This window comes from Oratosquilla oratoria, chromosome 24, assembly GCF_046742065.1.
Source record: "Oratosquilla oratoria isolate Oo_2021 chromosome 24, ASM4674206v1, whole genome shotgun sequence".
Classification (NCBI taxonomy): Eukaryota; Metazoa; Arthropoda; class Malacostraca; order Stomatopoda; family Squillidae; genus Oratosquilla; species Oratosquilla oratoria.
This window is the reverse complement of record NC_134800.1, coordinates 10596007-10668095: the sequence shown is the minus strand read 5'-3', so window position 1 is coordinate 10668095 and position 72089 is coordinate 10596007. Positions and strand designations below refer to the sequence as shown.

The 72089-nt window shown below is 39.3% G+C and overlaps 4 protein-coding genes across 4 annotated transcripts in view; 2 read left to right on the top strand and 2 right to left on the bottom strand.

The window, feature by feature from the left end:
- Positions 1–7351: 7351 nt before the first annotated feature.
- Positions 7352–8056, bottom strand: LOC143038269 (uncharacterized). Its single transcript, XM_076207288.1, has 2 exons — positions 7821–8056; positions 7352–7631 (listed from the first exon to the last, which is right to left on the bottom strand). The coding sequence occupies exons 1-2, from the start codon at positions 8054–8056 to the stop codon at positions 7352–7354; spliced, it is 516 nt and encodes a 171-aa protein (XP_076063403.1).
- Positions 8057–13942: 5886 nt separating this feature from the next.
- Positions 13943–48837, top strand: Hip14 (palmitoyltransferase Hip14). Its single transcript, XM_076207639.1, has 14 exons — positions 13943–14065; positions 17778–17921; positions 19773–19894; positions 20418–20495; positions 21471–21680; positions 27697–27859; positions 29597–29722; positions 31563–31763; positions 33169–33330; positions 40151–40307; positions 40438–40572; positions 42122–42228; positions 45582–45644; positions 46742–48837. Exons 1-14 carry the CDS (start codon positions 14000–14002, stop codon positions 46940–46942), a joined length of 1935 nt encoding a protein of 644 aa, XP_076063754.1. The 5' UTR covers positions 13943–13999; the 3' UTR covers positions 46943–48837.
- Positions 48838–63608: 14771 nt separating this feature from the next.
- Positions 63609–64259, bottom strand: LOC143038268 (uncharacterized). Its single transcript, XM_076207287.1, has one exon. It carries the CDS (start codon positions 64257–64259, stop codon positions 63609–63611), a length of 651 nt encoding a protein of 216 aa, XP_076063402.1.
- Positions 64260–67242: 2983 nt separating this feature from the next.
- Positions 67243–72089, top strand: part of LOC143038201 (putative peptidyl-tRNA hydrolase 2) — a 9274-nt gene continuing 4427 nt past the window's right edge. Inside the window, exons 1-2 of the mRNA XM_076207203.1 lie at positions 67243–67560; positions 70005–70107. Coding sequence (XP_076063318.1) covers positions 67345–67560; positions 70005–70107 — 319 coding nt within the window. The 5' untranslated portion in view covers positions 67243–67344. The remainder of the gene's footprint in view (positions 67561–70004; positions 70108–72089) is intronic.

Here is a 72089-nt window from a genome sequence, read left to right as displayed (position 1 = left end):
AGTACCCGTTGGCGGATCGTACAGATCGACATTGCTTATACCGCCGTCTTCTTTGGAACCGACCAGAGGTGCAGTGATCTCTGCAAGTGGTCTGAAAAAAAAATCCCTTGCATTTATGGCTTAATACTGCTCCGACACTTTTTAAATTGGCACTACACCCCTGCTTGGATCCAAGGACATTTTAAGAATCACGTGTTCAGAATTCACCCTATAAACATACATAATTCTGTGGAGAACTTCCTCAACACTGAGTTCAGAGGACAACATTACAATGAACCACGTGTTTTAGAATAAATATCCAGAACTTGCTTGAGCCTACAGTGACAAAGCTAAGGCATGATATATATATATATCATAAGTGATTCTGAGTTCTGTATTACAGATTTTCTTCAGAAATTTTTCTTTTCGTCTTAGATGCGCTTTTGTTTCTTCTGACAGGTTGTGGAGAAGGTTTCCGCACTTCTAAGACGAAAAGAAAATGTTCTGAAGAAAATCTGTAATACAGAACTCGGAATCACTTTTAATGAAGTATGCATCAGAGAAAATCTCCTGCCCACATATACCCACATATATCACTCATTAACAAGCTATATAAATCGTTAGCTCGTCCACATTTGGAATATGCTGTTTCCGTATGGTCACCGAATCTCATTAAAGACATTGACAGACTGGAAAAAGTACAACGGCGAGCCACAAAACTGATTCCAAATATCAGAAATAAATCATACGAAAATCGACTTAAGCACATTAATCCGTTTTCCCTAAAAAAAGCGTAGACTCAGAGGTGACTTGATACAGGTCTTTAAGATTTTAAAGGGAATTGACAACATCAAAAGTGACCAAATTTTCACATTGAATGAGAATCAGACAAGAAACAATGGTCTCAAACTGTTCGGAAATAGATTCAATTTGGAAGTAGGTAGAAACAACTTTGCCAACCGTGTAGTTAATGAATGGAATAAACTTCCTGCACAGGTAGTGCAATGTAGTTCAGTTCGAAGCTTTAAGAATCATTTAGATAAATACCTAAGTAAGATGCTGTAATGATTATAATTTATGTTATATTATTTGTTTTTGTTTTGTTATAATTTGTCTGTCTGATTTTCATTTATTATTAGTTATATGTCAATTTATAATCATTTACTATTTACCTGTTTGTTTGTTATTCAACTATACCTATGCATTTATTTATGTATTTTATTTATAATTTTTACATCATTATAGTTTTAATTTATCATTAATATGATTTTTTTTTTTTTTTTTTTTTTTTTTTTTGCATCCGACCTAGATATGGATCAAAAGGTCTCCTGTCGGCATGCTCCGCCTTTGTAATACCTTTGTAATATATATATATATATATATATATATATATTATATAAAGGAAGGAAGCATGTTTTCTTTGATGTATGTTGAATACGACAGCATTCTGACAACTGTTCAACGTCTTGATGTTTTTTATTTTTCTTATCAGGATTTTTCCTGCTGGGGGGAGGGGTAAGCTAATACAAGATCTCCATAGTTCCCCCATTTAATATTTCGAGTTTTTGTCTTCAAAGAGACATCATCAGGATTGACAAAAATTTTACTTTTCCCATAGACAAATTTTGTCAGTCCTAATGATATCTCTTTGAAGACGAAAACTAGAAATATTAAATGAAGATCTTGTATTAGCTCACACTCCAGCAGATAAAATACTGATAAGAAAAATAGAAAATATCAAGAAGTTGAACAATTATCAGAATGCTGTCGTATTCAAATATACATATACATATATATATATATATATATATATATATATATATATATATATATATATATATATATATAATCATATAGTGTGGTGTGAAGACAGAATGAGTGGTAGGGTGGTGAGTTGAAGCGCCAAGAACCCGTTGAAGTTTTATTTCTAACAAAACTTCAACGGATTCTTGGCGTTTAAACTCACCACCCTACCACTCATATATATATATATATATATATATATATATATATATTTATATATATTTTAATACATATATTTATATATATACATATATATATATATATATATATTTATATATATTTATGTATATATATATATGTATATATATATATATATATATATATATATATATATATAAATATATACATATATATATATATATTGACACCTTGACGTGGTGGATAGGTTTGAGAATCTTGATGATTGCAAAAGCTATGTCGATAGAGAGAAATCTCTGCAGGGTCACCCATATCGAACAGGTTTTGTAAGAAAGATCAGACAAAGAGTAACTCGCATACACAGTCGCAGGACCCACTGCTAACTGGCACGTCCCTGATGGCAAACAGGGAAATTCCCCATAGATATATGGGGTACCATCATAATGACGGCGTGGACCATTGGGCACTCTATAGATATATAGGGCTTCACCGAATATAATGAATAAGGTGACACCAGCGAAATATCTCACCAGAGACTAGTTGGCAGAGAGGTGAGATCTCTGCCAAAAAGACCTTCATTGCAATCACATATATATATATATATATATATATGTGTGTGTGTGTGTGTGTGTGTATGTGTGTGTGTGTGTGTGTGTGTGTGTGTGTGTGTGTGTGTGTGTGTGTACATATTGTAATCACTATAAAGTCGTAGGTACACTATAAAGTCGTAGGTACATGATTTCTAATCATGTGTAGCCATAATGGCTCACTTGACATGAATTAAACTTTGTCCCATCAACTCTGGAAAACATCGTCAGTAGTTTGTGGTGGGGACTTTCATGACCTCGGGAGTGGCACATTTATCATTAGCTAATATAATCTAATCAAACAGTATTCTCAGAAATGACCAGCCTTTTTTTATATCTGTTAATACTAATTTCATTGCAGGGATTTTGTTGTTGTTGTTAGCGAGGTGCGTTTGACTGTCAAACTAGTCTATCTTTTGAGTTAATCTTGGAATGGTGATTTTTTTTAACAAACACCATGTAAGTATATTATATAGAGTACGTTATCAGTGAATCTTATTGTAGAAGTTATTATATTGTTTCAATTTAACATTTACCACCTCAGCAAACTGATCTACCATCTCAGTACCTTCAGAGGTAGGTCAACATAGTCGAATTTGGGGAAGGGGAAGTCTTTCTATACATACATCAAAGGCTTTCCCCCCTGGCAAATAAATAAATAAATAAATGAATAAATAAATAAACACATACTTCTCTCCCACTCACCCCCTCCCTCCCTCTTATCTTGGCTCCTCCTGAATGACGGGCTGTCTTTCAGTCTCGCCCACTACCCTGCGTCAGAAGCAATGTAACAAGACACAGCTTCATTTAATCGGCGACCTCCCATCTTCGTCCCCTCATGCAGAAAAAGAGAAGAGGGAGAGAAATCCATTCGGGCTTTTACCCACATTTATCTTCAAATTCCTTCTTTCGCACACCTTCCCAAACTCTGTCACTAACTTCCTTAATCCCTCATCTGATCCTGCTACAAACGCAGTGTCGTCAGTTAACAACAACGGGCGTATCTCCCACTTTTTTCCATTTTCTTTGTCCATCTTCAATCCCCGGCCTATTATCCTTGTGTTAACCTCTCGCACCACTCCATCCATGTATAAATTGAACAGCAAAGGCGACATAACGAATCTCTGGCGAAGTCCCATCTTTACCTCAAACCACTCAATCCCTCCATTTCTATTTCTATCACAGGCTCTACTACTCTCGTAAAATCTCATGACTGCTCTTAACAGCTTTCCACTGATCCTATATATCTGCAATACCTCCCACAGTGCCTTCCTGTCTACCCTGTTACAAGCCTTTTCCAAATCCATGAAGACCCAAAGAAACATCCTTACCTTTTCCTAAAGCTTTCTCACATGTTTGCCCTTCCACAAAAACGTGATCCACGCGACCCCTACCTTTCCTAAACCCACACTGTTCCTCACCAATTACTCTCTCTGTTCCTCTCCTAATCCTCTCAATCCAAACCCTCCCATAAGCCTTCCCAACTACACTCAACAAATTTATCCCTCTGTAACTACTACACTCACACTTGTCCCCTCTTCCTTTGTAAAGTGAAATTATACAGGCACTCCTCCAGTCCTCCGACACTCTACCCCTTTTAGACAAACAGTACACAGCCTCACCAGCCATTCCACCATCACTGTACCTCCCTTTTTTAGACACTCCGCATGACACCCACCTAACCCAAGTGCCTTACCTGCTCTCATCGTTTTAATAATGGCTTTCACCTCATCTTTCATTATTTCTCCTCCAGTTTCCTCACCAATGTAATTTTCTTAGCGCTTCCCACAGCATCTACCTTTCCCTCCCTATCCTCCTTCACATTTAGCAACTCCCTAAAATACTCTGCCCATCTTCCTCTTACTGCCGTCTCTTCCATTAGCATCTCTCCATCTGCACCTTATACCTTTTCTTTACTTGAAAAGCCTTTTCTTCCTCTCTTGATATATTCCAAAACATATTTTTATTACTTTCATAATTTTCTGTCACACTCTTACCCCCCTTTCACACCTCTATCGTAATTGTCATATATACAATGTTTAGAAAAGACAAATATTTTAATTTACGGAGTCGGAGACAAACTCATTTCGTAAATTTCTAACCAACTTGAATTTTAAACAATCGCTCACATTTGGTGTCTTGGTGTAGTGTAGCTTGACAACCCTCAGTACCATATCTTCTTACTTTTTTCTAATTAGCGATGGTGTAACATTGCACTGAATGCTTTACTTATATCAGAGTATATCTACCTCCTTATCTTCGTTACATAACACTAGTAAAAAGGTAATTATTTTCCATCAGACAATTTTTTCTATGAAATCCTGCTAACTGGTGGTGCAGATATATCAAACTGATGTAACATAGACATGAACGCAATGTTTCTTGCCAGAAGAGGGACCAGCCAGTGAAACTCAACGGAACAGTTGAGCAATAGGGTGATTCGAATTATTATTCCTGAATCGACGTGCACTACGTTTTACCAGGTAGCCTCAGTTCCTGGAAACGGCAATCATTTATCGTTGTATCAGATTGTTTTCAGATAGAAAGCTTATCAAGTCGCTCGTTGAACTTCTCAACCCAAAACAACGGCTTGCAATTCTCGCAAAACCGTTTCATAAATAAGTTAACTGTCCACGGTTGAAGGACTTGGGAATATGAGTTATTCAGAACTGTAGGAAAATAAAACCAAAACCCATATATAAGATTCGACGACAGGAACAGAAATAAAGTAGGATATATATATATATATATATATATATATATATATATATATATATATATATATATATATATATCTAAATATGACGTAAGCGGAGTAGGAAACACAGGAGTCTTAGTCTTGAGTTTATTCCTGACTAGTTTCGCAGGTATACTTAAAAAAAAACATACCTGCGAAACTAGTCAGGAATAAACTCAAGACTAAGACTCCTGTGTTTCCTATTCCGCTTACATCAACCTGTCAGAATGTCTCAACAAATATATATATATATATATATATATATGTATATATATATGTATATATATATACATATATACATACATATGTATATATATATATATATATATATATACATATATATATATATATATGTTCTCACCTTTCTCATCATACACCAGGTAGGGTTACCCCTGTCAGTCATGATGCCTCGTGAATGCTCTCCACTCTCCTCTGTCTGCAAACAACTCCTTCTCCTTAACGTGGTCTAGCGTCTCCCCTCGTGCAGCCACTACTTCACGTATCCCATCTTTCCATCGCTTCCTTGGCCTTCCGACGGGTCTCTTACCAGCTGGATTCCATTTGTAGTATTTCAACGGTCCTCTATTTTCCTCCATTCGCATGACATGCCCATACCATCTTAACTGAGCTCTTTCGATAAAATGTAGTATCGGTTCCACGTCCAACTCTTCCCATATGTCATCATTCCTTAGCCTGTCTCTACGTGTCACTCCCTTGATAAGCCTTAGTACTCTCATCTCAGCTGCCTGTACTTTACTTTTTAATTTTGTTGTCAGCACCCAGCACTCAACCATATACTAGTACTGGTCTCATTATACTCTTATGTATAAGTATTTTAACTCTGGTAGATATGTGTTTTTCTTTGAATAGAGGGTACATTAGCCCAACATTTTGTGAAAACTTGGCTATTCGATTGTTTATTTCAAATTCCATACTGCATTTTTCATTTATCATCACTCCCAAGTATTTGAAGTTGTCTACCAGCTCCAGTACAGCATCTCCCAATCTCACCTCTATTTCGTCTCTTTGCCTGCTCACCATCATTACTTCAGTCTTTCTCTTGTTAATCTTCATGCCGGCATCTTCTAGTTCAGAATTCCATTTGTTAAGCACTTCTTGTAGTTCCGTGACAGTTCTTGTGACCAATGCCACATCATCAGCATATGCCAAGGTCAGTGCTTCGTCCTCCCCTACGTTTATTCTTTTTACAATTCTGTCCATGTATATAATGAACAGGATAGGGGATAGCACCCCACCTTGCCTCACACCTGAATCCACACTAAACCATTTCTCGGATCCCTGAGACCTAACCTCACTTGAACAATTTTGGTACATACTTATTATAGCTCTTATCAATGGTGGTGGTACTCTATAAACTGGATCTCTCAGAGCTTCCCAGAGTTTAACTCTTGGGACAGTATCAAAGGCTTTCTCTAGATCAATAAAAATATGTACAAGTCCTTTGCCCATTCCCAACTCTTGTCCATTATCATTTTTATTGTGAAAATTAGATCTATCACGCCTCTGTTTGATCTGAAGCCCCACTGCCACTCTTCCAATACATCCTCAATTGAGTTTCTTAGTCTCCTTTCCAATATCCTCTCATATACTTTTCCAGTGTGAGAGAGCAAGGAGATTCCGCGATAGTTCTTGCATTCTTTTCTGTCATTCTCTTTATATTTGGGACAGATTATTGCCTTCCCCCATTCCTCAGGGACTTTCCCTTCCTTCCAGACTTGAGAGAATAGTCTGTGAATCCAGTCAGTCATATCATCACCTGCAGATAGCAGCTCTGCTGGTAATTCGTCGACGCCTGTTTTTTTTCTTTTCTTTTTTTCATCTCTTTCAGGGCCAGTTTTATTTCTTGACGGATAATACTACTTTCATTTATACCTTCTTCAGTTGTTATCCCTTCTTCTTCCCCGAATTCCTGAATTTGCGGTTCCTTAGTTGTCCCTAGCAGTTCAGAGAAGTATTCTCGCCATCTTTCGTCTATTTCTTCCTGTTCGGTGAATAGAACACCTTCTTTGTCTTTTATGGTTCTTGCTGTAGGTTTCTTTCTTTTCCTATAGTTTCTAGCAATGCTGTATATTAGTTTCCTAGCGCCTTATATGTCTCGTTCCAGTTCATCACCTAGCTTCTCCCATGGCTGCTTCTTTGCTTCCCTTTTTATGCGCTCTGCTTCATTTCTTGCTTCAACATATGCTGTTCTAGTATTCATGTTTCTTCTTTGCATCCATTTCCTGAACGATGTGTTCTTTCTTTTGATAGCTTCCTTTACATCCTCTGTCCACCATATTGTTTTTTTTCCTCCAATTTTCTTTGTATGTATTACTTGTTTGGCTCCCTCGATTCCCTTGCTCTTCAAGTTTTCCCATTCTATTTCTCTGTCATCGACAATGTCATTACCATCAGGCTTAAGATTCCTTATTTTCTATTGGAATTCCTCTGCTACCTTCCTGTCTTTTAGCCTTTCCAAACAAAATCTCTCCCTCAGCACCTTCCGTTGCCTTTTGGGGGTTTTTATTGTCAGCTTAGTAAGGACAAGCCTGTGGTCAGAGTCAAGGGATACTGACAGTAAGCTCTTAACATCTCTAAACAGTTTTTTATCAGTTACGAAGAAGTCTATCATGGACTTTTCTGTGTAATTACCAACTTCACTATTCCATCTGTACCAACTCCATTTGTGGCTTTCCTGATGTTCATAGTACGTGTTCATGATGGACATTTGATTTCTTAGACAAAAGTCAGTTAAGAACACACCGTCCGCATTTCTGTCACCAATTCCGAATGCTCCCATTACACCTTGCATTCCGGTTCTGTCTGTTCCTACATGGGCGTTTAAATCTCCCGTTATTACTACGTCTCTTCCTACTCCGTTGTTGTCGTCGATTGTTTCTTGCAGTGCTTGATAGAAGTCTTCCTTCTCCTCTTGCGATTTTCCCTAATGTGGCGAGTATACTACAATTAAAGTTATCTTTCTGGTGAATAATTTGATGGTTATTGTGATTATTCTATCGCTGATGAATCTTGTTTTTTTTCAATTCTGTCTGCCATTTCTTGGGTCATTATAAATGCAACTCCATATTTCCTTTCTTGTTCTCTCCCTTTGTATATCAATTGATAATTATCATGGATAAGTTTGGATCCAGAACCCGTCATTCTTGTTTCGCACACTCCCAGCAAATCCAGTCTCCTCTCCTTCATCATCATAACCACCTCTTCTTCCTTTCCAATCAGAGTAGCAGCATTAATCGTTCCCATTCGGATTTCCTTCGCCTGTCCGTTTCCGGTCCGTAGTCGTCGCCGTAAGGTCAGTCCATTCCGAGGCACAATAGTAGTGTTTCTTGAGCAATGGGGAGGGGGACGTTACTGGCTTGCTAGGCCTGTTGTAGTGCCTTTGCCGCTGCCGTTAGCATTACCCAGGGGGCACCACAGGGTATATAAATATATATATAGACTGTATATATATATATATATGTATATATATATATATATATATATATATATATATATATATATATATGTGTGTGTATATATATATATATATATATATATATATATATATATATATATATATATATATATATATATATATATATATATATATTCCCACCTTTCTCACAATACATCAGGTAGGGCTTATCGCTCTGTCATTGGTGATGTCTCACGAAGTTTTTCCACAAAGTCCTATCAGCATGCTGCTCTCTCTCCACTTCCTGCGTTGTTCTTCCTATTGACTCTATGGCTTGTCTGGCAGTCTCTCCGTCTCTTCCTATTGGTCGCTTTCCTTGTGGCTGCCATTGATAGAATTTAACTGGATACTGTTGCTCATTCATCCTCATGACGTGGCCAAACCAATTGGCTTCTTTCTAAGTATTCCAATATAGACTCTATTTCCAGGTTTCCTCCAATTTCTTCATTTCTTATTTTGTCACATCTTGTTAGACCTTTTATTATCCGCAGTACTTTCATCTCTGCTGCTTGTATCTTGCTTCTCAGCCTTTCTGTCAATGTCCATGTTTCTGGCCCATATGTAAGAACTGGTCTTAAAATTGTTTTGTAGATTGTATAACTTCTTATTTATCTTTATTTATGACCATTTTAGAAGTGCACACCTACGCGATATATCAATAAAAAATTAAATATTAATTTTGTAAATTATAATACATCAACGTAATGTACGGTTTTCGAGGAGGAAATCAATAATATAAAAAGTCACTTAGAGCGATATACAAACAAACATAGCCACTTCGACTGCTTGAGACACCATCTACCTACTCAACCTGCATTTGATAATGTGGTACCTGTAATTTTAGAGGTCATCAGGGTCGTTGTCGTCTTCGACCTCCGACTATCAACGGTTTATGTTGTTGACTTCCGCCAATATTTCATATTACATTGATATATTATAATTTACAAAATCAAAATTAAAATTTCTAATGTAGGTGTGCTCCACTGAAAAGTATCTTATTTATCTGTTTACATATTAATTCATTTGTTTTGTTTACAAACCTGAAATAAAATTAATGTTTGTAACCAATCCAATCCCATATTTGGCATTATGACATACGCAGATGTATGACATTAACTCTGTGAGCACAACAGATTTGTACAAGGTCCCACTAGGAAGTTTAAGCCGACGGGTTCGAATCCTGGTCATAGAGCAGAGGTTAGTGAGAATATTCCTTCTTGATTAAGCCCCTAAACGTCAATTCAAGGCGTAAAACCGAGTCAGTGCAGTATTTACTCACAAGAAAAAAAAAAAAAAAAAAACCGCTACAGTTAATCCACTACGATTTTTTTTGTACATAATATATTTTTCTATGCGATAGTCATTTTACAGTTAGGTAATTTTCTCGAATAGATAAAAGGAATTGTATAATGAAATACTCCAGTTGGGTCAAAACTTTATATATATATATATGTATATATATATATATATATATATATATATATATATATATATATATATTTATTTATTTATATATATATATATATATATATGTATATATATACATATACAGTATATAACTAAAGTTACTTCAATAGATGTGAAAGAAAATACAGGAAGACTCGGAAACATCGTGAAATGGATGGAAGATTTCCTGAAAGTAGGCACATGAGAAGTTGAGAACGTTAGTGATGAATGGCATGTATTAAAGAAAAGTGACTTGTGGCATCTCACAGATTTTAGTACCCGGTACTTGTATTGTTCGCATACCAATGACGTGATGCATTGCTTATCTGCCCTCAACTGTTCGCTGATAACGCGGAGATCGAGGTGAGTGTAAAATGCTGATGATTCTGCTGATGAATTTGCTGATCTCAAACACTATTTTCATTCTTTTCTCATTTCTTTATTTTTCAGTATTTTAAAATGAAATTTTAGTATATTGTTCTTTGAAACCTTACCTTTCCAATGATATCAAATGTTTTGAAAAAGTCCCATGTTGAGGTGGGTGTTTTTTATGAAATATTCGAAGCCGTTTTTGCGCATTTTAAACGGCCATTTTGGATTTTGCTGATCTTTTTTCCTAAAGTATTTTTAATATCATTTGATCCCAATGAGTTGTACTTACCAAAAGAAACACCACCAACCTTTGATCTCCCATGAGTTGTATTCACACAAAAATAAACACAACCAACCTTTGATCTCAATAAGTTGTCTTCAAATACTTGCATAATTTTTTTTTTTTCAAAAATTCTTTAGTTATTTTTAATGATGTTTTTCTACAGGAATATAATGCTTAAGTTTCATTCTAAAATACTGAAAAATAAAGAAATGAGAAAAGAATGAAAATAGTGTTTGAGATCAGCAAATTCATCAGCAGAATCATTAGCATTTTACACCCACCCCGGGAAATCGTGAAGAGTGTAAATAGAAAAAAATCAAAATAAAATGTGTATATGAATTTAAACAGGAAGAATTAAACAATATCGATTAATGGAACTAGGGTTGGGAAAATAATATCTAATGAAAAAATAGAGAAAAATGTAATAGATAAAAATAGGAAGAAACCATTATTGGGGCGATACTATAATTTTCAACGATTACAATGTGAGTTCCGATACTGCTGTAGTCTTTCGATTCCGATGGATGATTAATAAACGTATTTTGTTCATAAATTATTTCATTTCCTAAGCCAACTGCAGGGTCTAACCATGAGTTATAATCATTGCAGGTATTAGAATCGAAAGTTTAGAGAAGTATCGGGACTCGTATCGGAATCGTTAAAATTGTTAGTATCGTTCCATCACTAATACACACACACGCGCGCGCACATACACACAATATGTATATATATATATATATATATATATATATATATATATATATATATATATATATATATATATATATATATATATATATATATATATATATATATATACATAAACTACCTTGTAAAGATTGTAATGAGGTTTACTGGGGTGAAACTGGTAGGGACCTCAAAAACAGAGTAAAAGAGCACAAAAACTCTGTTAGGTATGCACAAAACAACTCCGCGGTCTTCCTCCATACATCAACAAAGGATCACCGCATAGATTGGAACAAACCAGAAATAATTTATAAATCCAATTGTAGCTTTAGGAGAAAGATAGTCGAATCTTTCCTCATCAAACACTTGTCAAATTTCAACACATCAAAAGGGCAATGGTCACCTGATTGTATAACAACTTATGCTGTGAATAAATTGTTACCATTCCCGAGTCCGCCCCACCTCGGACATGTGACTTAAGCCACCTCCCCTTGTTCCCACTTTGTACCTCTCTCACTATATATATATATTCTTGTACATCTTACCTTGTACCTATCTGCTGAAGAGGACCACAGAAGTGGTCTAAATATACAGTTCGTCTGTTCCTTTTTCTTTTGCTTTGTTTCTCCGACAGTGGGTTATTTAATATATATATATATATATATATATATATATATATATGTGTGTGTGTGTGTGTGTATGTATATATGTATGTGTGTGTGTGTTTACGTAATTGTAGTATACAGGAAAGGACCAACGCTCGTTGAGTCCTGTCTTCTATTCTCTAATTTTCTAACATACCTAGACTCAAATTCATGTACGGTTCCAACTTAATCCATATAATTTATTTCCAATTATCCTACTTAGATTTAAACTCATGTATTGTTTGAGTGTGTGTATGTACATATATACCTAAGGCTTTCCCCCCCCACACTTTCACCTGTCACCTATTCCTGTCTTTTGCCCACTGTCCAGGTCAGAAGCAATGCAGGAAGACACAGCACATCCACAGTAGGGCAGCTTCGTGTGCATGGCGATACTCCTCCCCCCCCCCTTTCGTGCGAAAATAGAGAAGACGAGGAGAAATCTCTCTGAGTTGCGTCAATATCATCCATTCACAACCATTATCCACTCACACGTATCTCTTACCTTCTCCCTTTCCTACTCAACAGACATTCCCCTCTTATTCTCGGTCTTCCCTCCAAGTTCTCTCCATCCACCTTTGCATTCCATACAATTTGGTGCTACTTTTTCCTTATTCATACTTTCCATGTGCCCAAACAATCCCAATAATATTTCATCAACCCTATCTGCATTCTCCCTTTCCATCCCCATTCTCCTCTTCTCAACTTCACCTCATTTCTCACCATATTCGACCTCGGAACCCCCACCATTCTCAGACACTTCACCCCAAATAGATTTAAAATTTCCCTTCCTGTCTTCCGTCGATTCCAAGTCTACTCCCTATACAGTGAATTGAATTTTATTCGGATACAATCATACATACAATAAGTACAATACATATAAGACTCAATATTATACACAGTACATATAATTGTACATCCGAGGATGGCACAGAAAGTCAAGAGACACAATCACCCCTTCATATATTTTCTTTGCATCCATTCCCAAATACCTATTTCTCATAACCCTTTTTATTCACCCAAAGCATTTACTTGCATCATTCACTCCATAGTTAACCTCCACCCCGTTTCTCCATTCCCTGCTACATGTGACTCCAAAACTATCAATTTCCTCTAACCTCCATTAAAACTTACCTCTGATTTACTCCACCTTCACCACTTGTACACCGCATAATCTTGCTTTTATCCATATTTACCTTCCCAAAACTCCGTCACTAAAGGCTTTAGAACTTCCTCTGACCCAGCCACAAGCACAGTGGACGGTCTAAGACTCTAAAGCAATTAGAATCCGTCATGGAATTTTAAGATGGGAAACGAAACAAATTAAGAAAGGGATGTGAGAACTTGATTATGGATAATTTTTTAATCGAAAACACATAAAACTGCACTTTACTATATGGACGAGTATATCACAAACAAACAAGTTAAAGTGTCATTAGCGCAATCTTGGAATGCACAGTAATGTTGTGTTCACACAATAACGCAGACGTAAATGAATAGATAAATACCCATTACTATATAGTTTTCCATTACGTCACTAATTTGTTTGCTTTCCCTCTGAAGAGATATTTCGCGTCTGCCTACAATGATCGTGCATGGTTCCTGAAAAAAGAGTGGAATCTCGAGGATTTTGACTTTAAATTTAGATTTCCCGGTCAAACAGCGTCCACAATCAACCGCTGTAACATAAATATACCTTTTAAGTTTGAACACAGTGATTTGCCCATACTTATAAAATTACAAAATTAAATTAATCTACATACAGTAATCGTATGAAAAGAAATAATAACTTTTTAGGAGTAATGGACTAGACATACGAAGCAGACGACGCGCCCAGCTGGGGTCGTAATGACAACAAACATGGCTGGCGAAGTGGATCCAAGCTGTAATCCCGTTGATCTCATGGCTCAGGGGGTAGGGAGTTTCCGTTTTTGGCATAATACATTCATATAACTTTATGTCTATATTGCTGAAATTTAATTTGCATACACTTAAATGCAGGAATACTTTGTGTGTTTAAAGAAATGGTGTAGGCTAAGTGATGCGATTTTGGCGAAAAGTCTATTACTGTGACGAAATAAAAGATATTATGGTATGCATGGTAGACTGTCATTGTTTATAGGTATCAGTTATGAAGTAAATAAGGTACAATCCGACTGTAGTTCTTCGTAATGTCAGTGCACTGGTGTTTGTGATAAAATAGTTTAGTTTTGATATTGTATGTTGGTACGTTGGTTGTGTACATCATTTAGATTGCAGTGGTGTATTTGTTTTGGGGAATTTTCAACAGGAACTATAAACAACTATAACACTTATTTTGTTTACATCTTCATTGGTAGGATTAATATGAATTCAGAATTAAATATATATGATTGCACTTGAAGGAAGGGCCATGGGAAGTAATATGACAGAATAATAAAATTTTGTAATGTTATCTTACTCCTCCATTGCTTTTTGCTCACAAGCTCCGCAGTTGGAATTTCATCAGTACCATTTATGTTGATGTATAGTGATGAATATTATTGTCCCCATAGTTCCATTGTTTTGAAGTTGAGACATTAATGAGCAAGTGCTCTTGGTCCTGGAGTCTCACACTGCAGTGCATAGGAAGTTTCTTTATGAGTGTGTAGACTGGTATAAATCATTGTTCATAATGAAAAAATACTCATATACTAGTTTATTAGTTAATATGGGGTTCATAGAGACTTTTACAATATTGAAATACTAAACACATTAATGGGACCCATAGATGATGGTAGGAAACTGAACATAGTTGTTCATCAAGATTGATTTAGCCATAGATGCTATCACCCCACAAGCCATTGAATACCTCATGTTACAGTGTCCTATGCTAGGTAGATATCAACATGACATCTCTTCTATGAGTTACTTGTGAGCCAATCCAGTAGCTGTTTCCAGTAATTTGGGAACTGTGAGTCCTCTGCAAGAGAAACTGGGGGCAACAGATTGATTGAAAGATTGAAATTAGAAAGAATTATCATGTCACAGAGCCCATCAACAAACTCATCTATTTTGCTCTAAATAGAAAGTAACAGAAAAATTTAACCCAAGGAGAATATGAACTTGTATGCAAGTTAAAAGTGAAAACAAAGAACATGTTAATAATAAAAAACAAGTAGTGCAAATGAGAAAACCTTATATAATAAGAAATCTATAAAGAGGTAAAGACTTCAGTTGAAAGTGAGTTTTAAGGACAAAGATAAGTTACTAAATGGTGAAATAATGAGAGTGAAAATTAAAAGTGGAATGAAAGTTCTAGAAAAAAATAATGCTAAAATTGTGAGGATGATAGAATTACAAATTACCCTCCTGATGAAGAAAAGATTAACAAAGTTAATTAATATAAGATAATTTCAAACTTGTGCATTAAGTCCCAAAATGATGGGGAAAGACATTGCATTGTATAATGCACTCCCATCATTAGAAAATCAGTCTATTAGGGTAAACATTTTATACCATATATGAAAGCTAGTTTAAGACTGCTATGTCTTTCACCATTTCAAGTGTTAGGGTTTTGGGTATAGAGTGAAAACCAAAGGTCCAATGTATTGTCATAGTAATAAATTTTCTGAAAATGCAACAAATGAAGAAAAATATATAAACTGCACAGTTAACAATATAGGTAAATGTAGCAGATATCAGTTCACTATGTACAGTTAACGTAACAATGATAAGGAAGAAAGTAGAAAATGGCTTCTAAATGAAATATAAGTTGTGGTTATTTAGTAATTTGGAAACAGAATTATTGAAATCAGGATATTAATCATAGATAACAATATAGTTATTGGGTTATTAACTGAAACTTGATTTCAAGATAACAAGTCAGGTTTGGTTTCTAAAGTTTTCTAGGCTGGTGCCCCCTTAGGTCCTAAATAAATTCTTAATGTCTCCCTCCCACCCACACATCTCTTTCTATTTCCTAGATTAAAATTACTTTAGTAAACCAATTGATTTAGCAGGTTTAGTTGTCTTGGCAATATATAAGAGTCATTCAACGTGTTTGTGACAGGTTTTGTAATTCATCAGTGGTGAAAAAAGGTTTAGATTACTCCTATTGCCACCCTGCCCATCCTCCCTTCTGCTCCTTTCACCTCACCATTCCACTCAGAAGTTTCCAACACAATGGTGATGGTACTACCCACTTTGAGAACCACTGAGATGTAAGTGATGCATCAGAAATAAATGAGATGACACCAGATACACAGGTCTTTTATCATATTCCATGACAAGGAAAGGGTGGCATAGGTATATTGTTAACCAGAACATTCACAAGAATATGTAGGGAAATCACTTTGAACAATGAAACATGTGAACATTTAGAGCTGAAAATAATATACACTTATCAAAGGATTGGAATAAGTGTTCTTTCTAGACCACAGAATACCACCCAAAGAAATTTTGATAGTGAAACTAATAATCTTTTGAGTACAAGAGATAACATAAACTAAGGATATATACTGTGTTTTGATATGTGGCTTGATGAAATTATTTGTCAGTGAATTTGAGCATCTCATTCAAATACATGATCTAGTAAATGGCAAATTAAAACCATCATTGAGATCTGAATATATTGGACTTCATACTATAAAAAAAAGTATGGTAATATGTATGGATATTAAATATGACTGTGTGATCATATTTTCACAGTATTTAGATGTGGAAAATAGATAGACCCATGTGAAAGTACTGAACAAAGTATAATACAGTAAAATCACAAATATTCAGATTGTAGCTATCCAGAATGCTTGTGTATCAGGAGCAATCAGATTTTGGTCGGAGGTGAGGATCCATGGAAAAAAAAAGGCAGACACAATTTCAACTGTCGACAACTAAATACCTGTACTGTATCATTGATTACAGTATAGTTGCATTGTAACTGGTTGGCAATTTGTAGTGTAACCATTGCATGGATTCCTAGCACATAAGGTGGTTTTATATTCTCATAGTATACACGAGAATGAAGTTAACTTTTTTCTCCACTTCCTTTGATCTCATCAAGATTAGGATGCACTGAAGTGCTGCTCCACTTAACAGTGGTATTATTGGAATAAATTGGATGAGGAAACAGTGAGTACAAGGACTATACAAGAATTTAAGAACAAACTTGATGCTGAAAGATACAAAGACGGGTCACTATGAGCATAGCTCTCTTCCCGTAAGATACAACTAGGTAAATACTTGGCTTTAGAAGTGAAAGGGTTTGTTCTACCTCCTAAGCTGTCAGAAACATTCCTAGACCTGGTTCTGGAGAGTCAGTGCGGATGCTCTGAGTAGTGGTGACACAGTGGGCGTTCCAGGCTAAGATGGGTGGGACAACAAATGTGTTTTGGTTGTGTGTAGGATGGGATATGCTTTAACTCAGCCACCCCCTTTATAGGGGGAGAAAGATCCTCATGGTTTATGTATGTGCCAACAGTCAGTGAATTTTGGCTATCTGCTAGTGTTCAAATGGTGTCTATCATATTTGGGTTGTTAGAATGATATTTGCACACTTTACTTAATGGTGTCTCTCTATACTAAATTAAAATATCCATATCATTACCTATAAAGTTTGTTTTTACTTATGATTTTCTTCACTTGTTAAACTATGCTCTGTTGTTTTCAGGAGGCATGCAACCCTGGCACTATATATGGAGTTGAACAAGAGCTGGACTTGGACACAGCAGAGACTTTACAAAGTTCTGAGGCCACGATTCAACACCCAAATGAATCTGACTTCTCCACCTTTGATATTGTCAAAGCTACTCAGGTATGTTAGTATGAAATATAAATTTTGTGATCTATGCAGCATAGTTTTTATTTAATAAATTTACAGGTATCTAGGTGATGAATGCAAAGAAGAGATTATATGAAAGGATGATTACCTGTGACACTGCATGGGGTAGAGAGTTTGAATTTAAGGAAGGCAAGAAGGAGAAATTTAGATGTGTGTGAGGTGAAATGTTTGAGAAGTATGGTGGGTGTTGCAAGGATTGATAGAGGAAGAGACGAGGAGGCGAGAAGGAGAGCAAGGTTGGAAAGAGATCTGGTACATAGAGCTGATGAAAGAACACGGAGATGGTTTGGACACATGGTAAGAATGAGTGAGAAAAGACTAGAGATAAAAGTGTGGAAGGCAGGAATGGATGGAGTGAACTTGGGGGAATACTGAGAATGAGATGGATGGCTGTGGTGAAGGGAGCCTTGAGTAAAAGAGGAATAGCTGTTGAACAGGGAAGGGAGAAGGCAAGAAATAGGTGTGAGTGGGGAATGGTTGTGAATGGATGATAAAGTGACACAACCCAAAGGGTTTTCTCCTCATCTTCTTTATTTTCACATGTGGAGATGAGGAAGGAGGGTCAGTATGTAAATGAAATTGTTGGACCCTGCTGTGGGTGTGCTGTGTCTTGCTGCATTGCTTATGACTTAGATTGTAGGTAGGGAGACTGGGACGGAGCTGCCTAGTGTAGGCCTTATGGTCTTTTGCAGTCTCCTTTATTTCTTATGTTCTTATGTTCTTATAACTTAATCCATGAGGGGCTAGGAGACCTTTAGTAGATAGATAGATAGAGGATGAATACAAACAAAGGGGTTATTGTGCACATGACACTTTACGGAACAGAGACTTGAAAGTTAAGAGACAGAATAGAGGAGACTAAATGTGTTTGATATGAAATGTTTAAAAAGTATAGTGGTGGTTACAAGGATGGATAGTGAAAAAGGAGGTGTGATTGAAGAGTAGAAGCAGAAAGAGAACCAGGAGATAGGATTAAATCAAGAATACTGGGATGGTTTGGGTATATAGAAAAAATAAAATAAAGAAGAAAGGGTATCATCAAGAGAGCGGAAACCAAAAGTTGATGGAGTGAAGTTGAGAGGAAGACCAAGAATTGAATGGATAGGGGAGAGGGGAATGTCTGTCTAGCAGGGAAGGGAGAGGGAAAGAGATAAGTGTGAGTGGATTTAAGTGTGAGGCAGGAGTGTCATTGTGTTATGAAGTACAGTGAGACTTCTCATTAACGGACGTTAATTAGCTGTGTTTGTGGTGTTTTTGCTGTGTTTTCGGTGTTTTGGAGTGGTTTTTGGGCGGCATAGGGAGGGTGGAGGGGTGTGGAGTGTATTCAGTGATGGAACGGGTGAGAATGATTTTATGCCTTTTCCTTTTTGGCTACCTCCCTTGTAAGGGGGAAAAAGCCTTGGTATATGTATGTATGATAGTGATTGCACAACACTAAACAACAGCACCAAAAACACCGCAAAAACAGATAATAAACATCTGTTAATGAGAGGTCTCACTGTAGTGTGAATTATCCAGCTTTGGCTGTCTGGACTTGTTATGGAGGTGCTCTGTCGTTGTGTATTGTTTCTGACCCAAATAATAGCAAAGAGCAGGGATAAACCTTCATCCATAATGAACCAAGGTAAATGGGACAATAAGTGGGGATTGGATGGGTGAAGGATGGGTGTATACCTTGCCGGGGCCATCCCTTTTTTAAGGGGGAAATGGCCTTTTGATATATGTATGTATGTATTTTTCAGTAGGATACCTTAGAACATTTCAAGGAGTAGCTGGATAGTGGATGATTTCTTACTTTATGATAAAATCCTTTTCATTTTACAGTATGGGGCCTTGGAGCGCTGCAAAGAATTGATTGACAGTGGATATGATGTCAACAAGAGAGACAGCGAAAATGTCACTCTCCTTCATTGGGCCTCCATCAACAACAGAAGAGACATTGTCAGGTGTTGTTTTTATCTAATGTTGACAGTTATTATTTTCTTCCCCTTGTTTTTGTTGCTTTCCTTTATAACAAAAGAATAATTCAACAGATAGAACTACATATGCTAGGCCAAAAGTCAAATGTTAGAATAAACTGACGATAAAAAGCATATAGCAAGGCCACTAAAGATATCCTTTAGTATATATGTATTATATAGTTCATATGGATGGGAATGTGGGCAGTAGGAACTGTAAAGGACACAAAGCTGCAATGGCGATAAAGTCCAAACTTCCACTGATATAAACCCATACATATGTAGCATTCTCGCCTACTGTTTACGTTGTATCAGCTGTTGGGAGCAGTGTATCTACCTTAGTTTAGTTGTTAATGTCGGTTGTTTTCACTATTATGCCATCATCTCTGTTGAATATGTTTACCAAACACAAGTTTTAGTGGGATCTATAAGTTGGAGCCCACTGGAGTTTAATCAAGAACTTGTGGATTTCATGACTAATTTTCTTCATTTTCTTTTGTCTCTTTTGTAGGTATTACATCAACAAGGGGGCTGTTGTTGATGCCATTGGAGGCGAGCTCATGTCTACACCCTTGCACTGGGCTACAAGGTCAGTCTATCTTGGATGAAAGAGAAAAAGACAAAGGTAGAGAAAAGGAGGGGGGATGGGAATGGAAAAGATAAGGTGAGAAGTAAGGAGAGAAAGAAATAATATTAAAGTTATATTTCATACCAAAGTAGTATTGGGCTAGAGTTGGGTTTATTATAGTAATTTGTATTAGAACAAATATCTTTATACAGCTGTACTGAAACTTTTTTTTTTTTTTTTTTTTTTTTCTTGTCGAACAGAATACTCTTCTTTCAAGGTGCTGAGGTGGGAGGAGTATTAAACGGGTTTTATTTTGTATGAAGTGTGCTTTCACTCGGCCAACCCCTTATAAAAGTGTTATCGCATTGTGCTATTTTTCCTCCAACTCCAATTGATCGATGGTGCTCTCCACCTCCAGAACATTTTCCACCATAAAATCACAATGACAAATTATTTTGTTTTCTCAAAAATTTACATAAATGTCATTTGATATGCTGAAATAATTTCAGTATCGTGGGCAAAGAGCTGGGGCTGGGTTTGTGTGTAAGGTCACTTCGTTACCCTTAAATTGGGTATATATGAGCTCTGAGTGCTCATCTGGGAGGGTATTAACTGTCAGTCATGAGTCCAACATATGATCCAAGACCATGGTACTTGAGGCACAGTAGAAGCTAGGTTCAATTGGAATAGGAAAAGTGAAAACATGGATTATCTTTTCTAAAAAAGTTGATATTTAACTCCGAACATAGATGACATTTATCTCTGTTCCATAGGAATGACTGTGTAGCCCCTAAAGTATCTTCTTTGTATATAGATATGCAATCAGTACCCCAGTACAATAATGTTAATATAATCACGTATTTATGATTTAGTCAGGTGAACCCAATCTCCCTAGTTGTCACTGACAAACCCAATTCGTACAGTATTTCTAAATTTATTCTTAGTGCGTCCACTAATCTTGCACAAAAAGCTAACTATGCTTCTTTCTTTCCGCAGACAAGGCCACCTGGGCATGGTTGTACTCCTCATGCGGTATGGGGGTGATCCATCCTTACGTGACGGTGAAGGCTGCTCATGCATTCACTTGGCTGCACAGTTTGGGCATACGGCTATTGTGGCGTACCTTATAGCCCGGGGTTCCAACGTGAACCTCATGGATAAAAATGGAATGACACCTTTAATGTGGAGTGCATATCGGGTTACTAGGTAAGTTGTTGTTGTTGTAGTTCCCTAGACTGTCTGTCCGAGCAGTCCTGTCTCCCCAAGGAATGCCACGGCTGAAACGAGGTTTTCCCACAAATCCTTTATGGAGTGTATGTTGTGTTGTTTGTTTGCTTGATTGTGTATGATGCAGTCCTCCATGGCATGTTGAATAGTATGTGGTGAAGTGTTACATCCTGGGCATTTGTCCACAATGCATCCAGTCTCTTCTGGTAGCTTAGCAGGGCTGGGTGGTGGCTGCATTGCAGTCTGGCCAGGTGGATTCAGTCCTTTCGTGTGTGAGAGGATTCAGAGGGATGGATATCGGGGGTCTGGCATGCAGCAATATGTTGTCTAAGGCAGTGGTTCTCAACCTTTTATTTGGCCATGACCCACTTAATCACCTTTAAAATCCTAATGTCCCTCATGTGTTGATATACAATTCTTATCATTTGAAAAATAAACTCCTATTCAGCTGGAAAGGCATAAAACCTGGGTTTAAAACTACTTCAAAAGAACAAGACATCAATGATAAAAAAAAAAAAAAAAAATTGAATAAAATAAAAATAAAAGAATTGACCCAGACTTCATCAGTTGCCCTCAATTGCCTCCCCCCCCCCTTAAAAATCATATTGCCCACCTGAAAAACTAAATTGCCCACCTGTGGGGCATACGCCTCATGTTGAGAAGCACTGGTTTAAGGAGATAATGGATCTAGATTCCTTCACAAGGAAGACATGTAATACCACTATTAGGAGTCTTGAGAATATGTAACAGATATATAGAAAACAAGGAAAAATCTACTGAAGGCATTCAGATGCTTTTATATGTGTTTTGCATGTGTGAAGGTAGGGAGTTAATCCATTGTCATGGGTCTCACTTACAGGAAACTCACAGTTCTCAAGTATCAGGCAGTGGCCACCAGATTGGTCCACAAGTCATTCAAGGAAGAGGTGTTGGGGTAAGGCTAGAGTAGGGTAGTGAAGGATGAGGGGAGGGAATGTAAAATGAATAGTTTGAGGTGAGTATGTGGTTACATCAGCATTGTGTAATGTCACCATGGTTGTTGTTGTTGTTGTTGTTGCCGTTCCCTAGACTGTCTGTCCGAGCAGTCCCGTCTCCCATCACCATGGTTGTTCAGTGTGTATATGGATGGGGCAGTAAGGGAAGTTACATATACCAGAAGGCCCTTTCCTCCTTATAAGGGGTTAACCTGGCCAAGGTATAAAGATATATACCCACCCTTCACTCATTCCACACCCAATTGTAGGCCCCTTTTATCCCAGCCCTTTTTAGATGAAGGTTCACTCTAGTCACCTGCTCACTGCCTAGGTCAGGAACAATGCAGTAAGACAACATCCACAGCAGCACTTGAGACAGCTGAAGCTGGTTTATCCCCACTGCTTCATTACATGGTGACCCCCACTCTTTCATCCACTTGAGAAATTACATACATGCATACATACATATACCAAAGTCTTTTTCCCCCTTACACGGGGGATAGCCAAAAAGAAAAAGGCATAGAAACCACTCCCACCCATTCCATTTCCTATATATTTCACTCCCCTCCACCCTCCCTCTTATCTTGGCACCTCCTGGATGGCTGGTCATCCCTGCATCCTGTCCACTGCCCTGGGTCAGAGGCAGTGTCGCAAAACACAGCACATCCACAGCTAGGCTGCTTTTACCCCCTTACAAGGGAGGTAGCCTGAGAAATTACAGAGGAGACAAATAGAAATTCCTTCATGCCACATCAGTTTCTCATTCGTTCACAGTTACTCTCCAGTCAGACACTCTTGCTCTCTTCCTTCCTTTCTTGAGAAACATCATTCCCCCTGTACCCAAGGCTCCCCCCTCACCCCATCCATCCATCCCATTCTTGGATGTATACAGATGTATGGGGAAAAAACGGAGAAAGTACGATGTTAAAAGTTTTCGGAGAAATAACATACATAGAACGGAAAGGCTGGAGGAAGGGGTAGGTTATGGAGGGAGGGAGAGAAAGTTGGATGTACCCTGAGTGTGATATTGGTACATACATACGTATACCAAGGCTATTTCCCCCTTTCAAGAGAGGTAGCCAAAAAGAAAAAGGCATAAAATCATTCCCACCCATTCCATCCCTAAATACACTCCACTCTCCTCCACCCTCCCTCTTATCTTAGCACCTCCTGGATGACGGGTCATCCCTGCACCTTGTCCACTGCCCTGGGTCAGAGGCAGTGTGGCAAGAAGGGGTGAAAGGAGTGCATAAAGCAATTGTTTTCCTACTTGTAATGTATGGGAATGAGACATGGGTGATAAGTGCAAGAAAGAAAAGCCATGTGGAAGTGGTGGAAATGAGGTCCTTGAGGGCTACGAGGAGTAACAAGATATGACAAAGTAAGGAACGAATGGGGGAAGAGCATGACAGAAAATTTTTAAAGTAATTAAATGTTTTGGAAGGAATTGAAGAGAAGAAGGAGAGGTGAGTCAAGTAGAGAAGAAAAGATAAAAGGTGCAGATGGACAGATGTTAACAGAAGAGGCAGTAAGGGGAAGATAGGCAGAATATTTTAGAGAGCTGTTGAATGTGGAGGAGGATAGGGAGGGATTGGTGGTAGCAGTGGAAGGCACTAAGAAAATGACGGTGATGGGAGAGGAAAATGGAGGAGAAATAAGAAAAGATGAGGTGCAAGTAGTTTTGAAAATGATGATAACTCGTAAGGCACCTGGGTTAGATGGATGCCATGCATTGTCTGAAGAAGGGAGGTACAGTAATAGTGGACTGGCTAGTAAGGTTGTTTAATGTGTGTCTAAGGAGGATAGAGTGTCAGAGGACTGGAGGAGTGCCTGTATAATTCTGCTTAACAAGGGAAAAGGAGACAAATGTGAGTGTAGTAGTTTTGGAGGGATCAGATTGTTGAATGTAGATAGGGAGGCATATGGGAGGGTTTTAATTGAGAGAATTAGGAGAGGAATAGAGGAAGTAATTGGTGAGGAACAGTGTGGGTTTAGGAAAGGTAGGGGTTGCATGGATCAGATTTTTGTGGTAAGGGACATATATGAGAATGTCTTAGCAAAAGGTAAGGATGTTTTTTGGGCCTTCATGGATTTGGAAAAGGTTTATGACAGGATAGACAGAAAGGCACTGTGGGAGGTATTGCAGATACATGGGAGTGAGGGAAAGCTGTTAAAAGGAATCAGAATTTTTACTAGAGTAGTAGAACCTGTGTTAGAATTGGAAATGGAGAGAATAAGTGGTTTGAGATAAAGGAGGGACTGTGTCAGGTGTGTCATACTGCCATGGCTGCTGAATGTGTACATGGATGGGGTGGTGAGGGAGGTAAAGGCAAGGGTAATGGGCATGGGACTAGAGATGGTTAAAGAAAATGGAGAAGAGTGGGAGGTGAGCCAGTTGTTGTTTGCTGACAACAGTGTGCTTTGGGCAGGGTCAGAGGAGGGATTAAGGGAGTTAGTGACAGAGTTTGGGAAGGTGTGGAATAGGAGAAAGTTGATGATAAATGTAGGTAAAAGCAAGGTCATGAGATGTACAAGGGGGAGGATGGCAGTGAGGTAATTCTTAAAGCAGAAGGAGAGAGTCTGGAGGAAGTAGATAGCTTAGGTATTTGGGGTTGCATGTGGCAGGAAGGGGAAGAGTTACAGCGGAAGTAAATTGTAGACTAAGAGGAGCAAGTAAATACCTTGAGAGATTGAAAAGTACATACATACATATACCAAAGGATTTTTTCCCCTTAGAAGGGAGGTAGCCAAAAAATAAAGGCATAAATCCTTTCCCACCCATTCCATCCCCACATACTCCACTCCCATTAACCCCCATCCCTTCCTCTTATCTTGGCTCCCCCTGGATGACGGGTCATCCCTGCATCTCACCCACTGCCCTGGGTCAGAAGCAGTGTCACAAGACACAGCACATCCACAGCAAGGCTGTTTCATTTAATCAGCGACCCCCCCTCCCCCTCTCCATCCCCTCATGCAGAAAAAGAGAAGACTGGGAGAAATCCCTTTGGGCTGTGTCAGATTATTTTTCACATGTACTCCCTCACCCCCCCATCCCTCACGCACTCCCTTTCATGCATCACAACAATATCCATACACAACCATTCTCCATTCACCCCTATCTTCTTTCTTCTCTTGTCCTTCCTCAACAGACATTCCCCTCTTTCCCAATGCCCCTTTTACCCCATCCATCTGTCTCATCCTTGGCCACCACCTCATGTTCACTCCTTCCACCTCTGCCTTCCATACCTCTTTTACTAATCTTTCTTCACTCATTGTTCTTATGTGTCCAAACCATCCCAATACTCTTTCATCAACCCTATCTCCCAATTACCTTTCCACCCCAGTTCTCCTCCTCACCTCTTCATTTCTCACTCTATCCAGCCTAGTAACCCTTATCATGAGAAATAGGCATTTAGGAATGGATGCAAAGAGGAGACTATATGAAGGGATGATTGTGCTGACAACACTGTATGGTGCAGAGACTTGGAATTTAAGAGAGGCAGAGAGCAAAAGTTTAAATATGTTTGAGATGAAATGTCTGAGAAGTATGGTAGGGATACAGAATTGGATAGAATGAGAGATGAAGAGGTGAGGAGGAGAGCTGAGGTGGAAAAGAACATGGTAGATAGGGCTGATGAAAGATTATTGAGATGGTTTGAACACATGGAAAGAAAGAGTGAAGAAAGATTAGTAAAAGAGGTGTGGAAGGCAGAGGTGGAGGGGGTGCACTTGAGGGGACAACTAAGGATGAGATGGATGGATGGGGTGAAAGGGGCATTGAGCAAGAGGGGGATGTCTGTTGAGCAAGGAAGGGAGAAGGCAGGAGATGGGGGTGAGTGGAGAATGGCTGTGCATAGATGATAATATAATGCAAGGAAGGCAGGGGATTTGGGGTAGGGAGTGGTTTTATGTGAATGATATTTAGATGCACCCTGAAGGGACTTCTCCCTGGCTTCTTTTTTTCTGCATAAGGGGATGGAGAGGGGGGTCATTGATTAAATGAAGTGGCCTTGCTGTGGACAAGCTGTGTCTTGCTACATTGCTTCTGACCCAGGGCAGTGGGCAAGATACAAGGATGATCCATCATCCAGGAGGAGCCAAGAAAAGAGGGAGGGAGGGGTGGCGAATTAGAGTGGAGTATGTGGGGATGAAATGGGTGGGAGTGGATTTATGCCTTTGTCTTTGGCTACTTCCCTTGTAAGGGGGAAAAAGCCATTGGTGTATGTATGTATGTATGTCTAGTAGCCTCACTTTGCAGGCAGTGACTAATTGGACAGAAAGATATAATATTTTCTTCCCAGCGAGACCTGTGGGGTGGTCTGAGGATTATTACCTGTTGCTGTGAGGCTGTGAGTTTTCCACAGTGTTATCTACAGTCCTTCATCAGCTGGCAACAGTCTTTGGGTCCTTCTATAGGTCTGCTACTGTAACTTCACCTCTTCGACATAATATTAACTTTAAGGATGGAAACATCGGTTATCAGTGATGAAATACAATATATGTCTGCTTTCATCAAATAATTAAAGATATAATACTACATATGTGTGCATTTGTACTTTTTGCACAGTGCTATTACTCTTGGAATAATGCAAGATAAGAGGGAGGGAAGAGGGTGGAGGGAAGTGGAGTATGTTAGGGATGGAATGGGTGGGAGTGGTTTCTATGCCTTTGTTTTTTGGCTACCTCCCTTATAAGGGGGAAAAAGCCCTTGGTATATTTATGTATGTATTTTCATTTAATTCTCATATGGCTGAGTGGGATAAGGCATCGTTACATGCAGCGAAGGTCGAGGTGAGGGCGGTTCGAATCCTGCCACCAGCGAAGTTGAGCCAAGGGCGTGGTTCATTAAATTCCATGCTACAAAGCCCTCTGTGAGGGGCACCATCCTAGCCTCCTGATAGGGGGCAGTGTGTGACGTTAAAACGTATCATCATCATCATCATTTTCATTTCATATGGCTCACATCACCTTTGCTATATTTTAGTGCTGATAGTACTTCTGACTGTTTTATTGTGCTTCAGTTTGGACCCAACACGATTGCTGTTGACCTTCGGAGCTAGTACTTCAATGGCTGACCGCCTTCATGGTAACACGGCATTACACTGGTCTGTGATTGCCAAGAACCATGTGGCTGTAAACATTCTTCTTAACCATGGAGCAAATGTGGACATTGCCAATGCACAGGTAAGGAGCTAGTGTTCAAATAGAGCCCTTTATATCGATATATATAATATATATATATTTTTTTTCAGAAGAGTTTGTTTTTTAAACCTTTTGATATACTCTAGGATTTAGTATCAGAAGAGTAAAGAAAGGGACCAGTGACTACTACCTGCATGTGGTGGCCCTGATTGGCTGGCACTCTGTCCATGGACAGGACCAAAAATTCTCTTTCTCTCTCAACATTAGATATAATTCAAACACTTTTACACATGAAAAGCTGACAGCCAGTGACTACCCCCTTCTACCACTTTGTTGCATGCCAGACCCCATGATATCCATCCCTCTGAATCCTCTCTCTCAAAAAGACCTGGCCACCTGGCCAGACTGTGGTGTGGTCACCACCCAGTCCTTCTAAGCTACCAGGCTGGATGACCATATGATAGATAACTATTCAGGATGCAACACCGCCCCCCGTACTATGCAACACATGGAAGACGTCATTGTACATAATCACAGATACCAACTACAAAATATACACTATACGGTAGAGCTGGGCATGTTCCTCGATGCATTCTACTTTAGTTTGGCTGCGGTTAGCACTCCCAAACTATTAAAGCTGAAGAGATAGGTTCATACCAAAATAAAAGTTGGGTAGGTTACATGCTATACCAAAGAAAAATTTTGTAGGCCACATCCAAAAGGTAGGCCATATACTATACTGGCACCTATATTGCTTTAGTAGTTTGGGAGTGCTAACCACAGCCAGACTAAAGGAGAATGCACTGAGGAATGCACCCAGTTCTGCTATAAGGGATTTATGGGAAAATCCTGTTCCAACTGTCATATTCCTCAGGGAGATGGGACTGCTTGGCTAGACAGTTTAGGGCAGCAATTCCCAAACTATGGGTCGCGACCCAAACATGGGTCACGAAATGTTCAAGAATGGGTCACGAGACCTTGTTAGAAAAAAAATAATTTTAATCAAAAGCTTCCCTACACTTGTGTTTTCAATAAAAGAAGACTTTCGAAATTGCTTTTTGATGCTTAGGTCGCCACATCTTCACCAGATCTGGATTTGGGTCGCGGCCAATAAAAGTTTGGGAACCACTGGTCTAGGGAATAACAACAACAACAACAACCACTTTCAGTTAGTGAACACAGAAATAGTTCCACACTACAGACCGTGCCCAAAATGATCGATTTGGTTTATTGTGAACCTCCCCCGTCAGGAAACTAGGACGATGTCCCTTACAGAGGGTTTTGTAGTGTGGAATTTAATGAACCATGCCCCAGGTCTAACTCGCTCATGTCAGGGTTGGAACCTCTGTCACCTTGACCTCGGTTGCAAATGCAACATACTCGTACTAACCCACTTGACCAGCTAGCATCTAGTACCCAAGGTGATGGTGTGAAACATATTGCAACCAAAGCCCCTCCTGGGGATAGGAGCTTTAGCTATACCACTCAGGCTATTCCAAGAATTTATGCATCAGGATGATCAGGAACTTCATAGGAAAGAATTGCCCACTAAATATTCACACTCTAAGTTCTTAACTGCTATCGCTTGAAGATACAGTTATCTCCTTATCTATCTCTATATTTCTATCACTTGAGGATGCAGATATTTCCTTATCTATCTCTATATTTCTATTTAACTGTCAGTCTGCCTATCTGTCTGTCTATACATTTGTCATGATTTCCAAGAAGACTTCCTGTTAAATGAATGAATTTTAATCGTCACTTGGTTTTTCCTACCAGGGTGAGTCAGCGTATAGTTTGGTGATGAAGAGGAAGACGGCGTGGGTGGACAAGAAGCTACTTGACAAGATTCAGGAATCACAAAAGTCAAAAAGAAGTATTTGTCATAAAATCTCAAATGATAAGGTTTGTGACTTAGGGGTATTTTCTGTTTTAGTGGAATTTGGAGAACATAGTACTATACATTTCGTGTCATACCACTTGAAGAATGGTTTAATTTCCTCAGGGAAAAAGAAATAACAAGTGTTTGAATGTATCTATTTTGCTTAATGATTTTATACAGTAAACTTCATTGTTGACCACATAGTCAGCATGATGTTTGCACCTCCTCCTCCTCCTCCTCCTCCTCCTCCTCCTCCTCCTCCTCCTCCTCCTCCTCCTCTTCTTCTTCCTTTTCCTCATCAGTGTGTATGTTGGTCTGCCTTGTGACCATCAATATTAGGAATTAGAATGAGTCCAACTTCCTTAACCTCTTTAATACGAGTCAAATTCTTGTGCGCAGCATCGGATGCCTGATGTATGATGATTCGATGATGCATCACAATACTCACCACTGATTTACTCATTCTCTTTCACCCTGAGTAATAATGAACACGGAAAACATGATCAATCCAGTTCACAGAATTCAGGGGTAAGTCAGCTACATACATATATACATAACTCAGCTACAACCACAGAATAAATATAACTAGGATGCCAACGTCAGCATCCTTGTATACCCACTCACACTTCATGATGCCTAGGTAGGCATCATCATCATATGGAAGAGGGTAACCATGATAAAAAAAAAAAATCAAATCAACCATGCTACAAGTTGGTACCCCCAAAATGCCTGTCAATTTGGTTTCAGGTGCCATAATTTTATATTTGTATTATGTATTCCTCATATTTGTAAAGATATTGAGTTGTGAATCATATGAAGGTAGGTAAATATAGAGATGAGGAAGAGAAAGGGGTGGAAACAGTAGGCATGTAGGGCTTATTGAAAGAATGAGTGAAGAAATCTAGCAAGAAATGTGTAGAAAGCATAAGTGAATGGAGGGAATTTGAGGGAACGAACAAGAATGAGCTGGATGGATGCAGCGAAAGGGATACTGGATGCAAGAGGAATGTCTGTTGAGTAAGGAAAGGAGAAGGAAAAAATAGAAATGGATACAGCCTTGAGGGATTTCCTCTTATCTACTCTCTGTTTATTGTATGGATGAAACAGAGGGGGTGTTGTCACCAACTGATAAAACATGAGGATTAAACCAGCTTTGGCTGTCAAGCCCTACCATGGAAATGCTGTGCCTTACTGCATTGCCTCGGACCTGAGCGGTGTAGCAAGGGACAGGGAAGATTCTTTATCTATGAGGAGCTACAGTGGGAGGAACAAGAAATTTGTTTTTGGATAGATGCGGAATGAGTGTAAGGTGGGTGTATACACTGATATAGCCACCCATTTGGTATATGTTTATATTCGCCATGGTGTTGGATCATGTTGGACATGTGATCGACATATATTCCCCTCCTGGAAGAGAGCTCAGAGCTCATATATGACCGATCTGTGGGTAACGCTGTGACCTTACACACACACACCCAGCTCCCTGCTGACGAGAGTTGTAGTAATGACTCACAGCGCATTGATACTGAAATCATTTCACTTTCCATGTGTCCAAACCATCCTAATACCCTTTCATCAACCCTATCTCCCAGATCCCTTTCCACCCCTGTTCTCCTCCTCACCTCCTCATTTCTCACTCTATCTAGCCTAGTAACCCCTATCATACTTCTCAGACATTTCATCTCAAACACATTCAAACTCTTTCTCTCTTCCTCTCTCATGTTCCATGTTTCTGCCCCGTACAATGCTGTATATGTATATATGTATACTTGTGTATTTAATGCATATATACCAATACAAGTGAACATTGATAATATGATTCATACTGATATAGCTTTCTTGATATATTATTAACTTTTTCAGAATATTGGTTACTGGTCAATGATGTGCACGCCATTTCTGGTTTTCTACGTTATTGGTTTAGTACTGCAAATTGGCCAGAATTACTTAGTCAAGCTTGGACTCTTTGTGTTGTTATATCTCGCTGTATACGGAATATCCAAGCTTACGTATGATGAACGCCTGATGACTTTGACACCCATGGCGCTTTACCTGGCCACCAAGGTTTGTGACGTATTTACCTAATTGCTTGTTTGTAATACACCAGATCAGAGCTATGCTCATGAGGTTTTATATGTCCATTCATAAAATTTTGCTTTGAATTCATCTATTTGGTCCACCTCAATTGTTTCTTTGTCTAAATTGTTTCACAAGTGTGAGAATGCATCTTGACTGTAAATTTGTTAACATTTATTTCATGAATACTTGTATAACATTTCTTAAAAGTTGTCAACATTTATTTCATGAATACTTATATAACATTTCTTAAAAGTTGTTAACATTTATTTCATGAATACTTATAACATTTCTTAAAAGTTGTTTGTTCACAAGACTATTTTATGTGAGTGTGCTAAGATGTGAGGGATAGTTTAAGCCATTTAGTAAATGGGTGTATGCTTTGACTTGGTCCTCCCCTTAACTGAAGAGATTGCAGCCTTTGTGAATGGAATCTACAAGAAAATGGGTTTATCTTATATTCTGTACATATATGTACAAAGACATCAGTCCCCGTTAAAAGTGGGAGATCATATCAAAGCACACTTTTGCCTTGACTTTTCATGGGGGAAAGCCCCTTCATTCTCCTCTGTTTATTTAGTTTATTTATTTATTTATTTATTATTTTTTTTTTTTTTATTTATGACAGTTTCTTATAGGTAGTAGTAAAGAAAGGGAATAAGAACATATTTTGGGGAGAAGTTTTACATATACCAGGGGCTTTTTTCCTCCTAACAAGGGATGTAGCCAGAGTCGAAGGCATAAATCCACTCCCAGCCATTGCATCCCCACATACTCCACTCCCATTCTACCCCTTCCTCCCCTAGAATAATTAAAATAATTGTTGTCTTTGGTTCGACTGCTTGCAAACCCTCCCTTACCCCTTGCACAAACACATACATAAACAAGTGCATTCACACTGAGGGTTGGAAGAGTTGAGCAACGGACCCAAATCATTAAACAAATATATACATATACCAAAGCTTTTTCCCCCTTGCAAGGGAGGTAGCCATAAAGAAAAAGGCATAAAATCATTCCCACCCATACCATCCCTAAATACACTCCACTCCCCTCCACCCTCCCTCTTATCTTAGCACCTCCTGGATGACAGGTCATCCCTGCACCCTGTCCACTGCCCTGGGTCAGAGGCAGTGTCGCAAGGAGAAGACAGGGAGAAATCCCTTCGGGCTGCGTAAAATTTTGCTCACACATATTACCTCACCCCCCTTCCCCCCACCCATTCAAATACAATCCATTTAATCATCCCTCCCATCTCAGCTCGTTAAGGATGAAGTGTCACCTTATCCCCTGCCATGCTTCTTGGGTCATGGGAAACAAAGCTTCTTTTATTTTCATAACAAGTCTGTTACTTTTATTATAAATAAAGTATTAACGTTATCTTTTTCCTTTACAGTTTTGGTGTTACGTGACTTGGGTTTTATACGTTCATGAATATGCAGGATTGCAGCTGACAGTCGTCTTTTTTGTGTCGTCATTATTACTTTGGTATAATTTTATCCGAGCCTGGAGAGGAGACCCAGGAGTAATAACTGCCGACCAGGCTCAAAAATATCAGGTAGAGATTATCATACCATCTCAGTTTTGATAAGTGTTGTGCTTTATATGTTTCACTATGTAAGTACACTTGATGAAAAATGTAACCAGAAGATATATATATATATATATATATATATATATAATATATATATATATATATATATATATATATATATATATGCAGAAGAAATCACCTGAACGCGTGATATATATATATTGGATGAATGGTTTAGACAGATGAGAGTGTGGATGGAGAAATAATAAACGAAGATGGGCTGGAACTCCTTTAATGGTTATACATTTCGATTGACTCGGTCTTCTTCAGTAAGCTTACAAAAGAAGACCGAGTCAGTCGAAACATATTAGCAATAAAGGAGTTCCAGCCCTTCTTTGCTTATTCTTCCTCCACCCACACTCTCATACATACATATATATATATATATATATGTATACATATATATATATACATATAAATATATATATATATATATATATACATATATATATATGTATATATGTATACACACACACACACACACACACACATACACACAGGAATACCTCACTATACGACCGAGTGCTATAAAGTAGCTAAAACGTATGTTGGGTGTATGTGAAAGCCCCAGGAGGCAAAAATTGAGGAGGGGGTTGACAGGGTCCATGAACACAACACCTCTATTTACATGTAAAACCCACTTCCATGTACAAATTTTTGCATTGACCAGTCAGCTGGGAACACAACTCGGTTCTATAGTGAGGTATTCCTATAATATATATATATATATATATATATATATATATATATATATATATATATATAGAGAGAGAGAGAGAGAGAGAGAGAGAGAGAGAGAGAGAGCAGGGAAGGGAAAGGGCAAGAGATAGGTATGATTTTAGAATGGTTGTGAATGGATGATAAATTTACATGTGCCAAAGGTATTTTTCCTTTTCTTCTCTTCCTTCACTTGTTGGGCCTTGCTGTGAAGGTGCTGTGTCTTACTGCACTGTCTCTGACCCAGCTAGTTGTCACGGGCCTGGGATGGTCCTTCATCCACAAGGAGCTAAGCTAAAAGGGAAAACAAATGTATGTGGAATGGGTGAAGGGTGAGTGCATGCCTTGGCTGGCTCTTTCTCTTATAAAAAGGAAGAGACCTTTTGGTATGTGTGATATATATATATATATATATATATATATATATATATATATATATATATATATATATATATATATATATGCAAAATAATCACAGGAGGGAAACTTGTAGACAGTAAGTACATACATATACCAAGGCTTCTTCCCCCTTACAAGAGAGGTAGCCAAAAAGGAAAAGGCACAAAATCACTCCCACCCATTCCATCTCTGAATACACTCCACACCCCTCCACACTCCCTCTTATCTTAGCACCTCCTGGGTCAGAAGCAGTGTCTCAAGACACAGCACATCCACAGCAAGGCCGCTTCATTAAATCGGCGACCCCCCTCTCCGTCCCCCCATGCATAAAAGGAGAAGACGGGGAGAAATCCCTTCGGGCTGCGTCAAAATTTTGCTCACACACACCACCCCACCCCCCATCCCCCCACCCATTCCACCTCATGCATCACAACATCATCCATATACAACCATTCTCCATTCACCCCTGTCTTCTGTCCTCTCCTGTCCTTCCTCAACAGACATTCCCCTCTTCCCCAAAGCCCCCTTCACCCCATCCATCCACCTCATCCTAGGACGTCCCCTCATGTTCACTCCCTCCACATCTGCCTTCCATACCTCTTTTACTAGTCTTTCTTCACTCATTCTTTCCATGTGTCCAAACCATCCTAATACTCTTTCATCAACCCTATCTCCCAACTCCCTTTCCACCCCTGTTCTCCTCCTCACCTCCTCATTTCTCACTCTATCTAGCCTAGTAACCCTCATCATACTTCTCAGACACCTCATCTCAAACATATTGAAACTCCTTCTCTCTTCTCTTATGTTCCATGTTTCTGCCCCATACAGTGCTGTTGGCACAATCACTCCTTCATACAGTCTCCTCTTAGCATCCATTCCCAAATGTCTATTCCTCATTACACTCTTTAATCCACCAAGGCATTTACTCGCTTCTCTCAATCTACATTCTACCTCCACCTTCACTCCACCTTTTCCTGCCATACTTGCACCCAAGTATCTAAAACTATCCACTTCCTCCAGTTGCTCTCCCTTAATGCTCACTTCCAGTCTACTGCCACTTTCACCCCTTGTACATCTCATCACCTTACTTTTACCCACATTTATCTTTAGCTTTCTTTTATCACATACTCTACCAAACTCTGTCACCAACTTCCTCAATCCCTCCTCCAATTCTGCCACAAGTGCAGTGTCGTCTGCAAACAACAGCTGGCTAACCTCCTACTTTTCTCCATTTTCTTTAACCATCTCCAATCCCTGACCCACTGCCCTTGCATTTACCTCTCGCACTACCCCATCCATGTATAAGTTGAACAGCCAGGGCGACATAACGCATCCTTGACGAAGTCCCACCTTTACCTCGAACCACTCACTCTCTCCATTTCTAATCCTGACACAAGCTCTACTACATACATACATATACCAAGGCTTTTTCCCCCTTCCAAGGGAGGTAGCCAAAAAGGGAAAGGCATAAAAACACTCCCACCCATTTCATCCCTAAATACACTCCACACCCCTCCCACCCTCCCTCTCATCTGAGCACCTCCTGGATGACGGGTCATCCCTGCACCCTGCCCACCGCCTTGGGTCAGAAGCAGTGTCGCAAGACACAGCACATCCACAGCAAGGCCGCTTCATTTAATCGGCGACCCCCCCTCTCCGTCCCCCCTTGCATATAAGGAGAGGATGGGGAGAAATCCCTTCGGGCTGCATCAAAATTTACTCACACATACTACCCCACCCCCCACCCCCCCGCCCATTCCTCCTCATGCAATCACAACATCATCCATATACAACCATTCTCCACTCACCTCTGTCTTCCGTCCTCTCCCTTCCTTCCTCAACAGACATTCCCCTCTTCCCCAAAGCCCCCTTCACCCCATCCATCCACCTCATCCTAGGACGTCCCCTCATGTTCACTCCCTCCACATCTGCCTTCCATACCTCTTTTACTAGTCTTTCTTCACTCATTCTTTCCATGTGTCCAAACTATCCTAATATTCTTTCATCAACCCTATCTCCCAAATCCTTTTTCACCCCTGTTCTCCTCCTCACCTCCTCATTTCTCACTCTATCCAGCCTAGTAACCCCCACCATACTTCTCAGACACCTCATCTCAAACACATTCAAACTCCTCTCTTCTTCTCTTATGTTCCACGTTTCTGCCCCATACAGTGCTGTTGGCACAATCACTCCTTCATACAGTCTCCTCTTCGCATCCATTCCCAAATGTCTATTCCTCATTACACTCTTTAATCCACCAAGGCATTTACTCGCTTCTCTCAATCTACATTCTACCTCCACCTTCACTCCACCTTTTCCTGCTACACTTGCACCCAAGTATCTAAAACTATCCACTTCCTCCAGTCGCTCTCCCTTAATGTTCACTTCCAGTCTACTGCCACTTTCACCCCTTGTACATCTCATCACCTTACTTTTACCTACATTTATCTTTAGCTTTCTTCTATCACATACTCTCCCAAACTCTGCCACCAGCTTCCTCAATCCCTCCTCTGACCCTGCCACCAGCGCAGTGTCGTCCGCAAACAACAGCTGGCTCACCTCCCACTTTTCTCCATTTTCTTTAACCATCTCCAATCCCTGACCCACTACCCTTGCATTTACCTCTCGCACCACCCCATCCATGTATAAGTTGAACAGCCAGGGCGACATAATGCATCCTTGACAAGCATCCTTGACAAGCATCCTTGACAAGCTCTACTACTCTCATAAAAACTCTTGACAGCTCCTAGAAGCTTTCCTCCTATCCCGTATATCTGCATAACCTCCCACAGTGCCTTTCTGTCTACCCTATCATAAGCCTTTTCCAGATCCATAAAAGCCCAAAAAACATCCTTCTCCTTTCCTATAGCTTTCTCACATACCTGTCTTACCACAAAGATCTGATCTACACCTCTACCCGTCCTAACTCCACACTGTTCCTCACCAATTACTCCCTCTGTTCCTCTCCTAATCCTCTCAATCAAGATCCTCCCATAAGCCTTCCCAACTACACTTAACAAGCTAATCCCTCTGAAACTACTACATTCACACTTGTCCCCTTTTCCCTTGTAAAGTGGAACTATACAGACACTCACTCCTCCAGTCCTCCGGCACTCTACCCTCTCTCCAGCAAACATTAAATAACCTCACCAACCAGTCCATCATCACTGTACCTCCTTTTTTTAGACAGTAAGTATTTTCGTATATTACATCTTCAGACTAAATGACAGAGATAGAGAGTTGTGTTTAAATGTAAGTATCAGGTGGCAACCATAGGGGGGGAAGGGGGGAGACAATATAATGTGAGGAGGGTGGGATGACCTTACCTCTATCGACCTGACCAACACATAAGGCTCAATCTGGTGGAAAGATCTTGGTGACCATTTGGGTGATAAATTGGTAACACAATTGGTCACCAAGATCTTTCCGCCAGATTGAGCCTTATGTGTTGGTCAGGTTGATAGAGGTAAGGTCATCCCCCCTCCTCACATTGTATTGTCTCCCCCTTTCCCCTCCTATGGTTGCCACCTGATACTTACATTTAAAGACAACTCTGTATCTCTGTCATTTAGTCTGAAGATGTAATATACAAAAATACTTACTGTCTACAAGTTTCCCTTCTCCTGTGGTTATTTTGCATTATTGTATCACGGTGATGTGATCGCTTGCATATATATATACAGACGCTCCTCAACTTACGTTTTAGTTTGGTTCTGAACGGCCGAATATAATGTGAAAATGAACGTAAGTTGTTACTGTACTATATATCCATAAATTCTATTACCGTATCTTATAAAACACCCCTAAATCATTAATTATAAACATAACATTGTAAAATGATAACATTAATTTCAAATAAATTAAATTCAAGCAACATAAATTGAGATGGTGGAGGAGAAGGAGGAGGAGGCAAGGCACGTTCAGTCTGTCGTTTGTGCCATGTAAACAATGGACGCAGCGTCATGCGTAAGTATCGTTTGAACTATGGAGAGCGCGCTAAACTAAAAAATTCACTCAATTTTTTTTTTTTTACAATTTTTTTTTTAGTCAGTTCAAACGTAAAATCGAAAAAACGTAAAACGAATGAACGTAAGTAGAGGAGCGTCTGTATATGTATATATTATATAATGTATATATATATGTAAAGAAATCACAAACAACACGTGATTCATAAAATATGCAAATAACCAGTTGGAAAATAAGAACATGGTAATCGAACGTTTTTATCTATTTAGGACATTTTCAAAGGTCTTAAATGGACAAAAACGTTCGGTTACCAAGTTCTCATTGTTCTAGTTGTTACTTGCATATATATATATATATATATATATATATATATATATATATATATACACATATGTAAATATATATATTTATATACATATATGTATATATATATATATATATTTATATATATATATATATATAGATATATATCCAATATATATATATATATATATATGCAGTAAGTTTCACAATGAATGAGTGAATAAAGATTTTGAAGAAACCACGGGGAAATCAAAAGCATGATATACTAAATGTTTTTATCTGTTAACCTCTTCCTATGTAATTGTCATAAGGCATGAGTGGGTATACTAGGATACTGGTGTTAGCATCCTGATTATATTAATTTTGTAGTTGTGGCTAAGTGACACCTGAATTCTGTGAACTGGCTTGATCACATTTTCTGTGTTTGTACTCAATGAAAGAGAATGAGTGTATTGGTTAGCCTGTATTGAAATGTATAGCTGAAGAAACCTATTGGGTATTAGCTTGGCCATTCTTATTATAGGGGGAAAGAGTCTTTTGGTATATATTTATGTCCCGAAAAAATCCTTCAAGTTAATGAGACTCTTCGTCAGATTAATTCTGAGCAAAAAGCATTTTGAAATCATAAAGTATCATAAGCACATACACTATTTATTCTATACACATACAGATAGAAATCACATGCTTAAAGGCAATAGGTGAAAAGCTCCACCATACTTGAAGGCCAAACTTTGTTTATCTCTCTGTTATTTATCTAGATACTAAAGTCTTCTTTCCCCTTACCTCCATTCGGATAAAGGATCATCCCTGTCTCCTGCCCACTGCCCGGGTCAGAAGCAATGCAGCAAGACACAGCACATCCACAGAAGGGCTGCTTCACTTACATGGTGACCATTCCCTCCCTATTCCTTGCCTTCTCCCTTCTTTGCTCAACTGACATTCCTCTCTTTCCCAATGTCCCTTTTAACCCATCCATCCATCTCTACTTTCCACACCTCTTTTGCTAATCTTTCTTCACTAATTTTTTTCCATGTGACCAAACTAGTACAATAATCTTACATCTGCCCTATCTGTCAGCTCCCAGTCAACCACTACTCTCCTCCTCACTTCCTCATTTCTCACTCTATCCAACCTTGTAACCCCTGTCATACTTCTCAGACACTTCATCTCAAACTCATTTAAACTTCTCCTTTCTTCCTCTCGTAAATTCCAAATCTTTGCCCTATGCAGTGTTGTTGGCACACTCATTTTGTAATTCTTTGTAACTTTGTAATTCTTCAAATAGGAAAATGCAGTGTTTCTAGAGATAAGCCTTATCTACTCTCTTCATCTTTTATCATGCTTCCAGGAATGATTCTTCTTATGCAGACAAACTGATATGTTTTATTTATTTTTTCAGACCATAATAGAGTTAGCAGAAAGAGATGGTTTTGACCCACAGTGGTTCTGTTCCACATGCCTGGTTCGCCGGCCCATACGTTCCAAGCACTGTTCTGTATGCAATAGATGTATTGCAAAATTTGACCATCATTGCCCTTGGGTTGGTAATTGCATAGGTAAGTATCATAGCATAAAAAGAAAGCATGTAATCAAATGTGAATACTTCACTTCTAAAAAGAATCTATATGACAATATTAGATCTCCACAGAATGTATACATGATATTTCTGTATTTTCTGTATTTCAGGAGCAAACAACTTGAAGTATTTTGTTGGTTATCTCTTTTCCCTTTGTGGCATGTCTTGTTTCATGCTCCATGGCTGCATTATCTACTTTAACAGTTTTTGTAATACACACATTATGGAGCAAGGATTTGGCACAGGTAAGAGGTGTAAGGAAAATATGTTTATATGTGACTGGTGGTTTGGTAACTTCAGTGTCTTAATGGTAAATGTAAGATACAAGATTTTATTATATCTGGTGTCAAACCTCTGGGAAAAACATTGTAAGGATAATGAGACAAAGGGAAAGGTAGTAAAATTGGTGGAAGACAGTTGCCATTCTGTCTTAGTAGTAGACTCTCCTTTCAGGATGGGCACTTGCATATAGCAAACCTTCATGATTGATGATGGAAAATATAATTCTTCCACTGTCCATCAACAAATCCCATGAGGACCCTCATGGCCCCAAGTGAAATACAAAGAGTAGTATGTACATTGCACCCCAAAAGTTTAGTCATCAAGATTTTTTACACAGAAGGTCACTGACATAATGAAGCGGCCTTGCTGTGCATGTGCTGTGTCTTGTGACACTGCTTCTGACCCAGGACAGTATGCAAGATGCAGGAATGACCCATCATCCAGGAGGTGCCAAGATAAGAGGGAGGGAGGGAGGTGGATGGGAGTGGAGTATGTGGGGGTGGAATGGGTGGAAGTGGATTTTATGCCTTTGTTTTTTGGCTACCTTCCTTGTAAGGGGGAAAGCCTTTGGTATATGTATGTATGTAGAAGACAAACTACATGTCCTGAGGTTTGGAATCCCTTTGTAGTTTATAAGTATTCCTATTGTGGTGTAGGTATTTTGGAAGATTGTCATTCAAGATTTATAGCTTAATACTTTTAGTACTGTGACAAATCTCCATCATACAAGAAAATGGAAATGTTGCAGTTCTAAGAAATGTTAGGTACATGATTACACAGGAGCTCATAGTAGTTCTTTTGGTTCATTATTTCATGTCAGGACAACATTACAAGGCCACCAACACCCTGACATGAAAAACATCTTCAGGCCATTAATGAGTTTGAGTGTTTTACCACACTCTTAAGCTTGGGGCCATATTGGTAACTGCCATTGCATTTATACACTCTCTCACCATGGTTACCAGTCACTATAAACAGTGCCTCATCACTCTAAAGTATGTGCCTTCATGCGTGCAAACCCCAGGCACTATTTCTAAGCAAAATCAGCTCTCCTTACTTGCCGAGCATGAGTTACAAGTGGCTTCTTGAAAGATTTGCAATAGTGGCAATGAATATCTTAATGCAGTCAATTTCGTGTTGTGCACAAAGACACTCGCCCAAGAAGTGTGAAGTTCCCATTCATAATTTTCCATGGTGAACCTGAATGGGTGAGCTGAAGTAGATGTTTTTCTTGCATTAATTGTAATGCTTACAGTACTTCTGTTTAGAATTCTGTGGCCACCTCATATCTTAGAGGCATTGGGTGTGTTGTGAAGGAGACTTGTATTTTTGTCAAGGTTTAGTTTACAGTATTCAGGATTACTTTAGAAACATAATAAGAGTCCAGATTAGTCATGAAGAGAAGCATTGCTTCACAAACAATAGTTTTGTTTGTGACTTTGTTGATTATTACAGTACTAATGTTGGTGAAAAGCTTCTTAGCCTTATTTTGAATAAAATGTTCCTTTTCAGCTCTAGGGAAAGCAGGTACTTGTGAGCCTTGGGTCATGTGGATAGCCATCAATGCCGCCCTTCATGCAGCCTGGGTAGCAACTTTACTTGGCTGCCAGCTATACCAGGTATTGTATATGGACGTCAAGTCTCAACTGTTTTATGGTCCTGGGGTGTAAGCCTCTACTCTATAATTATTTTCTGAAGAGTCATGTATATTATTTATATGGTAATTTTATCTTGTGTATTGGCCATATTATATGTATCCATTTAGTCTTAGGTGGTATACTGTATCTACTCATGTATAGCATTAGTGCTGTTTTATTTTTCTTACAATTGATTGTTGGCTGTATTTACCTAATTGTAGTGTACAGGAAAGGAACTGTGCTTATGGAGTGTATATCTTTTTGTCCTTCTATCATGCTTAACCACTTCACTCCGGGCCAAAATCTCGCGGGCAGCATTAGCTGCCAGACGTACGATGTTGCGTCATAATACTCGCATCATAAAAAATAGTCACCGCTTATATTGATCGTTCTCTCTTTCACCCGTGAATTTTGATAACCATAGAAAATGTGATGAAGCCAGTTTAGAGAGTATGTCAGTTACGCAGGGACAACTACAATAAATATAATCAAGACGCCGATATGGCAGCCTCGCGTATCCACTTGCTCCCCATGCCGCCTACGTAGGTGGCACCGTATGGAAGGGGTTAAATTTGAAATTGTATATAGTTGTTGTTATTGTCATTCCATAGACTGGGTGGCCAAGCAATCCCGGGTCCCCAAGGAATGCCATGGCTGGAATGGAGTTTTCCCACAAATCCCTTTTAGAATGCATATTGTGTTGGCATGCATGACTGTGTACAATGGAGTCTTCCATAATGTGTTGAGTAGGTGTGTTGCATCCTGGATAGTTGTCTGTGATGCAGTTCTCCAGCATCTTCTGGTAGATTAGAAGGGCTGAATGATGGCCATACTGCATTCTGCTCAGGTGGACTCTCCTTTTTGGGAAGAGAGGATTCAGAGGGATGGACATCAGGGGGTCTGGCATGCAGCAATGTACTCTATTTCAGTTTGTTGATGGAGCAGTGGGTGAAATGGTTATGGATTGCTTCTGGAGGCTGGTGTCCGGTGGTTGTAGAGGAAGAAAAGAGAATATTTGTATGTGATACAAGTATTTGGGTGTTGTTTTGATGGTTTTAGCCACAGCAATCATCACCTAGGCTATTCCAGGAGTTGATGTATCTGTATAGAGGTTGTTGCTTCTTTGTAGTCATTAGGCATGTCAATTTGAATTCTTCCTTTAACCACTTCCATACGGTGATGCCAACGTAGGCGGCATGAGGAGCAAGTGGGTACTCGATGATGTCGATGTCACCATCTTGATTATATTTATTGTAGTCGTACCTACGTAATTTTGATTCTCTCTAAACTGGCTTCATCAATTTTCTATGGTTATCAAAATACACGGGTGAAAGAGAACGAATGATTGAGCACTGACTTTATTTTTTATAATGCGATTATTATGACGCAACATCGCACGTCGGGCAGCTAATGCTGCCAGACATGCGATGTGTCCCGGAGTGAAGAGGTTAATGACCCAAATATTATGACCATGTCACCTCTTTCTCTTTTTTCTTCTAATGATGACATGTCCAAAACTTCTAGATTTTCATATGGTTTATCTGCAAATCTAGGAATTTTGCAGCCTTCTGTATTTTCTCAGTCTTGTTTATATCCTTGTAGTGTATTGGTGATTGGATATTTTGTGTCCATATGGCTAATCCCTAAGTTATATATACATGTATATATATCAATCAATCAATCAATCTGTTGTTTATGGTCTCTTGCAGAAGACCTGCAGTGCTAGAGGAGGTTTGGAGTGTTGTGACCATTTGGTATATGTGGTGTCAGCCTTCCTTTTTCTTGATGGGGCTTGGGGTATCGTCTCATCTTTGCTGTCTTAACACTTGGTGCGGCTACTTGAAAGCTGGACACTGCAGCTCTTACATATATGCATTTATTCACTGCTTTTGACCCGGTCAGTGGGCAGGAGGCATTAATGACCCTTCATCCACGAGGAGCTAAGATGAGAGGGAAACATTGGGTGGAGGTTGATGCATGCCTAGGCTAGCTACCTTCCTTATAAGGGGGAAGAGGCATTTGGTGTATATATATATACACAGGGGAGGAGAACAGGGGTGGAAAGGGAGCTGGGAGATAGGGTGGATGAAAGAGTATTAGGATGGTTTGGACACATGGAAAGAATGAGTGAAGAAAGACTAGTAAAGGAGGTATGGAAGGCAGATGTGGAGGGAGTGAACATGAGGGGACGTCCTAGGATGAGATGGATGGATGGGGTGAAGGGGGCTTTGGGGAAGAGGAGAATGTCAGTTGAGGAAGGACGGGAGAGGACAGAAGACAGGGGTGAATGGAGAATGGTTGTATATGGATGATGTTGTGATGCATGAGGTGGATTGGATGGGGGAATAGGGGTGAGTTAGTGTGTGTGAGCAAAAATTTTTGACGCAGCCCGAAGGGGTTTCTCCCCGTCCTCTCCTTTATATGGGGGGACGGAGAGGGGGGGTCACCGATTTAATGAAGCGGCATTGCTGTGGATATGCTGTGTCCTGCGACACTGCTTCTGACCCAGGGCAGTGGACAGGGTGCAGGGATGACCCGTCATCTAGGAGGTGCTAAGATGGGAGGGAGGGTGGAGGGGTGTGGAGTGTTTTCGGGGATGAAATGGGTGGGAGTGTTTTTGTGCCTTGTCCTTTTTGGCTACCCCCCTTGTAAGGGGGAAAAAAGCCTTGGTATATGTATGTATGTATGTATGTATGTATGTATATATATATATACATATATATACATATATATATATATATATATATACATATATATATATATATACACATATATATATATATACATATATATATATATATATATATATATATATATATATTTATTTAGAAAAGGGTGGCTTAGTCAAGACATACACTCGCCCTTCACCCTTTCCACATCTATCCAACTTTCATTTGTTTTCCCTTCTATGTCAGCTTCTTATAAATTAATGATCATCTCTATCTGCCATTCACTGCTTGAGTCAGAAGCAATGCAGTAAGACACAGCACCACCAAAAGCAAAGCTGGTTTACTCCTATCTCTTCATTACATTGTAACTCTCCTACCTCATCCACTCAAGAAATTATAGAGCAGACATGAAGAAATACTTTCAGGCTACGTTAATTTCTCGTCCACTTACAAATACCCTTCATTCATACTTGTTCCTTGCTCTCTCCCATTCCTTTATTTTATTTATTTTATTTTATTTTTTAGTTACTTCAATCATTATTTCAACTCAGAATCAAACTTCTAGGTATTTCCTTATTTAATTTTCTCTTGATAAGTTGTTACATAGCCAGTTGATTGATAGAAGAACATGTAATTATTTTGCAATTTGTATTTCTCTTATTCTAGATCTTGATTCTTGGAATGACCACAAATGAACGAATGAATTGCTACAGGTATAAGCACTTTCAGGTAAGTGAAGTTATGGAATAGTATTTTGTCTTTCAATAGAGACTTTTGGGATATGATTTTGTATTCCTGTGAAGTGTTATGATCATATGAATACATTATTGGTTGCATAATGAACAGGAAACCTGAGTAGGAAAATAGGTAAGTGAAGTAGGAATATGAGGAAGGTTTGATTTATGGAATTTTTGGCTTGAAGGCCAAGTGCCGGAGCCGGTAGGCCATTCAGCGCATGGAATATGAGGAAGGGTAAAGTGATGGGAATGAAAAATTATTAGTTAGCTGCAGTGTCAGTGGACTATGACCCCGGAGGTGCAGAGGAACCTGATCATCCTCTCAGGCAATAGTCAGAGGTCTTCTATCCTATTTATGTTCTGGTCATGCCTGTTTATTACCAGAGCTGAACATTCTGTAATTAAATATTTGATTGTGTGTGAAGAAGCAACATGACAGGGGGAACGTTTCATGTGTTTTCTATCGTGTGTTGGTACATCATAATTTATGATGATAATTTGTTGCTTTAGATTTCACTAATTGCTGGCAGTAGACCCAAGGCCCACCCACAGATCTGTCTGGGAAGAAAATTTGGATTGTTCCCTGTGTTGTTTTGATGTGGGACTGTTTCTAAAAGTAGTACAAGGAAGGGCACTGTCACCAGGTGTCAGCTGTCCATGTATGAAAAAGTGTAAGAAATATATTTGAAGTTGATAGAGATCTCCCCCTCCTCCTCCTGAACTCTGGAAAGCTGAGAAGTAGTGATTACTCCCCATCAATGGCTTTCAGGTAGTGGCATAGAGACACTCCCTTACCAATGCATCACAGGCAACAGTCTAAAGTTTCTTCCCAGAGTGATATGTGGGAAGGGGTTAGGAATGTTGACAGCTGCTGTGTGGTTATGGGTTTTCCACTTGGTGAAATTTGAGGCAACATTTATTATTGTTATTATCAACGTAATTTTTCAGCTTTTTGGGTAAATGCATATAAGAAATATATGTTTGTTGATCTCTTCAAGGATGCATAGTTGTTAGCCATTGTTTTAAAGAGGAAAATGTCAAAATATGTCAAAATTTAATCAACAGAATTATATTCTTGCTCCATAACAGATTGGTGGCAAGAAGGGTGAGGTGCGGTCGCCATTCCACCGAGGCATATGGAAAAACTGTGTCGATCTTGTCAACTGGAGATGCTTCGGTCTTCTTAAACCAGATACTACAGATTGGCTCCATACTTATTCTCTCAGTGATGACAAGGAGGGTGACAAAAGACCTTTACTTTCTGAATCAGACATGTACCAGTACGTGTGAGGGTCTGCGTGAATGCACGAGTATGTATGATGTGGTACACACATTCACCAGAGCATGGTGCCCCCATGTACCAGTATATGTTAATGTGATTTCTTTGTATACCACTACTTATGGAGTGGTATCTACATGTACTAATATGTTTATGGGGGTGAGTTCATCTCTGGTGTGTGCAAAAATAGTGCTTACAAGTACTGTAGTATATGAGGTGGTGCCCACATGTTACCAGTGTTTGTGAGGTGGAAACCACATATACCAATGCATGTGATGAGGAGTCTTTGTTCACAAAATTGCTTGAGGTATGAATGCATTTGATTAATTGAATATGAGAATGGTATGTTGAGAATAAGCATGTCTTGGGTCATAATATTTATGACAGAGTGCGCATAAGACATAAATTTGTTATACTGTACATTTAAGATATGTTTCTTAGGCAGATTGGCATTGGCTTTCAGTTCAGTATTTAGTTTTTTATATGTGGAAGTGTTAATGTGCTTGTTTCTTCTCATGAAAGTAGAAGGGATACACAAGTACACAAGGTTCCTCATTTTAAGCATGGGAATCCTCTCAAACTGCCTTTGGTAAATCTAGCATTTGAAACTATGTTATGGTAGATTGTGTTCAGAAGCACAAGATTTTTTTTCCATATTTATATTTTGTTTTCATTTTTTTATCAATTCAAGTGTAGTGTTGAGTAGATCTTTTCCTTTACTACAAGACGCTTCATACCAAAGAGAGGGGGCCTTTGCATTTCAGTGACTGCTACATCAAGGACTTTAAGCCAACCCTAGTCACAGAGTGAGCAGTCAGTAGGAGTACAATTATTAGATACATGTGATCCAGCCACACCAAAGATAAATGTCAAGTTACTGCATGTTGCCAGGGTGTGTTTGTGTTTACCCTCTCAATATGGTAACACTCCGAACAGATTTTTTCTGGATATGGACAGGTCATTTCATATCGGCTGAGGAACGGACTTAGGACTGAAGGGGTTTAGCATTGGATGCCTGATGTACGATGACTTGACGATGCATCACAATACTCGCATTATAAAACAAAGAGTCACTGCTAATTTACTGTTCTCTTTCATTTTGAGTAATAATAAACACTTCAATAGGAACCCCCTTTCAGTCCAGAGTGGGCCCATTCCTCAGTTGTATAAAATCACTTATGGAGATTAAGTGGCAAATGAAATGTTAACTGCTTCAATGTGAGTCAAATTATTGCACGCAGCATTGGATGCCTGTTGTACAATGACTTGACGATGCATCACAATACTCGCATTACAAAACATAGTCACTGCTAATTTACTGTTCTCTTTCATTTCGAGTAATAATAAACACGGGAAACACGATCAATCCAGTTCACAGAATTTGAGAGTCAATTTGAGAGTCAACTACAATATAAATATAATCAGGATGCCAATGCTGGCATTCTCATACACCTGCTCGCTCCTTCATCATATGAAAGAGGTCAAGGGTAGAATATAGAGTTTAATTTGGTACCAGATATTTTGACCTTTTGGGTTTTCTTCTGTGGACTGAAGAAGGCCTAAGAGGTCGAAATGTCTGGCACTGAATAAAACTCTATATTCTAGCCTTAACGTTTCATTTGCCATCTCCTCCATATTTTTGTACATAATATCACTTCTTAGCAAGAACAAAATCTGTAATAGATATTGCCATTTTGAATGGGTTAAACTCTTCATTCCACCATGTTTACTGTTGCTCAAGGCTGTAGACTTTGGTAGTAGTCTTGTGTTTGGCAGCATTTTGTCCATTAATTTTTGTTTAATTTCTATTATTATTATTATTGTGGATAGGAAGTAAAGGGAACACGGGCTGAGGGACATACTTTTATTCCTGACTAGTTTCGCCTGAGTGGCTTCTTCAGAGGAACATAGTTTGAAGTCAAGTTGGTCAATATATATGGCAAAAGAAGGAATGTGGCAAAGTGTCAGGTTGGTTCCCCCACTCGACCTGACACTTTGCCATGTTCCTTCTTTTGCCATATATACTGACCAACTTGACTTCAAACTATGTTCCTCTAAAGAAGCCACTCAGGCAAAACTAGTCAGGAATAAAAGTATTTCCCTCAGCCCATGTTCCCTTTACCTCCTATCCACATTCGTCACAATGTATACACATTATTATTATTATTATTATTATTATTTTATTTTTTTGAGATTGGAGATGCAAGTGTTTAATTATTTTTTAATTATGTGTTTATTTTTATTTATTTATTTATTCATTATTATTATTTTATTTATTTATTTATCTTATTTATTTTTTTATTTTTTTACTTTTATCATGTCACACAAGATTGATTGCAGTTTTGTAAATATTAGTGGGTGGGACATTTGATTTTCCCATGTATGTATTTTGTTTGCCAGCAAACTGCCAAAAATGGAGTAATATGTATTTCATTTTTTTTTATAATTGTTTTGTGGTATATGTGTATGTTTAGCTTATCTATTTTGATGGCTGGTAACAATTGGATATCACTTGACCAACTTAATTTTTACCTGACTGGTGAATGCTCTCTGTGAATCTTTAAGTCTCTCTAGTCATTGTCTATGTGCAGACTATTTCCAAACACGATTTTCGTATATCTTTGCAATATCTTTACAACTTTTGCTTATTTTTTCCTCATTTCTCCACAAATATCCTTCTCTGTGATTTGTATTGATGCAAGCATTTTGGTTGATATAATTTTTTACAATGGAAGCACAAGCCAGTAGCCAAAAAGTAGGGGACATGTGACTGAGTGCGTTCTGGTGGAGTATTACATGACAGCTGGCTGTGATGCTAAATGTTACGTTATTTATTTACACGAATGAAAGGACCGGATTTGAATCGATGTTTGAATTTGATAGCGTTGAATGATTGCAGTTACTGGTATGCTTGATATCTCATTTTCACATACAACATTGGTCTTTGTTATACAGTATACATCATAACATTTACGAGACTGGAATATTCAATTTTAGAAAATTGGGAAATGTTTTAACATTTTAGTGTGATCAAATTTTGAGAGGGATTTGAAATTAGATATTCATAGTAGCTTTTGCATCTTCATAGATGAATGGAACTCAGTAAAAAGAAATACAAATTAGAAATAACACTATTTGGATATGCATGAGTTAGGCAGCTGTACCAAATGCAAGTGAATATGACACTCACTATGACACTTAAAGATATCTCAGAGCTTCTTCATGGCTTTCTGCCAGTGTTCTTCAAGTGATGCATATGTTTCACCTTAGATTTCTTGGTGTTTATATTTCTTTTGGGAAACAATGGTTTGATATAAATTCTCAGGAACAGATTATTTTCTGTATATTTCATATAGGTAGTATATTGTGAATATAAGGTCTACGTTGGTGTACATGTTTGTACATATGTGTGTATATGTTTGTATACATATATTCAGCATATGTATGTGTGGTACAGATGTAATTACACGGTTGTAATTACTTGGTTGTGCTATGTAGAGAAATTATTCTCTTGGTAGCCCATCCAATACTGCTTTGTCTTGGTCAATCTTGAAGTAACTTATATTTCAGCACACATTACTTTGGTGTATATATATATTTTTTTTCATGCCATCTTCATCTTTGAGCTTCTTGTCTTTCATTGTCTTTTATGTATCATTATGATTCTTTCTTTTCTCTCTGTCTGTCTCTCTCACTCTGTCTCTGTCTCTCTCTCTCATTCTTTCTCCCTACCTGTCTCTCTCTCTCTCTCTCATTCTTTCTCCCTACCTGTTTCTCTCTCTCTCTCTCTCTCTCTCTCTCTCTCTCTCTCTCTCTCTCTCTCTCTCATTCTTTCTCCCTACCTGTCTCTCTCTCTTTTCTCCCTGCCTCTCTCTCTCTCTCTTCTGTCTCTCTCTCTCTGTCTCTTCTCTCCCTCTCTCCTTCTCTCTTTTCTCTCCTTCTCTCTTTTCTCTTTCTCTCTCTCTTTTTTACTCTTTATACAGACAAACCTAGATGGTTCTTCACTTTTCGCACCTTACTTTTTATGCGGGCTTCACATTGCTATGGCATAGCCCATACTAGCTCTTGGCACTCAATCATATCTAGTCACATGTAAAAGCACCTCTAAACCTTCAAGTGCCGATTTTTTGTCCCAGTATGGTGGGTGACATGTGCACATAGACACCTTACAACCTATATTTATCTATTTATCTGTATACCAATAGCCTCTTCCCTCTTATAAGGGAGGTAGCCAGCCAAGGGATGCACCTACCTAGGTACTCACACCCATTTCATCAACACAACCTACATGCAATTTCAAACGTGCATGCCATTTCCTGGGTACCAAGTGTACCTCACATTGAATGTAGCCCAAATGTGCCACTGTAGGTTCTTGCACAATTCCTTATAAGGAGGGAAGGACCTTTTGGTATATGTATTTGAAATTATTTAAATTCGTTTTACCCAAATTTCCAAGAAAGTTTCTCAGCCACATGACAATGTTGTTGAATGGTTTGGACTGGAATGAAAGCTTTTTAAAACTTTTGTTAAATGAGGTTTTTACTTTGATTTGATTTTATATTTTTGTACAAAGGGGTTAGAATTATCTGATGGGTATATGTGAATTCTGTTATGTTACTTATCTCATCTTGCTGACAATCACTTCTTTTCTCACTTATTTTCAATTTTGTATGGGTGTGTTTACTATTAAGACATCTTTTTTCCATTTTGAAGAGAAAACAATTGTTGGAATTCAAGCTCCTTGTATAACTTCTTCCTACAAGTGCAGAGCTTTTCTTCTCAGGAAAGTGCTTCTTTCAAAGCACTTTAACATCGCAAAAAAGTTTTATGTAATATCTTTCTTGTCAAATAATTTGTGTATATGGAAAACATGACTAGCATCAACAGACCTTGTAGCAGTCCTCCTCCTTTTCATTTCCCATAATTTTAGTTCTTCTTGTCTTGTCAGGGCAGTGGAGAGGATGCAGGGATGACCTGTCATCCAGGAGGTGCCAAGATAGGAAGGAGGGTGGAGGGGAGTGGAATATATAGGAAGTAGAATGGGTGGGAGTGGTTTCTATGCCTTTTTCTTTTTGGCTACCCCCCGTGTAGGGGGAAAAAGCCTTTGGTATATGTATGTATGTATGTCTTTCCTCCCTGTAGGAAATAACTTTTCCACTTTAGGTGTTGATTTAAGTGATCCTTGATATTTTGGATGCCACATCAGTCTTTCTTAGATTACTTGAACTGTTTTGAAGGCTAGCAATAGTCTTTACATGCCTTGCTCTTTTGCAATGTATAACTGTTATAGGAGCTCAAAAAGATAAATGGACGTGATCATTCAGATTTAAATCTAAACTTTACTTTGGACATGCTTATTGTCAGAGTGGCAGTTGGTGTTGATACTTGTTTGGGATGATACGCACATATCATTCAGTTTGCTCATCAAGGAGCTAACAGTGAAAATCAACAAGAAAATAAATATACTAAGATCAGCAACAAGCACAGATTTTTAGTCAGCAGAAAGAAACTGATCACAGTGTACAAATGGTTCTTGAGAACTACACTGAATTGTACATGTACAGTATTTAGATTTTGACTTTGACAAAACAGGTTTTGGGAATTTGTAAACTGTTAGTCATTTTAGAAACTTCATTGTATATTTGCCTTCCCACACTCAGTTAAAGCTCTCTATTCCCACCAGCTTCTAAATTCCAGTTTTATACATCTCATCACCTTACTTTTGCCCACATTTACTTTCGACTCTTCTCTCATACACCCTCCCAAACTCAGTCACCACCTGCCTAGTGTAGGCCTTATGGTCTCTTGCAGTCTCCTTCTTTCTTATGTTCAGACTATCCTCAGACTCACCCACAAACAACAACTGGCTCACCTACTTCCCTCCACTCTCGCTGACCAACTCCAAACTTCTGTTTAGTCTTTTCTCATTTACTGCCCTCACCTCCCCGTCCATATACGCACTGAAAACCGTGATGAAATTACACAACTGGTGCAGCCCCAATGTCACCACAATCCATCCCATTTATCTGTTTTCTTTGATAGAAGGACATGGAGATGACACACACACACATATATACACTCAGTACAATAAAGAATATAAGGAAAATAGAAAGAATCCAAATAGCAACAACAAAGATGGCCCCAACACTTTCAAAGCTGACATATGAGCAAAGATTGTCTAAACTGGAATTACCAACCCTGGAACAAAGAAGAGAAAGAGGTGATCTGCTGGCCATTATAGAATTATGAAAAGCATGGAAGTCCTTGATAGAGGAGACTTATTAAATTGGGATGGGAAAAAAACAAGGGGACATGAAAAGAAACTCAAAATGGACAGATATAGAAGAGATTTGAAAAGAACAGCTTTTCACACAGAGTGATGGATGTTTGGAACAAATTGGAGGAAACAATAGTGTGTGCAAACACCCTACATGAATTTAAGAACAAACTAGATGTTGCAAGATACGAAGACGGGATACCATGAGCATAGCTCCCCCTTCCCATAGAATACAACTAGATTAAATACACACACACACACACACATATATATATATATATATATATATATATAGTGCATTGGTGGTGTAATATGGAGTGTGCTGGTCTTGCATCCACTTAGTTGTGGGTTCAAATCCTGCACTCCTCCTCAATTCCCAACAATGACTATTACCTGCCCCAATAGTCTAAGCACATAAGGCATATGCTCCTCACCTTACCTTAAAATTTGGAATGTGTTTATAATCCATTCACATCCTCTCTCCACTCACACCCATGTCTTGCCTTCTCCCTTCCCTGCTCTACATACATTCCCCTTATACTCATGTTGTTGAATGACGAAAATGGGTACACAGTCCTATGCAGGAGCCTTCAACTATGCTTACACTGTCAGTACAGGGGTGGCGGGGGTACCTGGTTCGAATCCTGCCCAGGGCTGAAATTATTTCAGTATCACTGTGCTTTGAGTCATTACTCCAACTCTCGTGGGCGGGGAGTTGGGGGTGTGTGTGCGTGTAAGGTCATAGCATTACCCATAGATCAGTCATATGAACTCTGAGCTCTCTTCTGGGAGGGAAATAGCTGTCGATCACGAGTCCAACACGTGATCCAAAGACCAAGGTGAATCACATATATCATTACATCACACAGGTATAACCAATTGAATGGAAAACAAATCTACAACAGCTAACTACTCAAACATATATAATGGCTTACCACCTGAACCATATAATGCATCCATACAGAAACATATTTCATACCCACATCACAAAATGAGTAGTTCAAGACCAATCACCCTACTCCAGACCCCACAGAAAGCCACTCTAGCATTACTACAATCAAGTCACAATCCAGCACCAAACCAATGCCAACACAGAATAGGCCTGGCCACAGAAACAAACTGTCCAAGATAAACCATCACACTTTCATCACTCAGTCTTTTTCGTCTTTATTATGTCTTCCACTAGTCATCAGTAATTTATTGTGGTCACTTGTTTTTGGCTGATCCATAGTGCTTATCTCTTTAGTGGTTCTACTATAATCAGTATCATGTTCCTCTTCAGTGCTAGTACCTCATTCCCAACTATGTCCACCAGTTCCCAATTTTAACTGTTTTCCCTTCTTTTCTTTTCATTAAATCACTTTCCAATTCTTCACTTTTATTGGATCCCATATTCTTCCTTCTCTAACACCTCTTACTATACTTAGATACATCACTATCGGTTTGTCCCGCTGACAGTACTGAAGCTCTGGAGTGGAGATATCTTTTCACTACAATGGCCAACAACCAAGTGTGTGCGTGTGTGTGTGTGTTTGTGGGTGTGTAGGTGGGTGGAGATGTATTGCAGGCTCATCCCACTGTTATCATTTTAGTGAGAATGATGCATCACACTGCTGCCATTTTACTTGCTTTTTTGAAGAAAAAAAAAAGGTTTAACATGCACAACTGTTAGCTATATTATATATAAATATGCATTTTTGTCAACTCAGTTTGGATATTTGTGATTCCTTGTCATAGTAGATCATCAACCCTACTAAAAGACAGTACATTAATTATTGACAAAAGTTTTGGGTATTGTCTTAATTCACTTCTGGACAAAACATTCAGGTCACATGCAACTCTGAGGTGTATAGCTAGAATTATTTCTTGAAATGGTTTGTAATATAATCCTGTTGACTTCAAGTTTAGAAATTTCTAATGTAGTTGTTTTTATGTATGTTTTTATTTCAAAGAGAGGGAAATTAATTAAATTTGAGCACTTGTAATGATGAGACTACAATAGTGTGAGTTTCATAATTATGAGGAAGGGTCTGTATGATTTTTGTTTAGATTTAGATGAGCCAATTTTGAAAAATAAGAACCTTCATTGTAAAATATAGTATGAGATTTTTACATACAAATATGTTAAATGTAAATGCAGTATATTCTAAAGGTGATACACAATTTAGGAACAAAGAATGATATAGGCATTAGTGCCTAGGTAATTAGTTAGGTTTTAGTGTCAAAACTCTTTCATTCTTTTAGAGAATTTTGTTTGTTACTCTGCTCTGAAAAATCCTAAGTGTTTATGAGTGATAAAATTTTCATACTGTCAAAGGTGAGATTGATGGCCAAGTCATTACTGCTAACTTATTGTGTATAATGCATTCCAAATTAGATTTAATTTTTGGAATAAAGTTACATGAATTTTGTCACAAAAGGGCTTTAAATTAATCAAGACATTTCAAGTAATATACATTCCATAATGCTTCAAGTAGAATTGACCTTTTTTTCTCGTAACATTATCAGTTGACCTTGTTTTGCTTTTTCTCCACAGAACGGGGATTCAGATTGTTTTGATACTAGTCTTGTTCCAAATTTAAAGCTCTCTGGATTTAACCCTTGCTCAGCATTTGATGACTATTATATTTATTTTGGTTGTGTCAGGCAATTTCATTCAGTTGAGGTAAAGCCCCTCCACAGCAGAAAGGTGAGACATATATCATCACAATCTCACTTGATGAGTTAAACACCATATGAGGACGGAGCCTTTATTTGTACGATGTTTCGCTTATTACAGCTTTTTCAAGTACTTGAAAAAGCTGTAAGAAGCAAAACGTCATACAAATAAAGGCTCCGTCCTCATATGGTGTTTAACTCGTCAGTCTTGTCGGCAACTGCCACTTTCATGAAAACAATCTCACTTGATCCTTTGGCTGCATATTACAGCTTTAGTATATATTCTAGCTGTCACCAGGCTCTTCAATTCAGCTGAGAGAGAACATCTCCACAGTGAAAGAGTTAAACACATCTTGACCATATCTTGAATTTTTTTTATGCATTTTCAACAGTAATGTTCATTCTAAATGTCACCAGGCAGTTTTATTCAGACAAGGAAGACCTCATCCCCGGTGAAATGGTTAACCGCGTCTTTGACCTTATTTTAATGAACATGTGCTGCATTTTATGATGGTAATGCTTGTTCTAACTGCCCCCCCAAAAATTTATTCAGCTAAGAGAAACCACCTCCATAGTGAAAATGTTAAATATCTTGATGAACACTTGTTGCATTTAATGATGGTAATGTACATTGAAACTACTGTCATGTCCAAAGTGAAAAGGTTAAACTCACCTAACCGTTTCACTGAACACTTTTACTGTGTTGTACACTGTCCACACTGTATTTACAGTGTATTATACAGTTAATTCTAGCCGCTTCCAGGCAATTTTATTCAGTCAAAGGAAACCAGCTATGTATTGAGATACCAAAATTCTGTCCTTCATCTGACTACCCTAGAAATCAAACTAACAGAGAACTTCCAAGACAAGAATTGTATTGATATGTATATGGTTAGGTCACAACTTTCACTAAAATGGTACCAAAACAGAATTGACCCAGTAAAAAACAATAAATGCTCTAATTACAAGTGTAACCACTATACAGAAGACATAGAGCACATTATAGCACACTCTCTTGCAATCACTCCAGATAGCTCCACAGACTGGGTGACATGGTGGTTATGGCAAGCTTCCTTCATGAGTCTCCTGAAAAAGAACCAGGCAATGGATGGATGGAGGGTTAAGCACATTTTGAACACTTTTTATCCATTTTACTATGTCAGTGGTCATTCTGGCTAACACCAGGTGATTTTATTTAGTTAAAAGAGACTACCTGTGCAGTGAAAGGGTTATCTTTTGCATGCTATGGAAGTATTAAAGCACTCCCCATATATGATAGTGGTCTGAACAACAGTGGCACTGATCTTAGGTGCAATTTGTCTACTGGTTGCTGACTTAGGCATGATATTGTCCCCAGGAATAGAAACTTTGGTGTCTGATGAAATGCAAATACATTCCATACAAGAACAATAATTCCAACTGTGGTGATTGTGTCAAGTCCATGGGGGAAATGACCTGAATATACAACAGGCATTGGTCTTGCCTTGTGATGTGGTTGGCATTTGTTATGAACATGATGAACCACTACTAGGTGGGGCCTTTGCAGTGAAAAGGCCAAATACATCTCGACTCTGTTTTCATTAGACCTTCACTGTTCATTCTACCTGCCACCTGGTGATTTTACTCAGCAGAAGGAAATTCCCTCCCCAGTGAATGGGTGAAAGACTTAATTATGTCTTGACCCTGTCTTGATAAACTATTTTGCTCTATTCTTTGACTTCATTAGCTATTTTAACTACTGTTATTTTATTCACAGTGAAAGAGGTAAACATAGCCTAATCTTGATTAACACTTTCACTGCACAATATGACTAGTAAGTATTCTAGCTGCTCTTTGTCTGTTTTATTCAGCTGAAAGAAACACCCTCCACAGTAAAAGTTGACCATATCTTTGTTAAGCTTTCAGTTGCATTTTATGGTTGCAATGTGCTAGGTTGTTTTAGTTAGCCAAATGTAACCATCTCTACAGTGAAAGTGTTGAACATGTCTCAACCGTATCTTGATTGACATGTGCTGTGTTTTATGGCTCAAATATTTATTCTAGATGCTTTCGGACAATTATATTCAGCTAAGGGAACACCTCACCCCAACCCTGACTTGATTATTCCATTTGGTTGTGTTGTATGACTGCCAAGTAATTTTATTTAGTTGGGGATAACCCCACACACACTGCAGTGGATGGGTTAAGCATGTCTTGATGCTATTTAAGTTAATAATTTTTTCTATATCTTATGCCTATAATGCATATTTTAGCTGCCACCAGGTAACATTCAGCTATGGGAAATCCTTCTTCAAAGTGGAAAGGTTAGACAAACATGAACCTTAACTTTGATTAATCGTTTTCTGTCTATAGCTGCCACCAAGTCATGTTTTCATCCTCCCCTCCCTAACGCACACACCTTTGTTGTGAAGGTATTAAACACAACTCTATTTCCATTAACTCATTGTGGCATTTTACAACTGTAATGTGTATTCTGACATCCACCAGACAATTTTGTTCAGCAGGGGGAGCCACTCCCTTCTCTATAGTCAATAGGTAATTCAAGTAATTCTTTTGTTTTATTTTTCTATTATTGTATGTATTCAGCTGAGATAAGCCCCCAGCAAGTAAAAGGGTTAAACATTTCTTGAGCCTATGTCAACACATTTGTGGTATTTTATTATTGTAGTGTGTATTTTTGTATTCTAATTACTTCTAAGCAATTTTATTCTGCTTAAAGCTCTTTGTGGTGAAAATGTCATGTTTGAAGTTGCAATAGATTTCCTCATTGGCTGAATGAGAAGGCAGCATGATTACAGTAGGGTTGACAGAAGTGCGCTATTCATTTTGACTGAGTAAGCTCGATAATGGAACTGAATTCCCTCCCTCTCTCTCATCTGTCAGACAAAGACTTTTCTATTAAGGCTTTATTATGTGATAGATATACTCTTCTCACTGTTGGTACTAAAATACATTGACTTTTTAGGTTAAAAGTTAGTCTGAAACCTGTGATCTATGCAATAATGCTTGACTTCTTTTGGTTGTACAGTGGATTCCACCCTGTATCCATCTCACTCATGTAATGTCCCAATTAGTTCTTTTGTTTTCAGTCTGCTGCTGAAAAATCATTCCTGTCCATATGATAACTAAGTATGTAAGACTCCACATGTTTCACTAGACCAATGATTGATGTTGCCTAGTAGCACTTGAGGTTGCTCCTGTCACCAGTATGATTCCAGTACTACTTGGTCATTCATAAACACTAATACATTTGAGATAGTGTAACTGCAATTGCAGATATGATCTATCCTGGATAATCCCCCTTTACTCCGGAGGCTGTCTCTTAGCTGAATAAGTCTGGTGGTAGCCTGAATTGGCTGAATAAAATCTTTTAATTTCACCACTGGGCTGAAGGGATTGATCTAAATAGCTCTAATCTCCTCAGGCGGGAGACAGACCCTCAGCTGAATAGCTATGTGACTTTGTCCAGAACAAAAGTTTTCAGTTGTACCACAATTTTGAAGGAGTTATAGCAATCTGGGATCATTCATTCTCATGATGTTTTCATTTCGATAGTGGAAAATAGCTTTACCACCACATACATATGTTCTTCAGTGGAGCTAGTTATCAACTTTTGAGTTTGTGGTTTTGGGTCTGGGGTGCTTGTGAATGAACAACTGTAATGACTTGTCAGATGCTGTCAGGGACCTGAAGCAGTTTTATGGAGGAAGTGAGCAATAGACCATGCCTTGTTCTTCTACTTAAGGGAAGTAACTTTAATTTAAGTGAAAAAGGTTGGGTTTCATGTCATTTTCAGTTTATATTACTTTCAAGGAAAGTCTCAGTATTATATTTGCAATACATGATATACTGTTTAACCAGTTTTTTATAAAATTTGTAGTAAAAGTGAAACTAAAAAATTTTGTGCTTCTATTTGATAGAGTTTTATTATTTGAAAGTTTCTATTGCCATAGGAAGTTATTCATTGCCATCAGTTATAGGTAGCAAGAGTTTTCTATTGTAAGCTTTTTGGCTGCTTTGTGTATTTGCACAAAACTAACCAATGCAAAATCTCAATGATCAAGAATGTGTGAAATTGATTAAAATCACAATTAACTTCAACCTAATTTGATATAAAAACATATGTTCATGTATACTCAAACCACGCCTCTAGAAGAGTGGTTATATTTGGCCAGCAAGTTATTTCTACATTAGATGATGTTGTAGTTGGCTGTGGGTTTCTTTGACTTGTTGGTCATGCCATTGTTACCTTTTTTTTGTAAACATGCATACACATTCATTATACAATATCGCTATGTCATATATTCATCATAGATTCCACTTTTCATCAACTTGTGAAGTTATCAGTAAATTTCTTAGAAAGACTAGAATTTTATTTCAAACCCAAAGAGTTTTTTAAGGAATGTATCAAAATAGCATTAAATTCCTTTACAAACCCAGAATTGGGATAGAAGCATAGCTCATAGCTTCCCTGTACATTTCTTTTAGTTTCTACAAAGTAGAAATTATAAATTCATTTGCTTTGAAGATTTAAGCCAAATGTAAGCAGTGATGAGCTAATGAGACTGCATATACAGGTGTGGGTCCATGAGATTTGTATTCAATTCTCTTGGTAATTTTAATCAAAGCAGTTCAAGGCACTGCACAGTTGGCCTTTGCTTGTGAATTTTAGTTTTAACTTGCTAGATGTGATGGTAGTAGCCACTACACACACAATCGAGCGATATATTTACCTCAGTCTGAAGTGGGTCTTTGATAAAGTACCTCACAGCTAACTTCTGTGGAAACTGGAGGACTAAGAGGTACTTGAATGGATGAAAAGTTTTATGAACTGATATGCGAGGACAGTACTGGGGTCCTCGAGCTACGACGGATTTCCGTTCCTATGCAATGTCGTAAACCAATTTTTGGCCTAAATAAGCACCTCCCATAATGATTACTTCCTTGTTTTGATGCACTGCCATCAGAGGAGTCTGCATTATGCTTGAAGGGCAAAAACCTCCCCTCCCTGTCTAGGGTGGCCAGACGTCCTCCTTTTGAGCACTTTGTCCTCCATCCGGCGCAAGCCGCGCAACCTCACGCCGGACGCGCATTTGTCCTCCTTTCTTTGGGTGTGACAAAAATAAATGAATAAACAAATAGATAAATAAGAAAATGAATAAAGAATATATAAATTAATAAATAAATAACCCTAGGTATACAATAATGCCGTGCAATTAAATTATGCGGGAGTACCCAGGCCAAGGTCAACGTCGGAATTCGGCAGCCGAAGTAGACAGGAACTGCACAGGACCAATGTTGTGAACGTGTAATTGCATGATTCACGTCTCACCTCAGGCTGCAGTCCTGAGGTGGCCACGGTGTAGTGTGGTTTGGCAATTAATTTACGAGGTTAAGGAGTCTGAAAATGCCGAAAAAAGAAAGACTCTTTAACTGACTGGGCCAAAGAGTTTGGCAATCAAGGTGAGGATACAACTAGGTTTTGTTTGTGTTGTAACTTTGTAAGAAATACAGGTACTGTATTTGTTTTTTGTTTAATGAAGTGAAAAATGTTATTCACTCAGTTTCTTATCATATATATATATATATATATATATATATATATATATATATATATAATATATATTACTGTATATTATAATCATTGGTATGCAGTGTCCTTTTTGGAAATGGCCACCCTATCTCACCCCCCCAAAAAAAAAAAAGTGAATACGTTGTAATCCAAATAGCACTTCCCCCTCCTACTGCCTCATGACGATGTATTCCTCCACAGCCCTTACCAAATAGTTCATTGCAATATAGAAAAACTACAAACACCCTTGACTAAGTCAATGCATACTGAGAAATATGACTAAGTCATTACGTACGACAGCAGCGGTTGTCCGCAAAGATGAGACCAAGATCTAACCTTGGATGAGACAATGGTACGCCATTGACCAATAACAAACGAATGACCGATCAGTGGCGAGAGGAACTTATGTTGCTGCTGCTTTTGTCGTTACTACCTTCGGCAAAGAAACTTAAAATGGCGTGGCGACTTAATGCTTAGATGTAGTCATAACGTTGTTCTCAGACATGAGTCTATGGGATGTCTGAATAAGCGGTGTTGAGACAGTAGGAGTGTACGGTTATTGAAAACTAGAGTTACTACCTTCGGCAAAGAAACTAAAGATGGCGTGGCGACTTAATGCTCAGATGTAGTCATAACGTTCTTCTCAGACATGAGTCTGTGGGATATCTGAATAAGCGGTGTGGAGACAGTAGGAGCTTACGGTTATTGAAAACTAGAGATTGAACGTCTGTACAGACCCGTTAGATACGATACACGTAAGGCGTCAGTGGTAACGCGCACGCCGAAGTCACTGTTTACACGCGTCAGAACGTCATTCCAGTCAGTGTGGTGGTGAGGGGATACATTGCGTGGATAAGCGAAACGCCAAGAAGTTGTAGTAGAATATTTATTCTGTCAAACTAGCTCTGACTGGCCACCGTGGTGAACGGAGTTCCCCACATGTGTTTCTACGCAGTATTTCGGCTTGTAATATCGCCGTTGCAGTAAGGGGCGAGACAATGAGTGTAAATGTGGGGCACAGACAGCTGGCCTTCGGCCTCATAGTACATATGTGTAGGTTAAGGAAATATTACGGCTGTACTACATGCATTTGTATCCGTAGGAAAGCACAATTCCGGGCTACGCACGGCAACCCTGCCTCAGCCAGAGGGGCGCTACTTTTCGGTACGCCCCGCGGGTACTTAAGGCGGGTGTGAGGTCAGGTCAAGGTCAGTATCCTTCTAAGGCTCGGCCGGCCCACTCGCGTGTGTATACCAGTGTCTTGCCAATAAAGTGCAGAACCGAAACCGACTGTCAATCTTCCCCGGTGTCACTAGCCCAGTAACATCAACATAGTTACATTGGTGACCCTGGAATTGTGCTTTCTTACGGATACAAACGCATGTAGTACAGCCGTAATATTTCCTTAACCTACACATATGTACTATAAGGCCGAAGGCCAGCTGTCTGTGTCCCACATTTACACTCATTGTCTCGCCCCTTACTGCAACGGCGATATTACAAGCCGAAATACTGCGTAGAAACACATGTGGGGAACTCAGTTCACCACATTTCACCCTCCTTCCCCTGCGAAGCGTGGACTCGTGATGTCCAAGCGGGGAGGCGGCGGTGGGTGATGTCAGTGGGAGCGGGATCGAATCGTGATGTACGACGGGACGAGTGCCCGGAAACACAATGGACGGGGGCGGCGCGCATACGGGAAGGAAGAGGGTGCGTGTGACACCGTACCAGGTATCGGTCCCCCATGAGGAAGGAGACACAGTATTGAACTGGTACCGCTGGGGCCTACGCACCACCCGGCCCGACTGCAAGACCGTGCCCTCCGGGTTGAACACCCCTTTTCCGGAGGGTATGTGGAAGTGTTCCTGGTGGGGACTGAGCGCCGCGGGGAGCGTGCCAGACTCCTGTGTATCCTGTGTGGGTGGCGGGGGGTCGCGGAAGGTCCTGAATGGCAGGGAGCGGCTGCGGAGGGTGTTGTGGTGGCAGCTCTGCATGGTGAGAGTAGGGGTTGGGAGGAGCGGGGTTAGGAAGAGGAGGGGTGGAGGGGGTGAGAAACGCGGAGGAGTGAGGTGTCCCATTTCGTCTTGGGATGAACGAGGACTGCGTGAGGTGGACGGAGAGGATGGGGGTGTGGAGGGGGAGGAGTATTGGAAAGACGCGGGGAAGGGGGTTACTGTTTCGTTCCGTTGAGGGAAAGGGTGTATGACGATTGCGTGTGGAGAGTGAAGTGGAGGAGGGGTAGGGGTATTAGAAGGGCGATGTGAATGGTGTGGCTGGGAGGGAGGCATGAGAGGAGGAGGAGGAGGAGGAGGGTAGTAACTGTAATGGGTGCTTGGGCACTTGCGTCGACGTGGGCGGGCTTCACTCGATCCCATGATACCGTCGAGTGGCGAGAACCGATTTTAAGGGTGACGTGCTTGGCCGCGTGTGCGAGTACCTGGTGGGGGCCAGTGTACCTAGGTGCCAAGGAACCAGTACGCGCATCGACGCGGAGAAACACGTTGTCTGCCGACATGAGCGTGGGGTGGTGGTAAGTGGCGGATGCTGCAAGAGGCTTAGGCGGCTGAGGTGTGAAAGCCCTCATGGCTTGGCGAAGGGCAGGCATGAACGCGAGCTCGGAGTGCGTGTCAAGGGCAGGTGTGTATTGGGAGGGTAGGCGTAGATCTTTGCCGTAGACTAGTTCCGCTGGCGTGAGCTGGAGGTCCTCCCTAACGGTGGAACGGATGTTCAAGAGAACGATTGGAAGTCCGTCCGCCCATGACGTTGGGTGAGGTTGGGCGCGCAGGGCTTCCTTCAGTCTCCTGTGGAAACGCTCCACCATGCCGTTGGCCTGTGTGTGATAGGCCGTGGTCCGTTACCTGCTGGTGCCAAGGAATAGTAGGAGATCTGTCCACGCCTTCGATTCCCACTGAAGGCCTGGTCCGTGATGATCGTGCGCGGGGCCCCCAGACTGGCCACCCAACCATGCAGGAAGTGACAGCCAGTAGCCGTATCCTTTACGCGCAATAGGGCGCGACTGTGTGCCTGGGACGAGCGAGGGTGGTTGGGACCAAGGTCTAAATAAACAGGTCAGATCGTTTGAATTATTGTGCACAGCTTCTGACGTCATTAGGCTGGGTCCGTTTTCTCTTTGTGAAACACTGAAGAAAAATGTGAAACGCCAAGGAAGACAGGAACTATAATATTTTATATATTATATATATATTATATATCATATATATTATATATTCATATATATAGACAGGAACTATAATATTTTATATATATTTATATATATGGATAAGTATTTTAGACAAATTATTTGGATGATGGAGAACATAAACACAGGGGAAGGCTCGGAACCCTAAACACACTAACGTTTCGTTCGCGTAGAACTTCTTCAGAAGAAGTTCTACGCGAACGAAACGTTAGAGTGTTTAGGGTTCCGAGCCTTCCCCTGTGTTTATGTTCTCCATCATCCAAATAATTTATATATATATTTTATATGATATTTGTCAGAATATAACTAATTGCGTGGAGCGGTGCGAGCGAAGGCAACAACATACCCAAACGACGCACCAGCTTCAACTGACAGCTATAGGACCCGCGAACCCCACTTTGAACAGCCAGGTGACGTTCACGGGCCCGCTGCGCCAACTCCCTCGAAATTCGGTCGGAAGTGGTTAGACCTGTATTCCTTAGATCTTGGTTGGGACGTCGGCCTGAGGGAGAGGCCGTCGGCATAGCCTGCGTGGAAGCGGGAGGGATCAGCGCCTCCCGCTTGCTGCGTTTCCCGTCCCCCGAGTCCATGGCTGTTGCTCGAACCAGGTGCATGGAGGGCTGCAGTTTCTAGCCCTGTGGCCAACGTGGCGTGGTAGAAACAATACGCGCGTCGACGCGGAGGAGGAGTTGGATCGCGCGCGCCCCCTGCTGGGACGAGCTTCTCTAGCATGCCCTCAACACGCGCTAAGCGCGCGTCTAAGGTGTCCGTCGGTGAAGGGCGAGGCGTACTGTCACGCACGCTAGCGTCAGTGGAATCACACGAATTTGCACTACACACACGATTAGTTGCACTGTTGTCTACGTCAAGATCTATATACACCAGATCTAACCGCTTGAGCCGTTCTGCGCAGCTTCTGACGTCATCTGGCTGCTTCCGTTTTCTCTTTGTGAAACACTGAAGAAAACTGTGAAACGCTAAGGAAGACTGGAACTATTATATTTCCCCCCAGTTATCTCTCTCTCCAGCTCATTGCTATTATTAGTGTGTGTGTGTGTGTGCGTGTGTGTGTGTGTGTGTGTGTGTGTGTGTGTTTTATGGGAAGGGGATATATCGTCGTGTGTGCTTATATGTGTACATGTTCACATGTGTGTGATTCATCTTGGTCTTTTGGATCACGTATTGGACTCGTGATCGACAGCTATTTCCCTCCCGGAAGAGAGCTCAGAGCTCGTATGTCCGATCTATGAACTTACACGCACACATATCTCCAACTCCCCGCCCACGAGAGTTGGAGTAACGACTCGAAGCGCAGCGAGACTGAAAAAAAAATTAATCCTGAGCAGGAGTCGAACCAGGTACCGCCAATACCTTGAAGATATATGTCGTACTCTGAACCAATTACGCTACCGAGTCATTTGCTCACATGAATGTGTGTATATTTATATAATTTTATTTTACGGGAAGGGGGAGATATCGTCGTGTGTACTTATATGTGTACACGTTCACATGTGTGTGTGTATTCACTTGGTCTTTGGATCACGTGTTGGACTCGTGATCGACAGCTATATCCCTCCTGGAAGAGAGCTCAGAGCTCGTAGGTCCGATCTATGGGTAATGCTATGACCTTGCACACACACACACACCCAACTCCCCGCCCACGAGAGTCAGAGTAACGACCCGAAGCGCAGCGGTACCGAAATAATTTCGGCCCTGGGCAGGATTCGAACCATGAGCTGCGGGCCACTATTGTGGCAGCTCAGTGTTCTACCAACTACGTCACCGTGTATGTGTATCTAAATACTTGTATTTTACGGGGAGATATCGTCGTGTGTGCTTATATGTGTACACGTTCACATGTGCGTGTATTTGCAGGGAAACGATGAAAATTAACATTTGGCTTAATTCCTGTTTGGGTTGAGCACTCTTAATGGTACGGTAAGCCATATTGTCAAGATCTATATATACCGGTATATATAGATCTTCATTGTCAGAATATAACTAATTGCGTGTAGCGGTGCGAGCGGAGGCAGCGACATACCTGTACAACGAGCCAGATACAACTAACAGCTACGGGACGCGCGAACCCCACTTTGAGCAGCCAGGTGATGTCACGGGCCCGCTGCGCCAACACTCTCGAAATTCAATCGGAAGTGGTTAGACCTGGTATATATAGATCTTGGCTAGTGTCTAGCATCAAAAGCAGTGTCGTGTAAACCAGCCTTGAGACACACATGGAACAATGTCACCTATCATTCCAGTATTACTAATCCATCCTATGTCACTGTTACTATTCCACCCGATGCCAGTCATTACTATTCCGCCTTATCTTAATTATTCCAAATGGCATTCAGCCGATCCAGGTGCCTTTCTAGATTTCCTTCTTTCAGTGCTATCTTTGTCTTCTGAAGTATGAATTCTCAAAATGATTGGCTAGTTTGTAAGTGTTGCCGAGGTATCAATTTTCAGTTTGAATTTTATTGAACACACACCAGGGAATCTCTTATAATATATACTTCAGTGTTATGTGGATTGATCCCATATAATGATAACATTTTAAAACAGGAAATACGCTTTCATAGTATAGCGCTTTTTTAGCCAAATTTAAAACTCGTCCCTGTTGTTTTGAAAACCATTCGTCCGAGGAAAAAGGAAAAACACTCGGCGAATATCTGTAGCTTGTAGTTCTCTGACACTTTGGTTAAATATGGCAAGCAGTGACCTGAATGAGAGTATAGGAGTGAGTCAAAATCAAGTTGAAGACAACACGAAAAACACCGTATCATCATGTGAAGGACAAACATCTTCATGTAGTTCACCCTCTAAGTTATTACAAGAAGTCAAAGAAGAGGAAGGCGCCGTAGATTTGCCACTGTTCGACAGCCTCGTTTCAATGGGGATGTCCAAAAAACTTTCTAAAAAGGTAGTCTAAGAAGAGACATCACTTTATTTCATGATGGTTATCATGTACATCCAATACTTATTTTATTGACAATGCTATTTTCACAGTGTGATGAGATTAGTCTTAGACCAGTCTGCTATCTACATACAGCATACTCATGATACTGATACTCTCAGACAGTTGGATAGCATTATCTCCCAATTTGAGTGAAACACAGCCTTTATAATTTCTTAAACTGTCTAAGGTGATCAGAAGAGTTAGCTTGTTTAATTTCAACCAGAACCATAGATGATGTTGCTGTAGGTATGGCAGTAACTGGTGGAAAAGTCATAAGAAATACAATAAACCATATATTTCAGCCAACACCATAGGCACCTGTTGGATCAATATTGATCTTATTAAAAAGAAAAAAAAAATGAATGTAAGATTATGAAACTAAACCAATGAATCATTAAGTGCTGCCATTAATTTCACCGACTGAAAGCCTGTAGCCTCATAACGGCTTCTAATGGTCTGTGGGGCCTCCCAGAATCTCTGGAAAGAAACTTGAAACTAAATGCAGCAACAAAACTATACCAGAAACATCTGTAGCCACCTTCCATCTACACCTCACAACACATTCATACAAAAACACATTTATATTCAGATCTCAAAAGAAATACAAACTTCATTCTCTATCCTACCCTTCCAGACATGAACCACAGAAAAATCCTCTCCTCCCACCTTCCTAAGAGAAGCAACAATCACAGCATGATTGCATTTAGGTCATCATCTAACTTCAATATCTACAATATGAATGCAGAGTAGACATGGCCATAGAAACAAATAACCCAAGGTACAATCATTGTGCAAGAGACTCATCTTATTTTATATTGCCTTACCTTAACCATACCCAGACAACAAAATGTTTTTTTTTTTCTGGAGTAACGCATGGGTCAGTCCAGTGGTTGTTGCTAGTTACTTGAAAGCTATGGATCTTTACTAAGAGAGATCAGGGGCAGTGGATTGAATGATTGACTGGAAAAAATATGATTAAGTATATAAAAATATATATGTATATATATATATATCTATAAATATATAAACATATATATATATAAAAAATAAACATATATATTTATATATATATATATATATATATATATATATATATATATATATATATATAAAGGCGAAGGTAGAGTGGGAAAATGGTTTTGAAGAACCTAGCCTTGAACCCATCCTGCCACAGGCTAATGTAAAATAAACTAACTTAATCCAACAAAATTAACCTAACCTAACCTTTTTAAAGCAAAGGTTTAGCTACTGACATATACAACTGACACTCAGTTATTGCCTTGAATTTCATTGATTGGAAGCTGCAGCCACAGAGCAGTTGGCATTAGCTTTTAGGCCTTCACATATATTTCTAATAAGAAACTTTGGGACTTATTTGCATTGTATTAGTTGGGGACTATTTTTATTTTGTCACCAGCTGAAAGTAGTAGAAGGTGGAGAGCAGTTGTCGACTCTATTTGGTTAATGTTAGAGGAAATGTAAGTAAAGTTGATAAAAGTGTGGGTGGAGGAAGAAAAAGCGAAGATGGGCCAGAACTCTTTTATTGCTTATATGTTTTGACCGACTCGGTCTTCTTCAGTAAGCTGTCTACATACTGCTTGAACCTTACAATTATACCCTTGAAGACGGGGACACAGACAGGTCATCCCGCTGGCTGTCTGAGGATTCCCTTTCCCAGACAGCCAGTGGGATGACCTGTCCGTGTCCCCGTCTTCGAGTGTGTAATTGTAAGGTTCAAGCAGTTTGTAGACAGCTTACTGAAGAAGACTGAGTTGGTCGAAACATATAAGCAATAAAGGAGTTCCGGCCCATCTTTGCTTTTTCTTCCTCCATCCACACACTCATCTGTCTAAACCATTCATCCAAAGTTGATAAAGATCTTGGGCCCAGAATGAAGACCAAGCTGCGCCTCAAGATGGAAGGGAAGAAGTTGACAGGATTTGGAATGGGCAGCAGGGAGATAGCTTTAACTTCTGGACCACCTTATGCAGATACTCATCATTGGTCCCAATAAAATACACAAGGTGATACAAACACTAGGTTTTTACCAAAAAACATTGCTTATTTTAGTCAGGCTAGAAATATCTAAAATGTACCTTTTTAGCACCTTTTTGGTAAATATTAATTGTAGCTAAATTCTAAGGAAAGATCTCTTTTCTAAAATATTTTGATGTATTGATTAACTTATGTTCTATAGCTTTTGTTGATAACAGAACCTTAAAAACTCAGGAAATGATGTTGATATTGTATTTTAACTTATGTATAGTTTTGTCAAAACATAGTCATATGGTGAAAATAGCATTTTTTAGTATCTCAAAAAAATTCACTGTTTTGTTATTCAGATTTTTTTTCTCCCTCATTATCTTATCAAGTGTAAGGTCATATAAAATCTTTTGCTTCACCAACAGGCGTTAATCAGTACCCACAACAAATCAGTGGAAGCAGCATTAACATGGATAGCAGAACTTGGTGCTGAGGAAATGGAGGTGCTATGCGGTAACAGTGATGATGGTGAGTTATGTTATCCAGTCACCTTTAAGTACTATTACAAACTACTATTTTCACCATATGATGGAGTGATCCACTATTTTCACTGCATAGCATTATAGTCTTTTTATTCTCAGATAGTGTCATCTGACAACAGGTTTCCTCATTTGCTTTAACTGTTTTAGAGGGCTGGAGTAAAGTTTGATTGGTTCATTTCAGCCAGAATTGTTGATATGGTATCTTCATCACTGGGAGTTTAAAGCAGAAAATCTGAGAAATATAATAACTCCCTATTTTTAACATCATAAATCCTGTGACCATACTGTATCAGTATTGCCATCAGCATAGAGAAGGAGGGAGGGAGGGAGAGATAAATATAGAGGGAGGGAGAGAGGAAGATAGAGGGAGGGAGAGAAAAAAATAGAAGGAGGGAGAGAGAGAAATAGAGGGAGGAAGAGAAAGAAATAGAATGAGGGGGAGGTAGATAGAGGGGGAGAGAGAAGGAGGGGGAGATAGAGAAAGAGAAGAAGGGGTAGAGAGAGAGAGGGAAGGGGGATCCTAGGCTATATTTAGCAAAGTGTATCATAAACAAATCTAATATTATTTAATCCAACATAACCTATCCTACCCTTAACATAATTAATAATATGCCACCTAGGTTTTTCTTTTATCAAAACATTGTCGTATGGTGAAAGGGGCATGTTATGCTGTAGGCATTGTACAGTATATTGAAAATAGTCACTATGTTGTTTTATCACAGGTGCAAGGCAATGGATTAATGTATAATTTACTATCATGTGGTTCCTGTGGAAATTGAGTAGAGTAGCCAGAATGAAATTATAGATATTACCTGTTACAAAAGGGGCTAAATGAGTTAGGTTATTACCATTTTACTACTGAAGAGATGACTAGGATTTGCATGAAAAATGTCACCTTATATGGAAGGTCAGTCATGGTTATATTATCTAGATTTTATTCAGTTTGAGGGACCAACAGTCATCCAGTGGCTCCAGTTTCTCTTGCAGAAGACCCGTGGCTCCCAGGCAACTAGAAAAAGTCTCCAGATTGGTTCACAAGTCACTTAATGAAATTATTTTGTGTTATCAAGGTCAGGCAGCACATGTCCAAGGACCATCAAATGACTTATTGTCTGTTGTTGCAATTATATTTCTGGTAGCATTCTTGTTGAAGATGGCTGGTACTTTTTAAGTGAGGCTTTTGAACAATGTTTTGCTGTAGTGACCTTCTTTAATTCTATGTTGTTTTGGGAAGGTGAGTGTTTGTGTTTTTATTTTTTCCCATCAATTTGTGTATAGTGAAAAGGAGGGTGAGTTGGATGCTGGGTTTTCTGGTGATTTGTTTGGTTTCAGGATAGGAATTATATGTGCTATGTTCCATGTCATTAGGTTGCCATTGTGTACCCAGGACTGGTTGAAGACATCAGTCAGAGTTTGTAGTGATATGGGGCCCAGGTGTCAGTCTGGGCTGTCTGTATAAGATTATTTTACTTTATTGTTTGGCTACCCCCCATATAAGGGGAAGAAGCCTACTAGTATATGGATAGTTATTATTATTGAGTATTTGCATGGTTTAGACACATGGAAAGAATGAGTAAAGAAAAAAATTAGTAAAAGAGGTGTGGAAGACAGAGATGGAAGGAGCAGGAAAACATACACGCTCAAATGAACACTTGGTTCTCACAATAATGTATATAATATAATGTATGATATATAATGTATATAATAATGTCATATCTCACAATAATGTAACCAAGGATGAGATGGATGGATGGGGTGAAAGGGGCATTGGGAAAGAGGGTAATGTCTGTTGAGGAAGGAAAGGAAAAGACAGAAGATGCGTCATTTGACATAAGAAAGACTTCCCTACAGACTACACACCCTTCATAGACAGCTAGATGAAGCATGTAATCCATATGCTCAAGCACTCATCTGCTTGTGAACCTGACAACTGATGTAACATCCATGTGCATTGGACCACATGGCATA

What these genes read in the sequence shown, in the direction of transcription:
- LOC143038268 (XM_076207287.1), bottom strand. Translation starts at nt 64,259, where the DNA reads ATGGTGGAGCGTTTCCACAGGAGACTGAAGGAAGCCCTGCGCGCCCAA.
- LOC143038269 (XM_076207288.1), bottom strand. Translation starts at nt 8,056, where the DNA reads ATGCAAGGTGTAATGGGAGCATTCGGAATTGGTGACAGAAATGCGGAC. An exon ending in AGAGATGTTAAGAGCTTACT is followed by an intron (nt 7,632 to 7,820) that starts GTCAGTATCCCT and finishes TGTCGATGACAG; the next exon opens with AGAAATAGAATGGGAAAACT.
- Hip14 (XM_076207639.1), top strand. Translation starts at nt 14,000, where the DNA reads ATGACAACAAACATGGCTGGCGAAGTGGATCCAAGCTGTAATCCCGTT. An exon ending in AACAGAAGAGACATTGTCAG is followed by an intron (nt 19,895 to 20,417) that starts GTGTTGTTTTTA and finishes TCTCTTTTGTAG; the next exon opens with GTATTACATCAACAAGGGGG. An exon ending in ACCAGGCTCAAAAATATCAG is followed by an intron (nt 33,331 to 40,150) that starts GTAGAGATTATC and finishes TTATTTTTTCAG; the next exon opens with ACCATAATAGAGTTAGCAGA.